Below are 72,089 nucleotides of genomic sequence, written 5' to 3'. Positions count from 1 at the left end.
GCCCCAACCCAATCTGTGAAACGAGCACAAAAATTCGGAAAGAAACATAGCATTATTTGACAAACTAAGACAGGCATAAGAAGATACTTATACCTCATACTGTGAGCTCGGGCTAAACTAGAAACTAAGGTCCGGGGAAAGTCATAGAGTATACGTCCCCTGGCTAAAGCAAGGAAGACGTTGCAAGTGGCGTCATTCACCGAAGAAAAACACCATTCCCCTAAGATGTTTAACATGATAAAAAATATCACTGTGCCCACATTCAGGGACAAGCTACCAAGGGCTACGTTATATTGCCCTTGGTCCTATATACGGAAAATTCCTTCCCCATAAGCCTCATGCAAAACCTCATAGGTGTACATCATTAACTCTTATTTATTACTCGCATAATTGGTCTAAAAGTATTATTATTAAAGGGTTAAAACTACAGTTTTGGGCTCTTATCAAACCACCCCCAAACAGCATTTTGCTTGTCCTCAAGCAAATATGAGAAATTAGCATAAGTGACAAAAAATGGAGTTCTAACTAATCTCGTTTCTCCAAGTGCGATTGCATTGACCATATGCAACAAGGCCTTAAACCATTAGGAATTCCCTAGTGGACGAGTTATAGCCTCGTGAGAGTTTTCTAGTGAAGGTACTCACAAACTTCATCTATATTACAACGACTAAGAAATAAAACTATTGTTTCCTTATTTATGCTCCCAATTATCTATATATCTCACTAGCAATGAATAAATAATAATCAAGTCGAAACCCAAGCTAATATATGCATAATAATCAATCATCTACGAATAAACATATATACAATGAGTAATACTATGAAATGCACTAGCAGGTCCGTTTATGAAAACTCGGAATAGCGTCCTTCAGTAGGTCCTCACATAAATGTCAAGACAAAAACCACTCTGATTTTTCCGCTCAAGTTTCGTCACTCCAGTGTGTAGTGGGCACACTTTACCTTACAATCTCAATGACACACAAGGAAGCCGGAGTCGATCAAACACATCTGCCACTTACTATCACACTAACCTATTTCTAATTGAGCTAGAGGTCTTTATTAGGTGTTGCGGGGATTAGGAGATGGTTTAAGAAAGAAGGAAATGGATATTCAAAATCGACAAGTCTGAGATAATAGAGTCTTCATATTATGTAACTAGAGAAAACCTTGTTCTTTACTTTTGTTTCTACACTTTGTTTCCATCCTTAGCCATATATATATATATATATATATATATATATTTTTTTTTTTTTTTTTGGCTTTTGACTCCTTTGATTCTATTTTTGGAGTTCTAACTCTTTATTTTCTTTTATTTATTTTTTATTTGGATGGAAACTTTCTTTTCTTATTTGAAGCGACTAACAAATTCTTGATTTTAAAGGTCTTTCTCTTTTCTATTCTTCATCTCTATTATCAGACTCATTCAAAGAATGGGTAGGTTGATTTTTTTTTTTTTTTTTAATTTTTTTTTATTTTGTTTGTTTTGTAACAAGGTAAAGGATTTGCGGTTTATAAAAGGCTAAAGAAAGGCTCAGAGGGGCGACTAGCGGAAAATAATTCATAGGTTTGAATTTCTGGCTATATCGATCCAAAGAGGGCCTAAATTCTCGCTTAGGATATGGTATAGTGATCAAGCAAGTGGACGTGTAATTTCTCTATCCGGATTTTACTTCTCCCTTGTGTCATTTCTCAAATGTTTCACTCATACAAGGCTTTAGGCTATATTCTCACAGGATTTGTAGAATAAGAATTCTAGCTTAGATTTCATAAACTTACTACCAACAATCATAGATACTCATGTAACATATTTATGATAGATGCAAGGATTATTACCTATATATTAACCTAAGTTTATAAAAACTATTCTAATATAAAAGCTACGTGAGATTTCTAGATTATCAAGGGCCTAGAGAAGGAAATCAATACCAATATTCCTAAGTGTATAACATAACTTTTTTTATTTATATTTTTTTTAAAATTTTTGATTTTTTTAACTAGAAAACAAGTGCATATTGTACATATCTATATCCTAACAGATGCCTTAATTACACGTGTTTCTATGCCCCCAAACAAGAAGCATGCTTTATCCTCAAAGTATTTAAATAAATAGGGTAGAGAAATACTATGGAAATGCGTGAAATTCTGGAACATCTGCAAAACAAGGTTAAACATACTAATATAGAAAATAAAAACTGACGCAACTCTATAAGAGTTCCACCCGTTATAGGTTTAATGAGAAATAAATTGTTTGGGACATAAACAGACACTAACTGAAATAAAAACTAACCTTAACTCCCGTTTAATCCTCATCCTCATTTTCTTCAATAAGGAAATGAGGTTCCTTCGCATCTTGCCACGCCATGGTAATTTGCCAGGCTTCACGCCACTTATCGTCTACTATAGCTAACCTGTCAAGCACCACTTGGTTGGATGGGGTGTAAGGTGCAACCTGATGAGGTTGTATCCTCCACCCTTGCCAAGTCATTACATGGAACGATTGAATAATACAATTGGTGGGTCTCACAATGTTGACCCCAACCTAATCCGTGAAACGGGCACAAAAGACAGGGAAGAAACATAGCATAATACAGCAAATTAAAACAGGCATAAGAAGGTACTTATGCCTCTTGCTATGGGCTCGGGCTAAACTAGACATTAGGGTCTAGGGAATATCGTAGAATGTACGTCCCCCAGCTAAAGCAAGGAAAATATCACAAGTTTCGTCATTCACAGAAGAATAACGTCATTCCCTTCTAATGTTTAGCATGATCCAAAACATAACAGTGCCCACATTCATAGACAGGCTACCAAGGGCGATGTTATAATCCCCTTGGTTCTCTATCCTAAAGATTCTTGCCCCATAATGCTCATGCAAATCCTCATAGTTATACATGTACATATTATCTACCAAATAGGCCCATGAGTCTTGTATTTCAGCGGGCATAACAAGTCCAAGAACAAAGGCTAGTAAGAACCTGGAAATTTCCATTGGTTCATCCTCAATGGTGATGGAGAACACCTGTTCTCCATCTGGTCTATCAAAGAACTTACAATTATCATAAAAATAAGATGTAAGTGCGGGAGAATAAAGTTCATCAGGACTTACCAAGAGCGGCTCCCAGCCTGCTAGAATGATCACTTCACAAAACCACGCACCATAGGTGTCACTTTGGAACAAGTCTTCAAAAGACTGTTCCAAAGTGACTCAAAAATATCACTGTGCCCACAAAAAATTGGAATTTTTCGTGTCTACGGAGGTCAGGGTGCGGGGTGTGCTCAACCTATGCCTGGATAGGGGACGTGGTGCGCTCTGAAGAATTTCGAGTTCCAGGCACTTGGGTGCAGGGCGCGCTCACTTTTTGCCTGGGATGGGCGCGGGTCGCGTTCAGGATAAAAACTGGAATTCCAGTGTTTTGGACGCAGTCGCTCAGCTCACAGGCTGTAGGGGGCTGGTCGCCTCGATGAAATTTGGACCGATGCTAAGCTAAGGGAGCGGTGGCTCTTCAGGGGGCCTTAGTGGCCTTTCCATTTCTTGAAATGTGGAAGTGAGAAGGAAAAAGAAGGAAAAGTTGGGAGTGAAAAGTGAGAGATGAATGTTAGGTGTAGTGTGGGTTGTAAGTGTAGAATGAATGGAGTTTATATAGGTTTTAAGTTGCTAAAACGAATCGGGAAGTTGCCGAAAACAAAACAAAAAAAATTCCAAAACCCAAAACGGAAACAACCCATATTCTCTATTTTAAAACAAACTTAATATCTTTTAGGTTGAATTTAGGATAGAAACTGCCTAACTCATCGAGATTTCATCCTACCACAATATCTATTCATAGCCATGCCGATATCGGTAATATTCCCAACAATCATCGCAAAATTATGTAATAAATTTTGGATCATATAAAAATCATGCTAGACTAAATAATACCACCCCCAAACAATTCGGGAAGGTGGGACTAACAATAAAATCAAAGCACAATTTGAAAAAAACCAAAATATTATATTCAAATTCAAATTCAAATACAATTAACTACCGAATTCAAATTTAACTAATGAATTCAAAAAACTTAATATCCAAACTAATAAAAACAATAAAAACAACCAAATAACATCGAAACAACAACTTTTCCTAAACTACTAGCCATGTGATGAAGATGGGCCCTGAGATGGAGATTAGGCCTGGGATTGTGATGGGGCCTGAGATGAAGAAGGGCCCGAGCCATCCGTCTTTTGACGACGACGCTCATGCCTCTCAGACTCATCTAAAACAGAACCCTCCAGGGGTGGCATGCGTCGTAGAATCTCTACTTGGAACAGGAGTTGTGCTTCCATTACTGATTTCATCTCTGCATTCATCTCTGTATATTGCGCATGGTGAAGCTGAAGGAGTGTCTCCATGTTACACAAGAGATCATCTTGACCCTTTTTGAGGTTTCCAAAACTCGTCTGAAGGTTTTTTTGTTTATTTCGAATTATAATCTGCCTATCCCGTACATCTTCGCAAATAGCATAAATGCAACGCATGCCGATATGCATTTCTTGTCATGCGTTCAATCGACGCATACACTTCTCCAAGGCATCTTCATCCAAACATGTCATGTCCTCCATTTCCTCATCCGAATCAACCACCCTATCCTCCGGCAACATCCAAGTCTTTTGGATGCACTCCGTATAAATAGTTTCATTTGAATGCAATTTCAACATAGACCGCTCAGTTCTTGGTTTCCCCCCCCCCAACAACACAACATTATCTTCGTAATTAAAGCAGGAAATGGTGCAATACTCTTCCCAATTCCTCTAATCATATTTATTAAAAACTCGAGGATACAGAATTCATACCTCTTCTCTTGCAATATCGAGATAATGTGCAGACATGTCAAACCGATGTCGCTCACTTTCTCCTTCCCAATGATGTTCTTACCAATCCACTGAGCTATAGCCAGTTGGTTGGTTCGCAGAGATGATTTTCGAGCACAATGAGAATTCGTATTGTATTGACCCTCCATGAGAGTGTCTTTCATTAATGCAGGAACTCCAGTATACTGGGATTCCTGCACGGTGGCTTCGAGGTGGCGTCTAGGCGGAATGCCTAAAATCTCAGCCAACTTCTCTCTCGATAATTCTCTCCGCGTCCCAGCCACCTTCATGAAAATTTTCTGTCCATCCAACTCTCTCTCCTTATAAAATTGTTCTACTAAATCGGAGTGGTAGAAATCATCTGTCGAGTACCACAACATATTCCAATTCCTCCTAATCATCTCGTCACCGTAAAACGGCACGAAGCGGTCGGCCGTAAAAGTTTGTTCCGGCAAAATTCTTCGTCTTAGAGGCATTGGAAGTTTTGAACTGATTTGAGGGTTTGTATATGGTGTAGGAAAGAATGTGAAACAACCTCACTAGAAAAACGATGGTGGTGGCGCGGTGGTGTTGTGGAAATTCAAATTTTTTTTTGGTTTTTTCTAATTTTCGGTGGTTGCAAATGTTAGGGATGGTGGTGGGAGAGGTTTGGAGAATATTTGGGGTGGGAATGAATTTGGGCGTGGTTAAGTTTGGTTTTTTTTATTTATTTATTTATTTATTTTAGGGTTTAAAGCTTGTTAATGGCGGCGGGGAAGACAAACTCGCGATTGTTGGTTTGAAATGGAGACACACGTGCGCGCGAGATTGGGCCCAAGCCCAATTTGATTTTTTGAATTTTTTTTTGATATTTCGCGCAACTTCAAACTAAATTTGCCGCTTCGTTACCGGTCCGATTTATGCAAATGAGATATGGAAATGATCAGGAGAGAATTTCCAATCCAATGATCTATAAAACACTCTATTCCGACCGTGGGTGACATATAAGAAGATGGAAAATGCCTCGAAGTGTGCGCATGACGTAAGTTATGCGAACGAATGAAATCTAAATTCATAGATAATATCAACCCGAATCGAAATACGATTAACGGCCTAAGTAACACAAATGGAAAGTTGAACAATCCAGTACGGAAAAATAAACACCCCACCCCCAAACAAATTTTAGACAACAGAGTTTAGAAAATTTGTTTTTTTTTTAAAAAGTGGGTCTTTTAAAGTCAAATTCCCGAGACTTCCTAAATTACTATGTTTGTGATTTTAACAATTTTTATTTTTTATGAAAAATATTTAATATAAGAAAAACAAGAAAACAATAAATGTATAATTCACACCATAGAGGAACATGACTTAAAATCCGAGAAAACATGCAAGAGTGGAAAATGTGAATTACATTTAACGTGGACTTAGGATCCGGTATTTACAGCCACACACTCCATAGGGAGGGCCCGGTTACCTGAATGGTGCACTTACCAATATATGAAATTTTAAGGAAGTACACCAACCAACAAAATGAGCCGTTTATAGTCAGATACTCGAGACTTTAACAAATAACTGGATATATACGTATATACCCTTCAGTTTTCCATATATCAACAACCTAAAGAGTTGGGGGTCTTTCTATAAATAAATAACATGGAATGCACCCCCAAACAGAATCAAGTACCAAGATTTTCTACGACGCAACTTAGTGAAATGAAAGCGAAGTCTGATAAATCTAGAACGTAACCGAGCATGCACCTTCTTCTTTATCCTTGAATGAGAGCGTGTTGAAGTGAGATCGAGAAAAAATGGATGTTTGTGGAAGATGTGTTGGATATGGATAAGTTTTAGAAGTAAGGAATGGAAAAAATGAGAATGTGGGTTTAGCACAAAACTCATTCATGGTGTAGGTGGGAATTGTCCCAATTCTGAAAATGAAGGTGTCAAGTGCCTTTCCCTTGGGAATTGGTTCTGTATTAAGAGGATTTAGAAAATCATTAAGCACAGGAGAAACAAGAGGTTCAAGCGCAAACTCCAGGTTCCTTTGAAAAGGTGGAAGGTTGGGAATATTGGTGATGGAAGATGAATGATTGTCAGCTAGAGCTCTCAGATCTAGATCATTAGAAGCCTTGAGATATACCAGACATTCCTCAATAGGTGGGTCAAAAGAATCACTGGGATAGAGGGTGAAAAATTCATCTTCCGTCATAGCGTCAAGGGATAAATGGATGTTGGTAGGGTGGGACTCGCGATGTGGCAGGGAAGAGTTGCAAAAGAGTTGAAGGAATCTTCCTCAATTTCCTCTACGTCCAAGGAGTCCTTGTCGAAGTTGGAACTTCCAAAGGAAAGGAATTTATGCATCTGGTCATCCGAAAACGTGGTTTTGAAATACTCATGAGCTAATCTCTCGATCATGCTAACCTCTCCATCGATATTCGTATCAAGAAATTGTTTGATTGTTTTAAAAACATTGACCTCAAGGGAAAGATGGCCAAAGGACAAGGACATCGAACCATCGCGACAGTTTATAAGCGCCTTGGCAGTTGCCAAGAAAGGGCGCCCTAAAATTATCGAAATAGAATCGTTAGCGACTTCTGTATCGAGGATAACAAAATCCGCAAGATAGTAGAAATCCTGAACCTTAATCAGCATGTTTTCTACTACACCCTTAGGATACTTGATAGACCTATCATCTAATTGCAACATCATTGTTGTAGGTTGCATTTCCTGTAGACTTATTTGTTTATATAGATAATAAGGGAGTAAGTTAACACTCGCCCCGAGGTCTAATAAAGCAGTGGTCGTGTGAGTATCTCCTACGGTGCATTGTACAGTAGGACGACCAGGGTCCTTGTACTTAACGATTCCATTGTGTTCCGTTAAAGTTGGAAATTGTTCAGTTAAAAAGGCGTCTTTAGGAATCTTTGTCTTACGCCTAGTAGTGCACAACTCTTTAAGAAACTTAGCATAGTGAGGTAACTTTTTAATCGCTTCAAGAAAAGGTAAGTTTATCGTTAGATTTTTAAAAACTTCCCTAATCTCATCAAAATTTGTATCCTTGTTTAACATAGCTAATTTATGAGAAAACGGTGGTTTCCCTCTATATTTATCATATGGATCAACAGGATGGTTAACCTTGCTTTTATGTTTCTTAGGCTGTGGTTTAACTGGTACCTCTACAGGGGTAGGATCTTCAGTTATCATTTCGGTATCTAGTTCGATATCCAGTGTAGGGACTACTTGTGGGGTAACTATAGGCATAGTTACGTTGTTATCAACCACTCTCCCAGAACGGAGAGTGGTGATGGAATTTATCTCACCTACGTTTGCATTTTCGTTACTAGTATTACCGTTTACCTCAAAGGATGTGTTTGGTGTTTTAGGATTAGGTATCGCTTGTCCTGGAAACACACCTTTGGGTTGTACTTTCTCTTGTGCTAACTGCTATAAGGAAAGTTGGATGACTTGTAAAATCTGTTGTTGAGATTGCATAAAGGTATCGAAACGATCCGGTTGTGGAGGAGTGTTAGCTATAGGTTGTGTGACAGGAACTATGTCACGTTGATTATTAATTGGTGGATTTTGATAGTTATTATTATTAACCGGAACGATACCTCTATTAGCATTATAATTATTATTGTTATAATTATTATAATTACCCTGACCTTGTCCTTGTCGTGGTTGAGCTTGGTTGTTATAATTATAATTACCCTGACCTTGTCCTTGCCTTGGTGGACCTTGGTTGTAATTGTTTGTTGGCCTAACATTTGGGTTAAACAACCTTGGAGGTTGTTGATTATTTCGCCAACCGAAGTTGGGGTTTTGTCGCCAAGCTGCGTTAGGTTCGTTATTAATGGAACAAACATTATCTTGTTGTGATTGTTGTTGTTCATAGGCGAGAGGACAATAGGAGTCTGGATGCTCAGGACTCAAACAAAAATTACATGGATTGGAGTTGACATTCATGATGGGGATATGCGTTTGTTGAACAGAAATAGCCTCTACATTTTTAGTGAGAGATTCGATTAAATTTTTAAGTTCAGAATCGTGTTTCATCTCAAATTTTTAGCCTCTACCTTTTTACTATTGTAGAAGAACTAGCGAAACTGGAGATATCATCACTAACCCCCCCCCCCAGTTATTATTACGCTAAGTTTGATCTTCTAAAAATTTATAAGCCTCTGAGGCTCCCTTACTTAGGAAACTATCCCCATTCATTATGTCAAGGACTTCTTTATGGTGGTGTAGAAGTCCTTTGAAAAAGGCACGAACTAACGTGTCTTTTGCTAGGTTATGGTGTGGACACTCTATAAGAAGATTGGTGGAACGATTCCAAGCCTCTGAAAATGATTCATGAGGATTCTGTCGAAAGAAATGAATCTTGGAACGCATTTCATCGGTCTTCAGTGGTGGGTAAAAATGTTCCATAAATAGTTGAACAAGTTTAGCCCACGAGTCCACGAATTAGGGCGTTTAAGCGATTAACCAAGACGCCGCCTTATCGGCTAAAGTGAAGGGAAATACCCTCAGTTTTATTTGTTTAGCACCAACCGTAGGATGGTGGAATGTAGTAAGGACTTGGTCAATCCTACGCATGTGCTGATAAGGCTTTTCATGGTCTAACCCATGAAAAATGGGTAACAAATTAAATATATTTTGGGGGATTCGGAAATCCCCCACTGGGTCTGATAGAACGATGCAAGATTTGGGGCTATCGTTCAAGGCTTTGTAAAAGTCAGAGAGAGGAGACTCTCTTTTTTCATCCATTATTTCAGGTGGTGTGTGTGGTATATTAGCTAGAGGTGTAGTGAGTGGTATACTAGAAAGGCGTGTTTGTTGACGTTGCCAGTTGATTACGTTAGGCGTTTTTCTTCGGCCTGACCTTAATCTCATGCAAGGCTAAGACCAATCTTAATGAAACACAACAACATTCCAAACAGTCCTGATATGCTAGTATGAACCTCTAACAAGAGATGCGAGGTGTGGAAGAAAAGAGTACCTAAATGCCTCCTTGCTTCGCTTATGAATAGCGTCTTGTATATGTGTGCTCAGTGTATATAACAAGTTAGAACACTGAAAACCTTGAAGAAATGGAAGTTTGAAACAAACCTGTGGAAATCGGACAGTTTCAGCAGAGGGCGCAGGTCGCGCTCAGAATAGGCCTAGGTAGGGCGCGAGTCACGCTCAGGTCAAGCTGGAGTTCCAGGCGTTTGGGTATGGGGTGCGCTCGAACTTAGCCTTGGTTGGGTGTGGGTCGCGCTCAGGGAAAAACTCAAGGTCCAGGCGCTTCAGCGCGGAAGGCGCTCGAGTTTTACCTTGGCAAGGCGTGGGTCGGGCATAGCTAAAAATTGGAGTTCCAGGTGTTTGGGCGCGGGTGGCGCTCTAATTTAGGCTGCCTAGGGTGCGGGTCACGCTCCGTGTAATTCTGCGAGGAAAATTTCAATGCTAAAACGGACAACCACAGTTAGAATCAAATAAGGGTGGGTGGGTTTTGGGATTTTGGAAGACTAACAATTCTAAAGGGAACTAAGATGGCAGCGACGCCATTTGATAAAACGATAAAATTGAATATAAATCTACTCCGAATAAACAATGAAGAATAAACGGAAGTAAAACTAAAACTTTAACGTAACTCGTGATTATCAAAGATTTCTACTCTCGATACTATTGAAGTAAAGTTGGAATAGAAGATTCGTTCCACTCCTAATTCTTTAGCATTCAAGTTTTCTATAATTGCGAATCTATCCAAAGTCTAACGAGAGTTTTACGAAGGGAATTCTAAGAACAAGATACTAACTATAATAATTCAACTACGAAATGCTACGGGATACTAAGGTTTGATTCTAGAATAAGAATTAGGGGGGAATTGAATCCAACTTAATAGACTAGCATAGATTGTTGTAATCCAATTCTTACGTTCTTACGGTAATAATTGGTCGTTCTAATCCCTAATTATACATGGCATCTCTACCAATTCATAACTAGCATATGAGGACGTCCACCCATTCTCATGGCGAATCAACGACCTTCTAGAGTGGAATAGACTCTTACAACGATTCTACACTACACAATCAAGTTTTCATCAAGGTTTCATCAAACCCCTCTAATGGAGGTTTAGCCTTGATTCATCAAACTATCATTTCCATATGAATTAACACCAGACATCATAAAAAGATTGGAACTTTGCTTATTTAAACTAAAATGGAAACTACTCATGCAATAATTGATTTAAACTAATAATGACAAATAAGTAAATTTAAGAATTGAAACTAATAATTAATGGAAAACAAAATTAGATTATCAATAACTAAATATTTTATTGATCTAACAACTAAATAACAATCATTCAATACTGAAATTAAAACAAGAATAACAACTAATTAATTAAATTAAAAACTAGATCTAGAACTATGCTTTAATGGCTACTCTAATGGCTACTTTCTATCCTAAGTTAATTGATATTTAAGAGCTAAGTCTTGTGTGTGGAAATAGAGGAGACTAGATCCACATTTTCGTGCATGGGCTGAGGGTCCATGTTTTGGGCAGGAAAATCGAGCCCAAAGCCCAATTTCTTCAGTCTACAGGGCCCTTTTCAGTTAGTTTTGACTTCAACAGGTTTTTTGTCTACTTTTGCTCCTTTGATTGGGTCAAGGTTTAAACCATTGGAAAGCTCTCTCTGAGCTGGTCGTTTTGACATAAGGTACGCCCAATTCTGAGGCCTTAGTCCAAAGATACGGTCTTTGGAAGTTCTGCTAACTTTTGTGTGATGTTTCTGCCCGCGTTGACTTTGACTTTTTAGCTTTTGACCAGGCTTTACAAAGGATTTTTCTCCTTGAATCTTGGCCTTAATTACAGAACTTTTTAGCAACCAATCCTTGCTCCTTTATCTCGCCAAAGTGGCACAATTCTGCACATAATTGACTTTAATGCCTGAAATATATAAAAACACGTAATCAACATTAACTCTTATTTATTACCGCATAATTGGTCTAAAAGTATTATTGTTAAAGGGTTAAAACTACAGTTTTGGGCTCTTATTAGTAGACATACATATTATCTACTCAATAGCCCCATGGGTCTTGAATTTCAGCAGGCATGGACAGTCCAAGAGCAAACGCCAATAAGAACTTGGTTATATCCATTGTTTCATCATCAATGGTGACGGAGAACACATGCTCTCCATCCGGTCTTTCAAAGAACATACAATGCTCATAAAAATAAGTTGCAAGAGCAGGAGAATATAGTTCATCAGGGCTTACCATTAGAGGCTGCCATCTTGCCTGTATAATCACGTTGCGGAACCAAGATCCATACGTGTCACTCATGAGTAAATCTTCGAATAACATCTCGGTATGATCTGAGGAGACTTCATATCACACAACGCACTCTAGAACTGCTGGAAGCAACCTAGGAAGAACCTACAAAAAATTAGAACTGGAAATGGCTGCGGAGGTGAAGGGCGCGGGCGCGCTCAACTTTGTATGTGGGAAGGCACGGGCGCGCTCTTGCCTTGCTCGAAGTCCAGCGAATTTGGGGCTTGCGCGCTTTGAGTATAGGCAAAATAGAGGGCGTGCGCGCTCCGAGTATGAAGGGTGCTATGAAGTGAAAATTCAAAGGCAAAGTGAGAGATGCAAAGCGAGAGGTGTGATGTGAAGTTGACAGTGCACCCAGGATTTATAGAGAACTAGCTTCTAAGTTTCACAAGCTTCCCCACTAGGTAAGGCAACATGATGGAAAAAGATCGATATTTCTAAAACCAAAATATAACTAAACAAGAGGCATGCTCCAAAACCAAACCAATAATTTTTTGGCTGGAATTAAAATAGCAATCATCTAGTTATGACTCCTTGAGTTTGCAACAAACAACACTTTCTAATTCTAGCGACACCAATTTAGCAACATTCTCACATAATTCAATCATTATCAAGCAGACGATAATAATTCGACAAAAAATTTGTAGATATGATTATAGGCATTTCTAAATAAATAATTCCACCCCCAAACAAGTTGAAAGGGTGGGATTCACGATACAACACATAGCATATGCCATAAACTAAAATAACTTCAAATTAGATTAAAATAAAATAACAATTACAGAATTCAAATTAACTACTTAACTAACAATTTGGAAACAAAATCTACAAAAAACAAAAAAACAAGTCTTAACACAATAAAAATACAAACAAAAACTAGCCATGCAACGATGATGGGCCAGAGTCATCCGTCCTGCGCCGACGATGCTCATGCCTCATAGAGGTATCCAAAGAATTACCCCTATCAGGTGGCAAGCGTCGTAGAACTTCTACTTGGAATCGGCGTTGTTGGCCCATAAATGCATTCATGGTTCCCCAACGCTCACCCTCACGCTGGACTAGGGTCTCCATGTTAATTAGCCTGGAGCTCCCAATTACTAGCATTGAGCTCCTCAAAATTCTGATGGATGTTAACCTCCCTAGTCCGCAGATCCTCACAAATGGTATTAAAAGAACGCAGGCCACAATGAAGCAATGCCATGCGTTCTATATTAAAAGTAGCCTTTTCCAAGGCATCGGCCTCAAAACATGCCATGTCTTCCTCATCATCATCATCATCCTCTGACTCAGTCTCAACACCCCTATCCTCAGGCAACCGCCACGTCTTTTGAATACATTCCTTATAGATCTTTGCATTTGCATGCAACTTCAACATAATCCGCTGGGTTTTCGGAACAGCTCCAAAATGCAGCATGATCTTAGTAATCAAAGCAGAGAAGGGTGCAGTATATATTCCAATGCTTCTAAGCTCAACAATCAAAAAGTCAAGGATGCAAAACTCATACCTCTTCTCCTGAAGGACCCAAAGAACGTGCAGACAAGACGAGCCGATATCACTGACTTTCGAGGTGTCAATGATGTTCCTACCAAGCCACTAAGCTACAGCCAGCTGGTTGGTTCTCAGAGACGACTGTCGAACATAATGTGATTTCGCATTGTACTGTCCTTCCAATACAATCTCTTTCATCAATGCCTCGATCCCACCCCACTGCGATTCCTGCATTGTGATTACGAGGTTGTGTCTTGCCTCAACATCCAGAATCTTAGACAACATAGTTGTACACACTTCTCTCCTTGTACCATTCACCTTCACAAAAATTTTCCGACCCTCAATCTCCCTCTTCTTATAGAAATTCAACACCAAATCGGTGTGATAAAAATCATTCGTCGAATACCACAACTTCCACCACTTCCTACTAATCATCTCATCACTGTAAAAGGGTGTAAAATGGTCCGAAGTGAAAGCTTGTTCTGGAAGAATTTTTTGGTTTTGGGAAGCCATTGGGGTTTGGAATTCAAATTTGGGTGGAATGCAAGGTGGGGAAAAGTTCTATTTGAAACAAATTGTAGTGGGTCGCGTGGCTCTTTGGATTTTTTTTTTTTTTTGTTTATATGGTTCGAACGGTTTTTGGAGGCGTGGAGAAGATGAAGAACACGAAGGGGTTTAAACACGTGGGGTTTAACCTGTTGGACCCAAGCCCAGAACAAATTTTGAAATACCCATTCCGTCCTATGCCGCGTAAAATTAAAACTAAGATTTCCGATTCGTTAACGGTCCGATTTTTGCGAATGAGCTATGAAAACGATCATCAAAGAGAGTACAATCCAATGATCTATAAAAAAAACTCAAATCTAACTGTGGTTGACATATAAGAAAATGGAAAATGCCTCAAAATGCGTGCATGACATAAGTTATCTGAGCAAAAAGAATCTAAATTCATAGATATTGTCAACCCGAATCAAAATATGACTAAACGGAATAAATAACAAGAATAGAAAGTTGAGCGAAGAAGAATGGAAAGACCAACACCTCACCCCCAAACAAATTTTGAAAACAGGGTATAGAAATTTTGTTTAAACACTGCACGTAGGTCTTTTAAAGTTAGATTCCCGAGACTTGCTAGATTACAATTTTTATGGTTTTCTTTATTTTTTTACTTTTTATGAATACGGATTAATATAAGGGAAAACAATAAAGTAATAAAGATATAATTCACACCATAGAGAAACATGACTCAAAAACCGAGAAAACATGTAAGAGTGGAAAACGTGAATTATGTTAAACGGGGACTTAGGATCCGGTACTTATAGCCACACACTCCAAAGGGAGGGCCCGGTTACCTGAAGGTGCACTCACCAATATATGGAAATGAAGTGAGGTACACCAACAACAAAGGTCAGTCCTCATAGACAGGGTCCTATAAAAGGACATCTTCTACATCAGGGGACATTAACTCGTGAAAATGTTTTAATCGTTGGCCATTAACTTGAAAGGTATTGTTGTCCTTGGATTTAACAAGCTGATTGCCCCGTAAGGGGTCACTTCAGTAACCATAAAAGAACCAGACCAAAGGGCTTTTAATATCCCGAGGAAAATGTGTAAACGGGAGTTGTAAAGCAAGACCTTTTGACCAACCACAAACTCCTTACGCAAAATTTGTTTATCATGAACTCATTTCATGTTAGCTTTATAATCCTTCTTGAGATCATAAGAATCACTACGGATTTCTTCAAGCTCATTTAATTGCAATTTGCTCCTGACACCTACCTCATCATAATTGAAGTTAAGGCTTTTTATAGCCCACATAGCACGGTGCTCTAATTCAACGGGAAAATGACAAGGTTTTCCAAACACAAGTCTAAAGGGAGACATACATATAAAAGTTTTAAAAGCTGTCCGATATGCCCATAAGGCATCAGTAAGACGCTTAGACCAATCTTTCCTATCAGGATTTACTATTATTGTTTCTAACATTTCATTTATTTCCCTATTAAAGACTTCTACCTGGCTACTAGTTTGTGGATGATAAGGAGTTGCCACCTTATGGGTAACTCCGTACTTTTTAACTAAAGAAGCAACAACTTTGTTGCAAAAATGCATTCCCCCGTCAGTGATGATGGCTTTAGGAATGCCAAACCAACAGAAAATGTATTCCTTAACAAAATACACAACTGTCTTATGGTCATTGCTACGACAAGCCATGGCTTCTATCCATTTGGAAATGTAGTCCACGTCAACAAGAATATAAACAAAACCGTGGGAAACTGGAAAAGGATCCATGAAATCAATGCCCCAAACATCAAAAATTTCTACCACCAAAATGGGATTTAAAGGCATCATATTACAGTTAGTAATACGCCCAAGTTGTTGGCAATGGACGCACGTCTTGCAATGAACTTAGGCATCTTTAAAAAGGGTAGGCCAATAAAATCCACATTGAAGAACTTTAGCTGCCGTTTTCATACCACTAAAATGGCCACCACACTCTTTGTCATAGCAGAAGGATAAACCCTCATAATATTTCCACTGGGGAATACAACGACGAATAATCTGATCCGTACAATACTTAAAAAGGTAGGGCTCATCCTAGTAGTATAGCTTAACTCTGGCCATAAACTTCTTACATTCATTTCTGGATCAAATATCAGGAATAATATCAAAAGCTAAGTAGTTTACAATGTCGGCATACCTTGGTGCAGAAAAAATAACATAAAGATGCTTATCAGGAAAATAGTCAGGTATGGACTCTGAATCACTATTACTGTCATTGGTAAGTCTAGATAAGTGATCTGCTACCACATTTTCTATCCCTCGTTTATCCTTAATGTCACACCCCGAATTTTGACAAAATTAGAAAAACAATATTTGTTCCTAACTCTTCAATTTTCGAGGTGTGATGTACTCTCAACTTCCAAAAACCCATAATCTGTTTAATTATTCCAATAATTGGAAACCAATAAAAATTTAAAAAAAAACAAAAGTTCTCTTCATTTAAAAAATTCTCAAATATGATTCAGTTACAAATTTTCTTTCAACAACTCATTAATTATAATTACAAATGAAAATACAAAAACATTGTCTCAATTACAAATCTGTTGCACCTCAAGGGAAAACAGAACATATCCTGAAATGAGACGTTAACGCGAACCACAAGCAGCAATCAACTTTCTTCAACACTAATCATGTCAAGACCTATCAACTGGGTTCATTTTATGAACACACCCGATAAGCAAACATGCAAATCGGGTCAGCATTATAAATAATGCTGGTATGAGTAGCCCTAAAATACAAATCATACTTATACATATATATACACAATCAATAAGGCAGTTAGTTCCTCCACCGAGGCACCTTAACATCCAACGGATAATACAACATTCTTAAATATAATAATTAAGGCAGGTAGTTCCTCCACTGAGGCGCCTTAGCTTCCAATTCCATAATAATAATGCATTTAGTTCCTCCACTGAGACGCCTTAGCTTAAAACCGTACTAGATCAACTGCATCTAATAATAAAATAACAAAACTAGAACTAACTCTGATACTTACACTGGTGTAAGCCTAATCACAGCGTGGGTCACACCTACATAAATAATCAATTCAACCTACCCTTCTGCAAAACCATTATGAATGCAACATAACTTACAATAAATCATTTATTATAGATTTAACGTATACTTTGATATATTATCACCATTATTGTTTAAAGTTTCTTCAAGTGTCTCTAGAATCACGTTGTCTCTATATCTTACCTAGTTTCCTTGGCTACCACAATCGCTCTCCAACGCCGAACATGTACATCCACACGCCTCCCCTCACGTAATGAACCACTTCATGCGTAATTACCCTAAGCAGGATATCGCATACCAGGTAACCCCCACACGAACGTTATTACATGGGTACTGCCACTATTCGGCATAAAATATCGCGCATCTCGTTCTAATTTTGCAAACAAAATAATCAAGCCACTATTCGGCTACGATTGCCCTACACATGGGTCAATCAACATCTCATACACCCTATACAAGGGCCAATCATATCACATACACCCAACACATGGGCCAAATCACATGGGTTGTGGTAGCTAGGTTCTAGGATTTTCGTTACGTAATTTATTCAGGTAACATATATTTATATCTCATAACCATTTCACTTTATCACGTGCATGTCAAATATATTATTGCACTAAGCCACAATATTTAGAAATATCTCAATACATCTCATAACAATTTTCATTCTTTCACGTGCCAAATGAATTATTGCACTAAGCCACAATCCCTTAGGAAATATCCACAAATATTATACTACCTCATAGCAGCATCTCACAGATATCATGATGGACGTTTACATTTATTTCTCAAAGATATTGCATTTAATAGATATCCTAACATATGATATCATTTAACGGAACAATAATTTCAACATACCACATAATGTCACAGTTTGCTCCAAACGTACCGCATAACATTTTTATAGTGTTTTAGAAATATCATGTCTCTTAAAATTTCACTCTCGTCACGTGTCAATAAATATACAATATCAACGTCAAATCTTTCTTAGATAATGACAAACAAGTTTATACAGGCTTCAGCAACATTCTATCATTACACTTGTCCATACAATTTACAACATAAAATGTAACATAATTAAACAGTCAATAGTCCACAATCAAGGTCCAAAACCAAAGCCCAAAAGTCTAAACATTTAAAGACCCAATTGGATCTATTTTAAGTTATATGGACCGGCCCAAAACAAACTTGAAATTGGCCCAAAGAAAACACTAATTAGTTTCGGCCCAAGCCAACTAAACAACCTTAAGCCCAAAAGTTTATAACCAAACATAAGACCAGCCCACATAAAAATGAAAAACGACCCAAAGAAAATAAATCAACTTTGTTCCGGTCCAAGAAACAAACAAATATGTTTGGCCCACAAGCAACTAAAATGAAATTGGCCCAACCAAACAAAATGAGTTGTTCGGGCCCAAGCCCAACTAAGACAGAAACAATATCGCCATTAATGCCCCTTCCTTCTTCTTCCTCAACAGCTCCCTCCACCACCGGATCAGCCACCGCGAGTTCCACCCACCAGCACTCCAACCTAACCGAAATTAATCCCAACCAAAACCCCTACAACTTTAATTAACACACCACACCATTTTATCAACTGTCGAGATCACTCCCCAAATCTAGATCTCGACCGCCATTAACGTTTGTTCCAAGCTTCAACCACACCACTCTCCAGCACCCAATCAAACATCAATAACCAACATCAAACCAACAATTCAACATCACAACAAAAAGAGTTCAAACAAAACAAACAGGACGATTTTTTTTTTTTTTTTGACTTGGCGACGCCATTAACAATCTCCAGAGTTTGATTAGTCCAACAGTTTCAATTAAGAGTTTCGATGATTAAGCAACTAAAACTCTGTACATATAGCTTTTTCTTCCTACCCGTAGATTCGGTGAAAAAAAAAAAAAAAAAAAAAAAAAAAAAAAAAAAAAAAACTATAACTACTCTCCTTCATATTCCGGCAGAAAAATATATAAAATAGAACACCACAAACCCGATCCACAGCTAGATAAGAGATGCATAATCCGGGCTCCATTCTTCTTTGTTTTAACTTGTCTAGTTCTAAGCAAAAAAAATTAGTTTTCTTAAAAATCCTCCATTTTTTATAAACCATCCCATTCTAAAGAATTCTCTGCCATATTTTACTTTAAGAAACTTTCCATATTTTATCCCATAAATTATGAAATTATTCTCTCCATGTTTCCTTATTAGAAAAATCTCTACACTTTATTTTAAAACTTAAAAACTTTCATATTAAATCATTTTCAAACCAAACAAACTATTTTTTTTTTTTTTTCAAAAAGTCAAACATACATATTCACTCCACTTAACTTAAGACTTAGTCAATATTATATTAAACTTTGCAAAATAATTAATTTTGGATATTAATAAAAATAGAGGTGTTACACTTAATTTCTAGGGTAAACTTTTTCAGGAGAAGAATCCATCGAATCAATCTCTATTTAGCATCCTTCTTGGCAAGAAGGTACCTAAAAGCTGCATAGTCGGTGTAGACTAAGGTCTTAGAACCAACCAAATAAGGGCGGAATTTATCTAAAGCATGAACCACAACTAGAAATTTCTTTTCAGTAGTAGTGTAATTGCGTTGAGCATTATTTAAAGTTTTACTAGCATAATAAATTACAGTTGACTTATCATCTAGTTTTTGTCTTAACATAGCACCAACAGCATAGTCGCTAGCGTTGCACATAAGCTCGGAAGGTTTAGACCAATCGGGAGGCTGTATAATCGGTACAGATGTTAAAGCGGCTTTTAAAATTGCAAAAGCCTGCTTGCAATCAAAATTGAAATCAAAGATGGCATCCTTTAAAAGCATATTAGTTAAAGGCCTAGCTATTTTCAAAAAATCCTTGATAAAACGCTTATAAAAACCTACATGGCCTAAGAAGGCTCTAATGTCACGGACAGTCCGTGGTATAGGTAAAGACCTTATCTTATCCAATTTAGCCTTATCTACTTCTATGTCGTCACTAGATACAATATGACCTAGCATTATCCCTTTCTTTGCCATAAAATGACACTTCTCCCAATTTAAAACCAGATTTTTCTTCTCACATCGTATCAACACCTGAGAAAGGTTAGACAGGAAATCATTAAAAGAGTCTCCATAGATAGAAAAATCATCAATGAAAACTTTCATAAAGCGCTCCACCATGTCACTAAAAATATGAAGCATACACCGCTGGAAGGTACCAGGAGCATTACAGAGACCAAAAGACATCCGTTTATACGCATATGTTCCAAAAAGACATATGAAGGTAGTCTTGTCTTGGTCATCAGGATCAATAATGATATGAAAATAGCCAGAATAGCCATCTAATAAACAATAATAAGCATGACCAACTAGACGTTCGAGCATCTGATCTATAAAGGGTAAAAGAAAGTGATCCTTTCGTGTCATAGCGTTTAAGCATCTGTAATCAATACAGATCCTCTATTTCATAGGAACACGTGTGGAAATATATTCACCCGCATCATTACGAATAATGGTAACCCCACCCCCGATTTCTTAGGGACTACGTGAATAGAATTTACCCATTCACTATCGGAGATGGAATATATGATCCCCGCATCGAGTAACCGTAAGACTTCCTCTCTGACCACCTCTTTCATGGCAGGGTTCAAGCGACGTTGAGGTTCGCGTGAAGTTTTCACATTATCCTCCAAATGTATGCGATGCGTGCATACACTAGGGTCAATCCCTTTAATGTCGTCCAGGGACCAACCAATCGCGGAACGATGTTCCCTAATCATCCTAATCAAACGTGCTTCTTCATCAATAGATAACTGAGAAGATATGATCACCGGATGACTACCATCCGGATCAAGCTGGATATATTTCAACTCAGCATGAAGAGGTCTGAGCACAGGGTTGGGAGGAATTGGCAAAAAGGATTACGGAGGATCCTCGTCTTGAGTAGTGCCTGCTTAGGTAAGAGGTCCTCAAACTCGGAAGGTAGAGCGTCAGAAGGATCTAAAATAGGGGTAGACTCGAAAAGGGCGCTAACTTCCTCTAAGTAGGAGTCATCGTCAAAGTCAGAGTTACCGAAGGAAAGGAATTGGTGCATCTAATTTTCCGAAAATGTATTGTTGAAATAATCTTGAGCTAAGCTCTCGATCATGCTAACTTCCCCATCTATAGATGAATCCGGTAACTGTTTCATTATCTTGAAAACATTTATCTCAACAGAAAGATGACCAAAGGACATGGACATCGAACCATCGCGGCAGTTTATGAGCGCATTGGCAGTTGCCAAGAAAGGATGCCCTAAAATGATAGGAACAGAGTTGTTAGCGACTTCTGTGTCTAGGATAACGAAGTCTACTAGGTAGTAAAAATTTTAAACCTTAACCAGCATGTTTTCAACAACACCCTTAAGATACTTAATGGACCGATCAGCCAATTGCAACATCATTTTAGTAGGTTGCATCTCCTGTAGACCTATTTGTTTATATAAATAATAAGGGAGTAAGTTAACACTCGCCCCCAGGTCTAATAGTGCAGTCGTCGTATAGGTATCCCCCAAGATGCATTGTACAGTAGGACGACTAGGGTCCTTGTACTTAACAATTCCATTATGTTCAGATAGAATTTGGAACTGTTCAGTTAAAAAGGCGTCTTTTGGTATATTAGTCTTCCGCCTAGTAGTGCACAACTCTTTTAGAAACTTAGCATGTTGTGGTAACTTTTTAATAGCGTCAAGAAAAGGTAGGTTAATCGTTAGATTTTTAAAAACTTCCCTAATATCATCAAAGTTAGTATCCTTGTGTAACATGGCTAGTCTCCGGGGAAACAGTGTGTTCTCTCTATATTTAGCATGTGGATCGACAAGAGTTTTAATCTTGGCCGTTTTCCTCTTGGGTTGAGGTTTAACTGGTACCTCTATAGGAGTAGGATCATCAGTTACGACTTTGGTATCTAGTAAAATATCAGGTGTAGGGACCACTGGTGGGGTAACAATAGGCATCATTACGGCATTATCAACCACTCTGCCAAAACGGAGAGTGGTGATAGCATTTAGCTCACCTACATTGATATTTTCAGTACTAGGATTACCGGTTACTTCAAAGGCTGTGTTTGGCATTTTAGGATTAGGTATGGCTTGACCTGGAAACACACCTTTTGGTGGGGCATTCTCTTGGGTTAACTGTTGGGTTAAATGATTAATGGATTGTAAAACCTGTTGGTTAGATTGAGTCATGGATCGGAAAAGCTATTGGCTAACCTGTATGAAGGCGTCGAGACGATCCGGTTATGAAGGTGTAGTGGGCACAGGTGGTGTGACTGGAGCTATCTCACGTTGATTATTAACAGGTGGGTTGCGATAGTTATTAGTAACTGAAACAATACCTTTATTAGTATTATAATTAGGGGTTAGATAGACTTACCCCATTACTAGGTACCAATTAGTGTTACCCCATTTTCAAAAATATTAGTGATACCCCCCCAATCCCCAATTGCAAGATCCAACGGCTACGAGATGATTTTTTTTTTCAGATGAAGAAATCTGACCGTTGGATCTTACAAATGGGGGGGTATCACTAATATTTTTGAAAATGGGGAGGGTAAGTCTATCTAACCCATAATTATTATTATATTTATTATAATTACTTTGTCCTTTTCCTTGTCTCGGTGGAGCTTGATTGTAATTTGGCGCTTGCCTAACATTTTGATTATTAAACCGTACACTGGAGATGTAATGTGATGATTATTTTTCCAACCAAAGTTGGGATGTTGTCTCCAAGGCGTGTTAGGTTCGCTATTAATGGAATACACATTGTCCGATTGAGCAGATGGTTATTCATAGACTAGAGGACAATAGGAGTCGGGATGCTCAATGCTGTAACATAAATTACATGGAAGAGTGTTGACGTTCATGATCAGAGTAGGTTGTTGTTGGACAGAAATGGCTTCTATCTTTTTAGTGAGAGATTCGATTAAAGTTTTAAGCTCAGGATCAGATTTAACCTCAAACATACTGGCAACCTTAACTGTGGAAGAAGAATTACTGGAGTGGGGGATGCCATTAGCCTCTTAGTTATTTTGACATTTAGATTGATCTTCTAAAAACCTATAAGCCTCAGAGACACCTTTACTAAGGAAACTACCCCCAGTCATTATGTCAAGAACCTCTTTATGGTGATGTAAAAGCCCTTTGAAAAAGGCACAAACAAGCGTGTCTTTCGCAAGGTTATGATGTGGACACTCAATAAGAAGATCAGTGAACCGATTCCAGGCCTCTAAAAAGGATTCATGAGGATTCTGGCGGAAGAAATGAATCTTTTGAAGCATTTCATCTGTCTTGAGCAGTGGGTAAAATTGTTCCATGAATAATTGAACAAGTTTGGCCCATGAGTCCACAGAATTAGGCGCTTGGGCAGTTAACCAAGATGTTGCCTTATCGGCGAGGGTGAAAGGAAACACCCTCAATTTAATTTGCTCCGAACTAACAGTAGGATGATGAAATGTGGTAAGAATTTGTTCTATCCTATGCATATGCTAATAAGGTTTCTTATGGTCTAACCCATGAAAAACTGGTAACAAATTAAATATATTCAAGGGGATTCGAAAATCCCCCACTAGGTCTGCAAGAATGATGCACGACTTAGGGCTATCGTTAAGGGTCTTGTAAAAATCAGAGAGAGGAGTCTCTGTTTCGTCAGCCATTGGTGCAGGTGTAGTGTGTGGTATTCTAGATAGGCGTGTGCGTTGATGTTTGCGATAAATAACAGAAGATGGTTTACTAGTACCAGACCTTAATCTCATACAAAGCTAAGGCTAATAAAAAAACAAACCACTAATAACAACAGTCAAACAACCCTGATATGCTAGAATTAATCCTCTAACAGAATAGACGAGGAGTGGAAGCAGGAGTACCTGAATGCCTCCTTGCTACGCGTTTGAATAACGTCTTGTATACGCAATCACAGTGTATTCACGAAGATAGAAACACTGAATAACTTCAATGAAATGAGTTGGAACTAACCTGTGAAAATCGGGCAAATTCAGAAGTGGGCGCGGGCGTGCATGGAACTAGGCGTAGAAGAGCACGAGCGGCTCTTGCCTTTACCAATGTCCAGTGTTTTTAGGGCGTGTGCGCTCCCAAGATAGCCTACTACGGGCACAGGCGCGCTCCGTGTAGATTTCTAGAAAAAAAAAAATTCTGAACCAAACAAACACAATCAGAACCAAACAAGGGTAGGTGGGTTTAATGGGATTTTGGTAGGGACGAAAATACTAAAGGAAACGAATTTAAACAGAACTAAGATGGTAGCGGCGCCATTTGATAAGTGTAAAAACTCTAGTTTACTCCTACTTAACTAATTAAACTTAAACAGAAGTAAACCTTATAGTAATTTACTCTAATGTATCAAAGTTATCTACTCTCTTGAATCATGCAATAAATGGAGTAGAGAATTCGTTCTACTCCTAGTTCTTTAAATGTAAGTTTCTGCTAGTTTAATCGATACTACCAAAACGATTGAGAGTAATGAATTGAATTAAACTAATATGGCAATTTAACTTAAATAAGATGTATTAACTTATACTATGATAATAGAATATTGAAATATGAATATGGAGAAGGGATTAGGGAGATTTGAATCCACTTGCTAGTGTAGGTTATTGCTATCTTAATAAACTAAGATTAAGTGTTGATTCCTAATTATTCATGACAATCTCTGTCAACTAATAATTAGCATGTGAGGAAGTCAACCCATTCTCATGGCGAATCAACTATCCTACTAGAGTGAAACTCTTAAACACAATAATCCTAACTAACACATCAAGTCTTCATCAAGCTTCATCAAACCCCTCTAATAGAGGTTTAACTAGAAGTCATTAGACTATCATAAACATTTAAATAAGAATGAAACATAATGAAGAACAAACTTTCTTTTATTAATCAAATGAATAATGAAGAATAATAACTTAACTTAAATTTAATCTAATAACTAAGTCTAAATTCTAACTATTTAGCTCTAAATAATTATATCTATCTAAGTCTAAGTATATAGAGAGTTATGCCTTAGTCCTCTTTATATAAGAGAGACTATGTTTACAATTTTGTGCATGGGCTTTGGAGCTATGTTTTGGGCCCTTAAATCAAGCCCAAAACCTAATTATATAAGTCCAAAAAGGGTTTCTCGGCTGGAAATTACTGTAATAGCCTTTTCGTCCACTTCTGCTCCTCTGATTGGGCCAAGGTCTGGACCGTTAGAAATCCCTTTCCGAGCCGGTCGTTCTAACATATAATAGGCCCAATTCCGAGGTGTGATTCCAAAAATACGGCCTGCATAAGTTTTGTTGATTTTTCTACTCTATTTCTGCCCGCGTTGACTTTGACTTTTCAGCTTTGACCGGGCTTTAAAAATGTTTTTTCTCCTTGAATCATGACCTTTAATCATAGAACTTCTTAGCAACCAACCTTTGCTCCTTTATCTCGCAAAAGTGACATGTTTCTTCACATATTTGATTCCAATGCCTGAAATACATAAATGCACGTGAACAGTACGTACTAACTCATATTTATTATACACATAATTGGTTTAAATGTAATGATATTAAGGGGTTAAAACTACATTTTTGGGCTCTTATCATGCGTCATCGCCGAAATCCAGAATTGAGACGTGATGTTTTTGATGTCATTCAGAGTACATTGTTGGATTGTAATAGATTTGCTGAAAAATTTCGTCAAGCATATGATATATTAAGTGCTCGCACAGCTAAGGAAAATGACATGGCAGCTTATCTCCACTATAATACATCTACTAACCGACGGCGATAAAATCTTCCTTCAGCAAATAAAATTACAGTTGTTATACCTGGGAATGGAACTGAAATCAGAAGCACAAGAGATATCATTCTTCATTATAGATCAGGGAATGCACTGAAGTGGATTGATGAATGTAATCCCGCTTATCTACCCCTGCATTATCCTTTGTTTTCCCCTCGAGGTGAGCTTGGATGGTCAACCGAAATGAAACTTTATGATGTCAATGACGACGATTCGAGGCGATTGACTCAGATGGTGTTCTCTGCATATCGTTTGTTCAAACGTTATACTGAATATTCAGCAATACTCCATGGTGGAAAATTACTTCAGGAGCTTCTGTGTGATGCTTGGGCTTCTACTGAGCAAAATCGGCTATACTATCATTATACCCACCAAAAGGATCTTCGTGCTGAAGTGTACATGAGTTTGACAGATTTAGCTGAGGGTACGGATCCTTATCAAGTTGGTCAACGATTTATTTTTCCATCATCGTTCATTGGAAGTCCAAGGTACATGTATAAGATCTTCCAAGCCTCAATGGCTATGACACGTTACAATAAGCATCCAGATATATTCCTCATGATGACGGCTAATCCTCATTGGCCAAAAGTGCAAGAAGCCCTTTTGAGGAACCAAAATGCGTTTGATCGACCTGATGTTCATGTCCGTGTTTTCGAATTAAAGAGAAGAGCTTTAATGAAATTTATCAAGAAGAAAATTGTGTTTGGTCGTGAAGTAGCTCATGTGTACACCATTGAATTTCATAAGCGTGGCCTCCCGCACATGCATGCACTCTTTATCCTCAAGCATGAAGATAAAATTCGTACCGCAGCCCCAATTGATCGAATTATATATGCAAAATTTCCCAACCCAGATAAGGATCTCCTGCTCTTTGATACAATAAAAAGTTGTACGATCCATGGACCGTGTGGTGTTAAAAATATGAACTCACTGTGTATGGAAAATGGCAAGTGCACAAAGCATTTTCCATATGAGTTTACAGATGCGACAACCATACAAAAATACGGTTATCCACTTTATATGCGTCGCAACATGGGACGTGTCTATATGGTGAAAGACAAAGAGGTTGACAATAGGAACGTTGTCCCATATAATCTACAGTTGGTGAGGATGTTTAATTGTCATATTAATGTCGAAGTGTGTGCGGGATTGCAATGTGTTAAGTACATCCACAATTACATCTACAAGGGCAATGACAAAACAACAATGGTGTTGGATGGCGGAAATGAGATTAAACAATACATTGATGCCAGATATATTGGACTACCAGAAGCAGCTTGGTGGCTATTTGGGTTTTCCTTACATGAAGAGTTTCCAATTGTTGTAAGGTTATCTCTTCACTTGCCAGATATTTAACACTTGATTAAACCAATTTCATCAATATACTATTAAGTTATACTGGAATGTCATACTGTTAAGTTATGATTTGTTGTCAGGTATGCATCATGTTGTGTTCAACCCTAAAGAATTGATGGAGAATATTCTTGAGAGGGCAAAACGACAAAAGTCGAGTCTCACTTCATTCTTCGACTGTTGTGCTTCAAATCCAGATGCTCAGGCCTATACTTACCAAGAATTCCCTGAGCACTTTGTTTGGCACAAAATAGAAAAGGTATGGACTAAAAGAAGCAGTGGTTATGCTATTGGCAGGATGTATTTTGCCAAGCCCAATGAGGGAGAGAGGTTTTATTTGCGTCTACAATTGACCATCGTAAAGGGCCCAACACCATTTGAGGATCTACGCAAATTTGAAGATATTCCTCATCCAACATTCAAGGCTGCGTGTGTTGCACATGGACTTCTTGAAGATGATGGAGAGTGGATACATTGTTTAGAAGAAGTGGCGATAATGAATACTGGATATCAGCTAAGGAGATTGTTTGGCATTATTCTATTGGAGTTCAATCCAGTGCAACCACATCTGTTGTGGGATAGATGCTCAACAAGTATATGTGATGACCTGGTGCACAAATTACGAACTATCTTCAACATTCCTAATCCATCAAAAGAGCAGGTGACAGATATTATATTAATGCTTCCTTCATGTAGCCTATATTATATTATTAATACACAATTTTTCTGCAAGTCTGGGAGAAAGTAGTTTTGGGATGATCTGACGATAAACAAACTACACCACATTCATTAGTCTAAGAATCATAATTACAATAAAATTCTTACCAAAGACACCCAAAAAACTAAACCACTGAAACAAAACTAAACCACCGAAACAAAGAAAAGTTTTTCTTCACCCCTGCCTTTTCCTTCTCCTCTTACCGTAAAAACAACTCTTTTCTTCACACAAAAACAAAACAAAAATACTCCCAAACAAATACTCTGACTTCAACTCTTCTTCACTAACCTTTTTCAAGCAATGGAGATAACTGGTACTCTCTCTGTTCTTCATTCTTTTTAATGATTATAATTTTTGTGACACATTGTTCTCTCCACCACTCCAAATACAAATCTACAAGGAACCAATGGAAGTATTTCTAGTACAAATCTCATAGCATGAGTTAATACGATTATTAGTTGATTTTTTCCAAAAGATCCACTTGAGTGATACACGATTGCTCTATTTCCAAAACACAGAAGTGATCAAATTTATCATCTATAAATAAGGTGATTATCTAAGGTTGGTCTATTTTTATGCGATTTGAGTTGATTTCTTGCTTGCTTTGATTAACAATAATATTAACTATATAATGATATCCCTATCTAGAACCATTTAATCAGTGTATATGGGTATGGTCATTGTGATCATTTTTAGATTTCTTATCTAGATAGATTAATTTGTTTAATTTTTTTTCCATTTGCACTTATTACTGTGAAATTGCAGTGCCAAAAGGGTAGTATTAAAATGGTTAGGAAGCTGCAATCTAAATCCTAATTACGAACGAATGGTATACCAAGTAGGAACGTTTCAATCCTAATTGAAGATCCTTTCACTCTCCATTTTGTTTTATTATAATCATGCGGGCATGAGAGAGAGGGACTCAGAGATCAAAATTTTGAAAACACACTTATCACTGTGTAACTACAATGCCAAACTTCAGGTGTAAAAACTTTAACTTCAACGATGACTATGGTCTGAACCAATTGTCAATTCGAGATATTGATTTGTATTGTGTATTCTACTTTATGAAGTGTTACCGTCCTTACTACTATTTATAAACATGTCCTGTTTATTATCGCGTCACTTCCTTTCTTGCCCATTGAGGCCAGTGAAATATACGAACTTGAAGTAAATGATTGGCTCCTGAGATAGATATAGATTGTTACCAAGTGTATCGTGGTGGTAGAGAGTAGATGGAGTAGTAAGAGGAAGAGCTTTAAGAGTTCATTGGTGCTTAGCTTGAGATGAAAGAAAGGTTGTGTGTATTGGTTGGCTCTGCCTCCTAGTTTTATGAAATTCTAAAGTACCGAAGTCTTTCTCTATTCGGTACTCTGTGGTTCCCATATTTGTGTTGTCATAGCTTTCTACTTAGACAATTTACATTGATTTAGTTTATCTGCATTACATTTTGTTACTAGATTTCCATCTGCTGGAAAGAAGTTTGGTCTATATATACCAAAAACCATCAATAAACCAATTGTTGAAGTAATTAAGAAAAGCTTTCCTTTTTATATAGTTTGGAGGTTTTGAGTGTTGTATAATTGATTTCTAATAAATAGTTCTTTTTGTTATAGCTACTTGAGTGACAGATTTTATGGAAGAAGACCCAATGCACACATCTTGCCAATTTTGCCAACGATGATAACTTGATTTTTGGGTCATATGTTGAGACAATAAGTATATTTTTGTTATAATAGATATTATGAACCATAGAAGATGTTGTGTGTGTCGAAAGTACAATGTTTATATTGTATATGGAAAAATAAATCTGTCAGATGTGGTGCTATGGTGCTCATGTTTTAATCAAAATGCTAACTCTATTTTTCCATATTTTGTCTAAATGTCAAAAAAAAATTGAAAACATTTATGAATTTTACCTTTATATCACTAAAGTCCATAGTGACTCGAGTTACACCACGGATTAGTTAAGAACTCGAGGGTATCATAATGACACGAACAAGTTCAATTTAAATGTCATAAAACATTGGTAACTCTGTTGTAGATATCCTCTTTTCCGATGGAAAATATTCAGACAACTTTGCTAGGATTTTATATGAATTGACATCTAGACCTAACAACAAAGTGGGTGCGGCTCATGGCATTTGGGGTGTAGGTGTCTGATTTAGATTGTTCCAGAGGGCGACTATCACTCTTGCATGTAAAATATTGAAAAAGGTATTTATAGCAGTTGTACCTTTATTTCAACATGTTATCCTTTTGTAGCCAAGTTCTCATAGGTAGCAAACCACTTCCTATTTGGACACATGTGGTAGGAACACCCGGAATTAAGAATCCACGTATCGGTCATGTGGTCGTCTTGTGTAGACACCGAAAGACTTACATCATTCCCATCGAAGCCGGAAGCAAGACTTGCTTCACTAACATCTTTATTCTCAAACTTACCACTCATCTTGTTACTCTTTTTCGGACTAGGGCAATCACATAGATAATGCCCATTTTCCTTGCAATTGTAGCACCGTACATGTTTTAAATGCTTCTTCGCCAACAACACCCTCGCCATCTTTTTTTTTGCTTATTTATCAAATTTCTCTACTTTAAATCTAGCATTTGACATCTTGGGAGTTTTTTTTTCAAGTCACAAACAATAACCCAAAAAATATCTCACTCAGGAATTTTATCGAACACCTAGTCTACACAAATTTCGAGCACTATGGTTCTTTACCAAAACTCAAAATCCTAGGTCGTATACCTCTCTCCGATACCAATTGGTGTGAATAGGACAATGCGGAAACAACGTTACCCACAACAAATAGATCAATCCTACACAAGGATCGATCCTTCTCACTAAACAAGACTTCAACACCCTCCAAGCACTATCCCAACGCTTCTCATTAACAATTTAACAAGCATATAAAGTAAAGATAATAATGCAAAAGAGAACTAACCACAAGACAAGGATATATCGTGGTTCGGCAATTTGCCTACGTCCACACTGGCGAGATCCAAGCTTTACTAGATGTCCAGAGTAACATATTACAAAAGCTCTCAATTCACTCACAAAAAATGAACACTCAACTCACTAATAATTTCTCTCTTACAATCTCTCTTTTTCTTTCTTTTGGTTAGGTTAGGTTTCTACTGAAAAAACCTATATTTATACTATTTCAGAAAACTTCCAAAAAAGTCAAAATTTGTGCTGAAAAACGGTGGAGTGTGGGTCGCGCCCTCGACCAGGCAAAGTTGAGCGCGGGTCGCGCTTAAATCACTGGAGGTCTAGAGGTCGCCAAAGCATGAGCGCGGGTCGCGCCTTGCCTAGGCATAAAGGGAGCGCGGGTCGCACCTTTCACACCAAAGAGAAAAAACGTCATTTTTCTCTACAGAAAGACATTGTTATACTTGTGTGTTTTTAATGTGAAAATGTACATGTTGTAATTTACGTATGCAATAAACAATAATGTAACGGACTCATCTCACCTAAATAGACTTGTTTCACCTTTGAATAAGAGATAGAGATGTTACCAACTTAGTTTTCGAATTAAATGGGCAATGGTAAATTAGCAACTAGTACTAGTGTGACCTATCGGATAGCAACTTAGAAAGACGTTATTCTAGTTGGTGTCTTGTAGCATATATAGTTTGTGAAAGTATTGTATGAATCCTTCTCGATAAACATATTGTTGAGGATAGAATGATGGTCATTTTTATGTAGTAAAATACTTGGTTCCCCATCATTTTTGTGCTTGTATGTATACATCTTTTTCTAATTCCACTTTCTTTTACAGTGGGAGGCTCTTGCTCTGTTGCTTATTGGAATTAGTGTGAATCAACTTCGGTCACTACCAGAGGGTACTACCGTGTTGGTATTCCTATTGCAACTGGTGCATACGTATATACATTGATCTTTGTGAGTTCATTGCTTCATCTGTCCAGTTAGTAAAGAAACATATAATACATGATGTATGCCCATTCAGTGTATATGCCACAAGACCGATTATTTAAAGTTTAATGGTGGCTGGTCTTATGATTATGACTTGTATGTTTTTGTATCATGTATGCAAGAGCTACAGACTACTATAAAAAAATTTAGAAAAATTTCAGCAATTGGATAAAATCTCTCATATAGTTATATTAATATTTTTTAAAATCATGACTTGAGTTAGTCTCTGAACTTGTTGGTCAGGTAACTGTTCCATCGATGGCATCAGTTTTCAATGAATATGCTCTAAAGAGCCAATTTGAGACAAGCGTATACCTTCAGGTAAATCTTTTAGTTGTTTTTCAACATCCATTGAATCATTTACATTTTTACTGAATATGTCTCTGTTGTATTTTTGCAGAACTTATTTTTGTATGGATATGGTGCTCTTTTCAACTTTCTTGACATTCTTGTCACCGTCATGTTTAAAGGTATGGGAACCCAATTTGGTCTAAAAGACTGTTTTTTTCCTTTAAAAATGACAGGCAATTATACAGAAATGACAGACTATGTTTTTTTCTTCTTGATCCAGCGTCAACTAAGCTGTTATTTTTATTATCATTCCTTTGATTCTGATAGATATATATTGTCTCTATGGAAATTGCATAGTCATTGTTTCATGTGCATATACTTTGTACAGTCATGGTGTTGATGCTTGATACTGGTATCCCATGTGGCTCCAGGACCTAGTAGCTTTGATATTCTTCAAGGACATTCTAGAGCAACCATGCTCTTAATATTCAACAATGCAGCACAGGGGATCTTGTCATCCTTCTTTTTCAAATATGCAGGTCAGATCCTGCTTGCTTACTCTTATTTCCTAGAAGTTACATGAGTCCATTTGTGTCAAGAACATATTATTAGGAACAGAAGGTGTACATGTCACAATTAAGCTCTGAAAGGGTTAAAATCCAATTAACTAACTTGGGTGTTGACATAACGGTTTCTGCACATATTGTATTATAAAAATATATTTTACTTGTCAGAAAAGGAAGAAGATATCCTTCATATTTTGTTAATTTATACACTGTTACCTATAATTTACCACATCTGAGAATTTTACGAACTAATATTTCCAAATTTGATCAAATCTTTCTCTGATGATGCAGACACAATTTTGAAGAAGTACTCATCAACTGTCGCCACAATTTTTACGGGCTTTGCATCTGCTGCATTGTTTGGTCATACACTGACAATAAACTTTATGTTAGGATTCTCTATTGTATTTATCTCAATGCACCAGGTAATTAAGATTCCTAGTCAATGAAAGAGAAAGAACTGTTTTTTTGTTTATTGACTTTATTCTTTTGAGGTCTGCGGTCTGCCTGATACTATTTTTTCATTGTTTTTGCAGTTCTTTTCACCTCTTTCAAAAGTCAAAGATGAACCACAAAATGGAAGTGTCGAATTAGTGGATGTCCACGACAACCATAGGTACAGCCATGTTCCTTATGATTCTGTTGACGAAGTGAGTCTACAACTGCTAAGCGTAATTTAACATGAGAATAGATCATCTGGTCCCAGGACCCTAAATAGGAAATGTGTTCTTTGAACACCACATATCAATATTTATTGTGTCATCTCGTTGTTCTTGTAATACACATCAATATAGAGTGGTGGTAGATGTTGTTCCTGTTCAAAAGAAGGAATGGTCAGATGCTATGAGGCCCAAGTTCTCCCATATTACTAAAAGTTTTCGATGAACGATTAAATGTAGCATGTTCGTACAATACCATATCAAATGACTCGACATAAAGTTCTATGCATGAACTGTACGTGTCGATGAGTGTGTATAACGTGGGATGTATCCATGATTTGTGCCTACGTCTTGAAATTGCCAACATGTGCCTATCAGTTATGTGCAAATCCTTGAGTCATACGTTTATGCTCTGGTTTGATCACTACATGACATTGGAACACAGGTTACTTGGAGCCGATTGCCTGAATATAATTGGGATTTGGGAGTAGATGACTACCCTTTCTATGTTGTGAGTTCCCCATATCATACCCTTAAGTCCAGCTAGGTGTAGTAGCTGCAATTTTGGAGTTGGTATTAATTATCACATTTGTTTGGATCTTTTTGTGTGCTTTTGAGGCGGGTTGAGTGGATTAGTGTTAATGGAAAAATGGTTCTGTGGACAAGTCTTTATGGTTCAAAATGTTTTATTTTCGTGAGGTAAAAAAAAGACATGTAAAATGTGCATCATGCTAGCTGCGTACTTGTAATTTTAAGCAATATTTCTTATTCTAATCTCCCTTCCCGTAGGTACGTTGTATTAGTGTCAAGTTCGGCCTTCTGAGATAGATTTTCTACTTCCCTTCCAGCGCATTCTCATTTCAGGTGGAAGGCTTCATCCTTTATAAATATGGCAGCAGGAGCAAATGAGGATGTGAGAAACTTAGCTTTATCTTTCTCGAGGATAAATGGTTATATGTTAAAATTTCTGGAACTAATACCTTGGTTCCCTGTTCTTTTTCCAGGCTAGTCATCGTATCAGCGAGGATGAGCGAAAACCACTGCTCCCTAAGTAAAGTTGCTCTTTTAAGGTATGCTCCGTATCCTACATCACCTTCTCATTTTTGCGGGTAGGATTGATTGTATAAGGTCCATTATGGAGATTGATTATTGAAGAGTTCTCTTGGTTTGGCAAGTTATCATGGTTCTCGACTTGTCAAATTCAAGCATGAAAAACACATGTGATGACCCTCATTCATCACAATAAGAACTAGAGAGAAAAAGAAGAAAAATCTGTGCTCGTATGCATATATGGACTATGGAGTACCCTTTAGTCCTATAAGTCTAGAATTATTTGAACTGCTTCCTTTTCTCTGTATGGCAAAGGTGTCTTCATCTCTCATTTTTCATTTGTACAAGTAATTAGTGATTGATTGGTTCTTTTACCCCATGCAAGTCATAGTTGATTGGATTCCATACAAAACACATGTACATGGCACTACCACCTATGGTAAGATATTACGCGGATTAGAATATATCACAACTAATCATCATTTGGTTCATGTAGTCTCACATTTATTTCTAGGAATCTTTCAATTGAAGAAATTCACTGGATGTTCTATTTCTGTTCTTTTTCAAATTTCATTACGGGACTTTCTGTTCAAGGAGATTCTTTTGGCTGGCCTTATTGTGCGGTATAGGTGATGATAAGCCAGTTCCGAAAACCAATAAAGTAAAATGTTATAGAAGAAATTCATTTTCGTTCCAGAGAACTGTCCGCTGGCAAAAGAAATTCAACGAAGACAGGAACTGGTGAATTCACAGCTTTTTCTGGCAAGGATAGAGATTTTGAAATTTTTTAAGTTGGAATGCTCATTCAAAGTATTAGAGTTGTCTGTAATTTTATTTCTTCTTTTAGAAAAACTCAGCCCTTAGCTCATCATCTAAGGTAGATTGTATGAAATGTAAGCCTTCTAAATGGAACCTACTTACATATATAAGTCCAATTTTTCTAGTATCCTACCCTTAAACTATATATCATTAAGGTTATTTCTTAATTTGCGTCTCTGAGTTTTTGTTTCTCTTTGGTGTTGTTGGACTTAGAGTTGACTGGCTTGCCTTGTTCTTTCTGTATATTGCCCCTCAGGACTGTTCTAATTGCGTCACATCCTAATCAGCCTTTCATTTGCATGTCTCTTCTTGATTGATCATCTCCTCTACTATCTACTAGTCTGTTCAGTATTTCTTAACAGGATAGTGAGCAAATACATTACAGATTGAAACTGCAAACTTTCCTAATTTTTCTTCCCACTGTTTCAGCTAATCTGTAATTGATGCTTTAATTGTAGGTTCACTTCTCTATTTAATGGTGACGTCAAGCTAACACGGGGATCTGCAATTGATCTTTAAAGGGAACGTGGCCATATACTTCTGACAACCAGTAAGACACTTGTTAAGCCTTCAAAATGAGGTGCAATGTTTCCAATTACTTCTGTTTTTGTTCTCACACTGTCACATAGTGTTACATTTTGATTATTTTCAGTTTCCTGTCATTCACTTTTTGTTGGATAATCCTAAAGAGCCAACTTCAATAACACCTGGATGATACAGTTAGAATTTGAACTGTTAAAAGCGCTGTATATTTCTGCCTCTCATTCTCCACTGATTTATGCTTTGTGCATAAGTTCATATCGAGACTTAAAATAAGTGATGTTATCCATGAAATCAATGGGTCGATGAGCAAACTAAAAAGTGATATGTGCCTGCATGGCAGATGGTACAAGCAATAATGCCGTTACAATTATAAGTCTCCTCATCTGTCTATGAAATTAAGTTTATCACCTGTCAATGCCATACCAGCTATTGGAATACGGATGACATTAGGCTACTCTTCTATTACTTAGTATCTTATTATGCTCCAATAATCAAACATGGATAAGAAGACAAACATAGGTAGATGGGAATGTGCCTTCTCAAGATGGCCATCAGGCTTAAGTTTAAAAAAATTCTTTTTACGACTTGTTTTTGCAATGGTAACTGTGTTTTGAGTTCATATGATGTTGTATATAAGTGGGCTTCTTGAGTTTTAGTATAAAGGATTGATTTTTAGTCTGTTTACATTGAGTTTATAGAATTGTGAGTTTGTTAAGGTTCATGTAGGTCTAATATCAATTTGGGTTTTCTCATTTTTGGCGTTAAAGAAAATTTAGGTATTCAAGTCAACATTGAATCAGGCACTTGTGGTTTTTTGGTATAAATGGTTGACTTTTTATGTGTTGCATTGAGATTTAATAGTATTGGTGTTAGAAAGCAGACCAACGTTTGTATTCAGGTCGATTAAATTTTGATATACAGAGTGAGTTTATTGCCGAATGTTTCATGCGAAGAGCATATATATCGGGGTTTACTGGTAGCGCTGGCACTGCTGTTGTCGCAAAGGATAAAGCAGCTTTGTGGACTGATGGCCATTATTTCCTTCAGGTTTGAAGTCACTTATTATATTCGTAATATTGGTTGTGGTTAGTGTTTGAATCTTTTGTAGCATGTTTTAACTTGTTTTGTACTTGTCATATCACCTAGGCGGAGAAGCAGTTAAGCCCTAGTTGGATTCTTATGCGAGCGGGCAATTATGGTGTTCCTACAACTAGTGAATGGCTTAATGATGTTTTGGCTCCTGGTTGCAGAGTTGGCATTGATCCTGTGAGTTCTATTGTGCCCTTGGTTCTGTTTATCTTGGTTTTGTCCACAAAATAACAATGCTAAAAAAAATACAAATGCAATGCTAGAATGCATAGAAAGAAACTAGGTTAAGTCCAAGTGATCCTTCAGCATGTTTCTTGTAATTTATAGTAGGACTAAAAGATGTTTACTCTACATGAAAGCTCATCCAGACTCTTTTAAATTCGTTAAGAGTACTAATCAGATGGAAAAAGAAATTGAAGAATGGTTTACCAATTAATCTGTGACTTAGAAGGATTTGCCCCCCTCCAAATCATTGTCCTCGCACTTCTGTGTTGTGCGTTGCCAATTTTAATTCTTTCTTTCCTATGTTCCCACTTTTTTTTTTCCTTTTTTTTTGGTGTTCTCACTATTATTGTACTGTATTCTTTGAAAAATAAATAAGTAAAACGGAGTTTCACCAATCACCTAAAAAGGGAAGTTTATTACAGGAAAACCAACAGAGTTAGAGCATCTTTAGCAGAGCAACAAAAAAAACCAAAAAAACACCAAGCAACTTTAGGAGCAACATCAAAAAAACACCAAGCAACTACGCGGTTTTGCCAAAACCGCGCCATATAGCCCACGCGGTTTTGCCAAAACCGCTCCACTAAAGCCCAATTGACAGGCCCAAGCCCACGCGGTTTTGGCAAAACTGCGCGGTGTTCAGAACAATCGCGTGCTACTTCTATATAAACAGCTCCAAAGCCGCGCGGGTCAATCACTTTCACCTCTTTCACAATTATAAAACCCTCTCCTTAGTTAAAAAAAAAAAACAAAAACCTACCTAAACTCTTAAAATTTGATATGGATCATTTTGAACCTTTCGACGGTGATGATTGGTACTACACAGACGACATTGGCGATGAGGGAGAACCTGAGGAAGTAGAATACGGTGGGGGAGAAGAACCCGAGGATGTCGCGCCGACTGATAGACATCTCTATGTACTAGAGTTTCAGATGAACGACTTCGATTGACAATTTGCACCTGGAGAAGCACTTGATATGAAAGTTGTGTCTTCTACACGTAATACAAAACACGTGTCGAGTGCAGTGGATAATACTCAGGTAATTAATTAGTTTTGATTAAATATTTTGAATATTAATTAGTTGAGTTGGACCAATTAATTATTTATCTTATACGCATTATTTTTTTTATATAATATCAGCATATTGTTGACTACTGAGTTAGATCGACTTTACTTGGTGTTAGAGAGTGGTGGAAGGTTATTAGGAGTTTAGATGAGTTTGTACATATTAGAGATAATATTTTGTATACACCTTTGGGTATTTTGATTGATGTGGATTATGAGAAGGCTGATTGGGCAGTGGTCATAGCTTTAGTAGAAAGATGGTGGAGTAGAACTCATACATTTCATTTTCCTTGTGCGGAGTTAGGGTTCACACCACTAGACTTTACTATGATTTCTGGGTTGAGTATCGGTATAGGCCAACCGATACCTTTTCATACAAATTATGAGAATATGGATAGTATGCTTATGAGTTTTCCTCGTTTGGGTGCGGATGCTTATGATTCTTCTGGGATTAAGCTATCTCATATTAAGACTGCATATATGGAACCCCTCTTGCATCCTGATACACGAGCGGAGTTAGCTTTGACTGTTCTACCGGGTAGTGAGGGCGCTGATCATTTTTGATGTTTTTTACTGGGCATATTTTGTTTCCCAATGGTCATTCTACGGTACGACTGGGATATTATGCTTATGTATCTGATTTGCATACTATGAGAGATTATGACCTGGGTAGCTTAGTATATGCCACATTGATATCGGCGTTAGATAAAACTTCACGGACATCGGAAGTAGAAGTCCTCGATTGCGAGGATTCACGGGACTTTTAGAGATTTGGTTTTATGAGTACTTTCGATGTTTTTGTCCTAACATAGACATGATTCGCGATACCGCCCTAGATTTGCTAGTTGGTCGGGGCCTCATTTGACTCGTAATGAGAGGCGATTAGGAATAATATCCGTATGGCTCGTGCTTTCAGATTGATATTAGATCATTGTCATCTATTGAATGGAGACCTTGGCGTTTGTCTCGCCTTTGACGATCCGGTTGTACAACATGTTTGTGTGTTGTCACGTCCACGAGTTGTTTTGCCGCGACGCGTGGTATCGGGTTTGGTAATCGCTTGTGGCAATAGATGTTGGAGGCGGATTTGGGACGTTATAGAGTTCCATGTGCTCCCATGCCGGATGTTAGTGATGCAAAGTCGTGGGGTAGAATTCAAGTTCATGAAGTTCATGTCGGTGGTGGTCCTTGGCCGATCGTCTTCTTTTGTTGTTGAAAGCGATGGCGATCAAGATTATAGATGGTGGAACCCGTGTCTCCATGGGTCCGTTGTTGCCTCCCTGTTGGTCGGGCTAGCAACTTCGAAGTTTGTGTGCACGGAAGGGATGAGGCGTGAGCTACGTTTCCTCATCCGCCATACCGACTTTTACAACCCACAACCTCTCGAATGCATATCATCCGGCTCTCCGTAATGCGCGGTAATCCTCGGATGTTTGCCGTGTGGACATGATGGGGAGCCTACTTATATTTCCATTTCGAGGTGCCTCATGCTCGTTTCGAAGTTAGAGCCGCGATATTGATCAAGATACCATGGTGAGTTTAATTGTTTTATTTATCTTCTTCATTATATATATAATATGTACTCACACTGTATTTTCTTATGAGAACTAGGTTCTTATGTTTGATGAGATGAGGACTGCCCTGTATCATTATAGCCAAAAAAGAGAGGAAGCATATTCTCAGACATATCAGCAATCCCAGCGTGCGTATGACGAGACTCGAAAAGCGTATGAGAATATGCAGCAAGTGTACACGCAGCAACATCAAGGATATGAGGAATTTCAGGCTGAAGTAGTTAACCTCCGTGTAGACAGAGAAGATCATAATTCTCAGATTAGGAACTTAGAGGAGTAGCTTCAGAACGTCCAAATAGAGAAAGGAGAGGGATCGAGTGGTAAGGGGCGTAAGAAGAGAGCTAAATAAATTTGATGTAATATGATAGGTTTTGGATTATTTTGGATATTATATGATTATATCATAATCATAGATTTTGGGCTGCATAATCATAATCATAGGTTTTTAATTTCTTTAATTTTTTCGATTTTGAATTATAATTCTTAATTTCTTCAATTGCACAATTGTTAATTTTTTAACTTCTATGCACAACTCATAATTTTTCAAGTTCTATGCGCCACAGTTCTAATTTTCAGAAAAAACGCACGCGATTTTGGCAAAACCGCGCCATAGAACCCCATTTAGCAGCCCAAGCCCACACGGTGTTGGAAAAACCACGCGGTGGCAAAACCGCGTGAGTGATTTGATACAACACCAAACCTGGAACCAAATATTGGTCGATTTGGTGTTTGGTTTGGTGTTTTTTTGGTGTTTTCATCAACATGTAGTTCTCCTGAAGTTGAAAAAACACCAAATTCTTGAGAATTTGGTGTTTTGATGCTAGGTTGATATCACTGCTAAAGATGCTCTTATCATTAGTTGTTTGTTCTTCTGCCTAGGTTCAATCTTCACGCTTTTCTTCTTTTCTTTTAATCTTTATGGTACTAGCACGGTCTTGATTTCATATTTTCTTTGATTTTGTGAAGGGAGCAGATTCTCTTTTCTTCTGATGCAGCAGATGAACTGAAAGGGGAAATGCCTCCAATGGAACCAGTTAGACTAGATGACCTCAAATATGTTGGTTTGGATGTTTCATCAAAGTTGTCTTCTCCACGATCTAAGCTCTTTGAAGTTGGTTCTTCAGTTATATGTTGGAATCTCTTGTGTATTTCTAAATACTAGTGTGTGCAAAGTGGAGGAGATGAACAAAGGGTGTTCTCTCCACTTTAGTGCATAGTAGATAGTCTCACATTGGTTATCCACCACATCGGGTCGGGTTTGGATTTGGGCTTGGGCTTACTGTTGTGGGTAGTGGTTTGACCAATTGTCTAAACTTGTTTTGCTTTTTCTTGAGCAGCAAGTTTCAGTGTTCTATTAGGAGTTGGTCTCTCTTCCTTATCTGTTTAGGAGACCGACTTAATCTCTATAAATAGGACTGTGAGTCCATAGAGGGATGAACTTCAATAGAAACCCATCTCAGAGAAACAGAAACTCGCACCTGTCCTATTCTTCTTCTCTTCTTCCTATAGCCGCCAGAGAGAGTTATATTGTTGTTCTAGAGAGTAGTTTGTTCTAGTGCAAAGTCAAGCTACTCGCAGACACCATTGAATCTCGCGGAGGAAAATGCCATCTTTGCCTTTTCTCAGACTAATGGAAGTGGGCTTAAATCTTTCCTTAAGGACAGTCTAATAGGCGCCTTGGTGGTTCCCTGGGTTTACTGTTCTACTCTAGTTGCTGTGTTCATACAATTATTCTAACAATCTTAAAGAAAGATTTCGTAGTAGAACAAAGGAGAGTGTTTTAATACGGCAATCAAAAGATAAGTCTTTTACTTTGAGTTATTGTTTGTGTTATTGGATTCTGACTTTAGAAATTTTCTAATAATTTCGTTTTTGTTAGGAAAACCAATTAAAGATTGAATATTTATTGATCTTTTGTGGTTTATTATCAAGCCCTATATAGTTGTAGACTTTTCTCATACGGTTTGTGGGAGTTAAATATGAGATTTCTATAAAAAAAAAACGTTTAAGTTTGTCTTTTTGACATCTGCATTACTCGTTACGGAAACTGCTATAACTTTCAGCTCAGAGCTTGGTTTTGCAATCCACTTTTTGTGTTAGATAGTTGATTCAAAGAGCTTTCCAGTGGTATAAGGCTTGATACCCAATTCGTCCTAAGCTGGTTCATAATTACAGTTCTTTTGAACTGTTTTTCTAGAAGGAGAAAAATATGGTAATCCGGTTTTTCAATCAGTTAGGTATCGTATTCTTTCACTCTTTGCAATTCTTTTGGTTTGATTATATGGTGATATTCTTGCCTTTAGTTGCATGTTAGTTTTTTCTTAGGAAAGAAATCCCTAAGCTTAAACTTTTTTAATAACCTAGTCAACATATTATACGTGTTTATCATTAAGATATTAATTGGTTTGACTAGAAGTAGTTTGATATTAATTTTATTTGTACATATGTAGATGTATGTAGATGGTCTAAGAGAGACTTTAAGATAGTTAATATCAACCACACTCAAATCTTAGATAGTAATTATAATGTATTCAATGCATAATTGCTTACCTCTATTAAGTGTACGTGTTGTTAGACGATGGTTATAATTGTAATGTTGTGAAAATACATGTTAGATTAAGTAACTTGTAGCTTATATCTAATATAACATATATTAAAGTTATGTAGTATGCTAGTTTTGGATATTAATCATCGTGGATTTATTTTGAACTTGATGATAGTTTATTGATAAATTTTTCTAGTTGAAGACATTAATGAGTTGAGCCATTAGACGTTGTGGTAGTACTTGAGGTCTTGTTGATAATGTATTCTATCTTACTTGAGCTCATATAAAAAGAGGAGGTGGAGTCCTTAGTTGTTTTGCATATCCAGTGGCTAGATTTGCTTAAATATCGTATATTTTTTGTTGTGAGGGGTACAGTTAAAGTTTACTTTTTCTGAACCTATGATATGATATTAACCATGTTTGGCACGGATATATTATTTAACATTGGTATGAAGCTTAACTATGTCATATATTATTAAGTAATAAGCATCGTTGTCTACGAGAGGAAACAATATGGGAAACAATCAATATCCTCCTAAACCTAATTTAGTCAAGGAGATGTAAGGTTATGGATTGTCTTCTTAGACAATATCCTCTAGTAACTATTTTAGACAAGGAGATGTAACGCTTGTAGATTATCTTATTAGGCATTATCTTCCTATGACTATGAATAAATAGCCAAAGTGATATACAAGTACGTGGATTGTCTCACTATGTAAGTTGGAATGTTGAATAATGAAAAGAAAAATGATAATGATATTATTTTGGGTAAAACCCTTTTCATCTAATTCTTCTATTATTTAAAATTCATTTGAATCACTTGTGGATTTTCTTTCATATAGATAGCATGAACATAATATAACTATGTTTAATATGATCCATAATCATAGACTTGAGTAAAATATATTTTTGTCATAAGAGTGTATATTATTGTTGGTGTTTCTTTTAGTATTTGTAGCGGTATAATATGTTTTGCATGTAAGTTTGATTAGGTTGAGTAACCATTGAACTGTGGGGGGTGGTGACCCATATGCATGACACTGTTTTATCATAGTTCATCTCACAAGATAATTGGAAAAACACTGAACTACAAAGTATAGAAAGGTCTTGGGCCTATCCAAAAATATTTCAAAATGTAGGGGTTCTTGCAAAGGCTATTGTGAATGGATCTAAAAGAAATATTTTTAAGACCTAGAACTATCTAGTAGATGTTCATTGGTGAAACTCATAATAATGATGTTTGTTTAAGTTGTCATGCGTGATAACAATCTTGTAAATACCATATTATTATTGAATGTCTTATATGCTAATTTTATTTTGAGGATGTGATTTCTGTAAAATTGGCATAGAGTTGTTGGATGTTCATAATGAACTACATAAGAGGATTCCATAATTTCTGAACAATAAATTTGGAAGACTATCAATGAGTATATCCATCATTCACGGTGATGATGTTTATATGTTTCTTGAAAAAGATTCATTAACCTATAAAGAAGTTGTCTGTCTATGAGAAGTATCATTTTTGAAGGATACAACTCCTCTAAACTAGACTCTTGTTTTATTGGGGGATCTATAGGTTAAATTGGATCTTCAAGAGAAAACTAAAACGTGGTAATTGTATTGCAAATATAAGGCTAATAATAATAGCCAAGGGGTTTCAATCAGAGACAAAATTTATACTACTTTGAAACCTTGCTCATATAACTAGAATTTCTTCTACAGAATTCTAAAGACTCTAGTTGAGTAGTTGTGCAGAACTACAATACCAAGTAGTACCAGGTGATGAGCTGAAAGTATACAATTTAGTTAAATCTTCGTATGAGTTGATTCAACCACCTATAAATGGCATGAGCAATTCAACAACATATTAGTGTCATATGGATATCAAAGTACCGTTGTTGATAAAGAGGTGTACTTTTTTTAGAGTAAAGCAAGACATATGTGTTAATCTCTCTTTGTTTAGATGATTTAATATCATGAGTGCTAGCATTGAGAATGTGTATGACACAGAGAAATTCCTATTTGAAATACATAATAGACCGTCATTGGAAAAGATAGTTCATTATGTTGTTAAACTCATTTCTGTAACTGCTATATTCAGTTGTCAAGATGTTAACATTTGAATATGGTTGAAGACCACAGCGTACCTTAAACTAGACTAGCCGGATGGTATAGGAGAATTTCGGGCACTACAGAATTGAATGATTGGTGAATATAGGAATTATAACTCATGTTGGTCTCATTATGTTGTTTTCGCACTTAGTAGAAATATTTTCATTGAAAAGTATGGGTATTATGTTAGTAAGACTGTGTCAACACTTCTTGTGGTAGATATCCATCTTATGAAAAATAATCTACTTGTGTTTTCTCATACTAAATATGTCAATATCATTGGTAGTCTATTGTACTTGATAGATTATATTTGTGAGACATGACATTGCCTACATTAATAGCATACTGAGTTGATAACCCATTATTCTTAAAAGGAACATTGGATGTCTATTGTCAAATTATTCAAGTACTATAGCGGAGCCATTGATTATGGACTTATATTTAGTAGTTTTCCATAATTGTTGAAAGGGTAATGTGTTATAAGCTGGATCTAGTAATGTTTATGTGTTTACCCTTTGTGGAAATTGAGTGTCTTGGATATCATCCAAGCTAATCGCCTTAAAAAAGACATGTGATGATGTTGAGTAGGTTAGCAACCTCTTGGCAAATCTTCATATTGGCTCTAAACAATCTCTTGATGTGTATATGCTTTGCAACTGTCTCATTGCAATAGCTAAGACATAAAAAAATATATGCAATGGGAAAAGAATACATGTAAGTTTGAAATATAACTTAATCAAGCAGCTACTAGAGATTATGTTAGGTTGGACTTCGTTTGGCCACATGTCTAACCACACCACTTTTTGGAGGCAAGTGGTTACGTCGAGGGGGATGGGACTTATGCCCATATAGAGGGCGACACTGACGGCAACCCTACCTATGTGATTGGAGATCCCATGAAGTATGTTCAAAGAGAAAAACAAGTCACTTCGTTATCCTGCAGTACAATTGTCATATATATTTATGAGACGTCTCACCCTATGGCGAGATGGTACTATATTATACTTTGTATAACTAGAATTGCAATGAGTAAGGATGAGTTATTTTACTCTTATTGGAATCCATAGTCTATTTTATAATGAGATAGTGTATTTTAACTGCAATGTACACTTGATGGATATCCACCTATGTGAATGTAGAACTGGGTCGGTTCTTATGAGTATACGGGCAAATACTCTAAAGCATTCATGGAACACAGGCAGCGCAAGGGCCAAAAAGCGCAACACCGCAGAACAGGCATATAATGAAAGAGCAGTGTGGGTGCATGTGATCTATTTTACTACAAGAGAATGTTGGTTCAAAGATTTTTTAATCCACCACTTTCATGTATTATAAGACATATTACCCTATGATTGGTTCAAGCTCCGTAAAGCACCAGTATCTTATGTATTGTTTTTTCGATTCTCTCTGGCATTTAGTTAATCCATTTCTTTTGTAATATCCTATTCCAAAATAGTTGGGGACTATTAGTATTTTGAAATAGTAGGGGATTGTTGGAATCTCTTGTGTATTTCTAAATACTAGTGTGTGTGTGTGCAAAGTAGAGGAGATGAACAAAGGGTGTTCTCTCCACTTTAGTGCATAGTAGATAGTCCCACATTGGTTATTAGGGCAGGAATTGGGTTGGGTTCGGGTCAGATATGGCTATATAATCCAAATAGTTTCATAATATCTGAACCCGAACCCGATTATATCTGAAATTTAATATCCGAACCCGACCGAATCCGATTAACCCGATCAGATTAACAAAAAAAAAAAAAAACCCAAAAAATATATCCGAATTCGAACCTGACAGACCCGAACCCGACCCGAATAAGTAAACGGATATAAAAATCGACCCGAATTTGAACCATTTGGGGTCGGTTCGGGTTTGGGTCAAACCCGACCCGATTTTCTGCCCTATTGGTTATCCACCACATTGGGTCGGGTTTGGGCTTGGGCTTACTGTTGTGGGTAGTGGTTTGACCAATTGCCTAAACTTGTTTTGCTTTTTCTTGAGCAGCAAGTTTTAGTGTTCTATTAGGAATTGGTCTCTCTTCCTTATCTGTTTAAGAGACCGACCTAACCTCTATAAATAGGACTGTGAGTCCATAGAAGGATGAACTTCAATAGAAACCATCTTAGAGAAACAGAAACTCGCACTTGCCCTATTCTTTTTCTCTTCTTCCTGTAGCCGCCAAAGAGAGTTATATTGCTGTTCTAGAGAGTAGTTTGTTCTAGTGCAAAGTCAAGTTATTGTACACCATTAAATCCTGTGAGGAAGACACCACTGTTGCCTTTCTGCACCACTGGAAGGGGCGAAATCTTTCCTTAAGGACAATCTAATACGCGCCTTGGTGGTTCCCTATGCCTACTGTTTTTTCTGTTCTACTCTAGTTGCTGTGTTTATACAATCATTCTAACAATCTCGGTCTCCTAAACAGATAAGGAAGAGAGACCAACTCCTAATAGAACACTGAAACTTGCAGCTCAAGAAAAAGCAAAACAAGTTTAGGCAATTGGTCAAACCACTACCCACAACAGTAAGCCTAAGCCCAAGCCCAAACCCGACCCGATGTGGTGGATAACCAATGTGGGACTATCTACTATGCACTAAAGTGGTGAGAACACTCTTTGTTCGTCTCCTCCACTTTGCACACACACTATGACACTAGTGTTTAGAAATACAGAATAGATTCCAACACTATAGTTGTCTCCATGCTTGATGAAATTGCCTGGTTGTTGAACTTGGTAATATTTTCTTAATTCAAATATCCTTTAGCTTGCATATACTTGTACAGATGTAAATTCAGTAAACTATTAGAAAGCGTAGTGGCTTCTATGGTACTTCATAGTATTTATAACCACATTGGAAGCATTAGTTATACAATTAACAAAGATGTTTAAGCCTTTAAGGATGAAATATAATGGATTAGTTAGTGACAATAGTGATATTATATATTACTAAATAGGGAAGGAAAATAATTGCAGCAATTCTTACGGACAGGTTGTATGGCCAAGGACTTGTAATGTTTTGCAAGCAGGATCCAGTAATCTTTGATTGATTGAAGTGTCTACAATGTATATAATTTCCTTGGTTGAAGCATTTGCTTACTTTAAAATGTATTAGTTAAGTGATTAGCAACAATTGCTCCTGCTGTTCGAAATTATACATTTGCTCACTTAAGCATGATTATCTGTATTGAAGCATACACATGGAGTTGATACATTTCAAATCTATTCTAAAGGCTTATAATTTTTAGGCCAGCAGTCAAAGGTGTACAGCTCTGGTTGGATACTTCATCTGTAAATGCCGCAATTGTCAATACCTACATGTCTGCTTGTATAAATATCTTGCAAAAATTTTAAGTAAGAACAAAAGTGGAGCACATGAAGGGTCAAATGGTAGGATTGCACATACAGAGTTTCCTTTATCTCTACGGCCAAGGCAGTGAGAAACAAAGCTGAACTGGAAGGGATGCAGAGTTCACACTTGAGGTACATAATACCTTTGATGTGAAGGAATAAGTTGCTCTGAGCTTAATTTGCTTTTCGCACCCTACCCTATGCACGTCAAAACTGCATTTGTCTTCCCTTTACAACAACTACCCTCTACCCGAAGATAATGATTACAGAGAGATATATACTACATTCTTGCTTTAAGTTTCCATCTTTTTTTGTACAAACTTGCTTAGCGCGCAGCATCTACCTATGATTTTTGTGGTAACAGGGGATATTATTAGCACTTGAACAGGAAGCGTTACAACCACCTATTCTTATCAAAGTATGAAATTAAAACTAACTCATTCCCGTCAGTGCATGCAAATATGCAATTGACGTTCAAGTGTTCAACCCCGCACTTGAACAAGGATGAGTTGGTCTTGCGAACACGACAAAAACTGATTGATCAATCTGGAGATTCACTGTGGGGTTAGCTCGATCCAGATAGGGACCCGTAGCGTCATCTTGAATTTAAATGGTTCAATCGTACCATCTTCAATGCTGAAAACTCCTATATATATCGTAAGGTCTACTACCATAGGCTCCTGCTTGCTGCCTTTGAATTTATCATCTGTAAAGTATATTGAATCTGGCTTTTGCTTCCGGGAAGCCTGAAGCCGATAATGACAGAAGAATTATCGCCCACGACAAAAAAGACGCGTCTATGTAGGTTGTCCCTCTCAATCCAATTAGGTCAATTGAATCCAACTTAAGAACGTGGAATTTACCACTGGACTTAAGCTCTTGAAACAAGTCACTAGATGATTCTACGAGGTACCTTGTTGAACAATCCAATTTTAAGTTGGAGAGAAACTGTTGATACCTTGGGGAGACAAGGAATATTCATGTCCCTAGCAGAAACTTTTCCAAACTTGTGAACGGCGTAAAACTGGTCTCTGTAGTGTATTACATCCAAAATACATCTGGATGGTAAATGAAGCCTACCATGTATTCAAGTGGAGGACATAGTTGCTCGGTTCAATACCTGAAGATATATACTAACCATTTCTTGTTAGCAGTGCACTACTAATTCGTTTAGCGGAAAAAAAAAAGTCCACTACTCATTCAGTCATTCATAACAATCTCATCTTATTATGGCTCTATAGTCCCCAACGGCCTAACCCAATAACTTGACACTATTTCACAGTCAAATGACTGAAATGATTATACATAAAAAAAACACTATTCTACTGCAACAGTTTCTTAATTATGTTTTGAGAAATTAGCCATCTTGTTCTTCTAGCAACTAAGAGCCCCAATGCTATTGTCAGTTTGTCACGAGTGAAGTCACCTTTTGGTTGAACCAAATACTCTTATAAGCTAGACAAGTGCTATTGCCACAAACTCACAAAGAATAAGGCGTACGTTAGCATGTGTTGTGAGCCGCAAATTACGTAATTTATTTTCAAATCAATTGCATCTTCTGGCCGACAACGCCCTTAGCAAACGTGAGCATTAAAATTTCACTAGGCGTCGTTTCTATAATTTGCCAATGGAATTAACCCAAATATGAAATACCTAACATGTGTTTTGTCTTTTTATTAGTGAAATTGCACATATTCAAGATCTTGTGTGAACTTGTACCATTAGGAATTTGATTTTTGATTGTGTTTTGTGTTGTTGAGATTTTCAAAACAAAACATGAGAAGACTACTCAAGTTTGACTGTCAAATAGAATAGAAAATTTTCTAGAGGAACTTAGAACATGAGAATACTACCTCAAGTTTGACTGTCAAGTAGAATGGAAAATTAAATTTATTTTTCCACATTCTTTAAAAACTGTGTTAGTTTCCCAATCTTAAAAACCAACAAATATCAATACATTTTCCACAGGTATTGTTCTTATGAGACGCGGGAGGATTAATGATAATTCTTTTTCACGTGAAATCAAGCACGACATAATAGTGTGATTATCGAAAATAATGTACCAAGCGGCCAAGCCAACAATAGGACAAAGTAAAAATGAACAGAAAGTGGAGTGTCAAAGGAATTAAGACAACAAGCTAGGTAAGAACATGGGCATGAAAATGAACGCGTCTAAACTTATGAAAAATTCTCGACTAGTCAAATAGATTATTAATAGATGAAGGAGAAGATTGGAATTAAAAATAAAGTGGCATGACAGAATCAACATTAATTCTCTAAGTAGTACGCCAACAACTTAAGACTCAACCAAATCAATCAATTCAGTGAGGTCAGAAAGATTGAGTCGTACATAAACGTGTTGAGCCTAGCTAGATTTAATGAAAATAATAATAATATGCCTTTTTCCTTAAACTTTCACCCACATTTGCGGAGAATTCATTCCTCCTAACTTCCCCTACTAGCCGCCCTTTTTTCCTAACAAAATTATTTCCATCACGTTTCCTTCTCACCAAAATAGACCCAACTTCCATTCTCTATTCTTCTTCACCAAGTAATCTCATATAACTTAACCAAGTATACTCTTAAACATTTTAGTTCATTGGAACTTGAACTTACTTTTCCATCATATTCATATATTTGCTATGGACCAAGAACAGAAACAGCGCGATCAAGAAACTCATTTATTACTTGATTTTAAAACGTTGAAAGCTGTTTCTGTTCTCGGTCGTGGAGCAAAGGGTGTTGCTTTTTTAGTAAAAAATGGAGAGGATATGCTAGCTTTGAAAGCTATACACAAATCTTCGATCGAGAAAAAGAAGAAGATTATTAAGGATGACAGTAATGTCCATGATGAAGTTGATTATTATAAACGGATTTGGTTTGAACGTGATGTCCTAAAAACGTTTCATCATCCTTTACTTCCTAAACTACGTGGAGTTGTTTTCACTGATGAGATCATTGGGTTTGGATTAGATTATTGTTCAGGTGGAGATCTTAATAGTCTTAGAAAACAACAAACTGAGAAAATGTTCTCAGATGAGATCATCAGGTATGGGCTAATTAGTTTTTATTTAATTTTGGTCATTTTTAGTACTAGTACTGAACTTGATTTTATTTTATTTGATTTGATGTTCATGCAGATTTTACGCTGCGGAATTAGTATTGGTATTGGAATATTTGCACAAATTAGGCATTATTTATCGAGATTTAAAGCCAGAAAACATCTTGATTCAAGCGAATGGGCATTTGATGATAGTTGATTTTGATCTATCGACGAAGCTTTCATCAAAATCTACAGTTTCAAATCAATCTAGATCAGCAGAAATTGTACTAAAGAGAAAGAAGAGTCGGATTCAAAGATTTTTACCATGCAACTCGGGGATTTCTCAAGTTGACTCGGTCGCCACGAATGTTAACTCGGAAAGTGAGTCAGTACAGAAGTCGAACTCATTTGTTGGTACGGAAGAGTACGTTGCGCCAGAGATTATATTAGGCAACGGTCACGATTTTTCCGTGGATTGGTGGAGCTTAGGTGTTGTGCTGTACGAAATGTTGTATGGGCGAACTCCGTTTAGAGGAAGCAATCGAAAAGAGACGTTTTATCGGATTCTGAGTAAGTCGACTGAGCTAGTTGGAGAGCAAACGGATTTGAGAGACTTGATTGGGAAGCTTTTAGAAAAAGATCCAGCTAAAAGAATCTCGGTGGACGAAATCAAGGCTCATTCTTACTTCAAAACACTTAATTGGGACTCAATTTTGCATATCTCGAGGCCACCTTATATTCCGCCAGTGAGATTAGATGATGGAAATGATTTAGAAGGAGTTGATGGCATCGATGTAGAGTTGATCGTCAAAGGAATTTTCGACAAAAATGAATTGGAAAAAGAGAAAAATGCTGCAGTTTCTCAGAAGAATAATCTTGTTGATGAGAGTAATAAGAGTGTTTGGGTGGACGGTTTAAACAATCCATCCAAAGATGCAGATTTTTTGATTTTTTAAACATAATCTTTTATACAACTTTTTCTCCTACTGATTCGACATTGATGACTAACTTAAGGAAAATCAAAGAATAACCTTTGTATGTTTGTTTTTTTGTGATAACTTTATTTTGTCTCTTGTAAATTGGCAATATTTATGAAGAATTGTTTGCGAAACTTATATCCATGGAGGGAACTGTGTTGCTGTTGACTGTTGTGTAGTTTTGTAGGTCAGTAGACACATCTGTGTAACTTTCACCACAAGCTTTAGGGGTGAAGCATGCAGTTGCATTCATATGGCACCTACACGCGACCATGTTAGTCATGAATGATGAATGGAACCCCATCATTTAGGTACCTCATATTAAAGGTTATCTTTCCTTCCCAGTAAGTTACATGGGATTGTCACTATCAGGATGGTTAGATCATTTATCAGGCATCACAAAGAAGATCAGATCATAAAAATATGAGACTCCTAAAAAAAGTTCTCTGTATACTGGAAACTTATTTTAGACAGGTGAAAGATGGACATCGGCAGTACCATGCATCCAACATACAACAGTTTAATAAAGTAACAAGCACACAACCCTTGAGAACAACGTTTTTTCTAATTGGTTATGCACTTATGCTTGTGTGAGGTGTCCAATCCATCAGATTCATCCCCGGCCTCCTTGCCCGAACATGAGATGTCTGGTAGTTTTACTCAACTTCAGCATAGATAGGTTACAAAGAAATAATATCATAAATTCGGTAAAAAAAGAAATCAGAAGGTTTTGTATTAATTTGAGCCATCTGACAGGAGCTGCATCTCTACTTCTGTACCAGAGATTACCGATCAATCTCTCTATATAGCTTTGCTCGTAATTCCAGATATTTTTTTCTCAGTAAGCAAAAATTTGTATTGATAAAGGTGGTTGTGGGGGAGGAGGAGGAGGAGAGTACATGAGGAGTTACTTACAGTCTACTCACACAGTAGCACTATCAGAACTTAACAAAACCTATAATAAACATGTTCTGGAACCTCCCATTTGGTTATCCATGGGGGTTTTACAATAAAAACAACTTGATCATTGTCTTGCAAACTGACCGAGTACTTCCAGGTAACAGGTTCCATATGTTTTGATTACAAGAAGACGAGTAATCAAATCACAAGCAATTTTACGAATGTAATAATCAGATTAATAAAACTGGGGTGGAAAGGAAAGAAACATAGCAAAAGGAAGCTACTAGTTATTGATGTTCAAATTTCAACTTCAAGCTCAAAAACCTACTTATCAACATCGCGTTTACCCTTACATATCATAACAGAAATTCCATATCATTTAAAATAGAATAATATGAATTTCCACTCTCGCTAGCAGACTATCTGGTACCTACTACTATTGACACATTAGTTCTTAACTTACACTGCACTCCAATAACTACCAATATCTCCTCTGGACTTAAGAATCTGACTGCTCTTGCTGTTGTTGTTGCTCCTGCTGTTCCTGTGGTGGTTGCCACATCTGCGGAGGCATGTAAGGGCGAGGCTGTTGGGCATACATAGCCTGATCAATGACAGGTTTACCCATGATCATTCCCGGAGTTCCAACTTGTGGCGAATGTTGAGGGATATAGTAGTAAGGATGAGGATCTGCTGAACCTCCAACTGGAAGGGCCCCCCCTCTAGGGATCGATGCAAGCACCTCATCTTTCAGATCCTCCCTTGGCACAATATCAACCAGAAAGTCAAAGATATCAGTCCTCGTGATTGCAGCAGCAATGTCATTTTTCTGCAGTGTCCTACGCTTGTTTTCTTCAGTGTGATTCCATGAACGGAGAGTTAACTCCAATATGAACATCTCACAGGCCCTAGCAAATATGACCGGAGCCTCTGCTGCAATCATCCTTACATCCTCATCAGCTTTCATGATCTTCTTGATCCTTGCAAGTGGTAGGCTGTGGTTCTTAAAGTCAGTTGTCTGCTCAATTTCTTGGTATTGGTTTGCCCAGAAAGTCTGGAGTTGCTGCTGTAATTGCTGCTGCTGCTGGTGGTGAATTTGCTGATAAGCAAGTTGGTGCTGTGCAAGCTGAGCCGGGGAAGCAGAATATGCCGCTGGCTGGCCAGTGGGCTGAATGGACCCTACTGATGTCACAATCGGACCAGAAGTGTCCCCAGTCATTTGGTTAGATTGGTATGGATTTCCGCCATATGGCATTTGAGCCCCACTGGTTACCACCCCCATGGCTGGGGGTTGTCCTTGTCCTTGTTGATCCATTACGGCTGAATTTTGCTTGAAAGTAATCTCTATGCTTCTGATTTTAATTCATACAAATTTAAATTAAAACCCTAGAAAATTACATAACTAAAACCAAAACCATATTGAAGAGATCATAGAAAAACCATCAGATCATAGAAAGGACAATCCATAGAATTGCTTAGTAAATCTATATAGCACAGTTATAAGCCCAACTTCATGATATAAGTTAAGTAAACAGAGAACATTCATGATGAAATCTAAACTTTCTTGACCAAAGAAAGACATCTGCAGCCCCTAGAACTCTCTTTCTACATCAGACACTAGTGAGTCCAATTCATAACCCTGTTTACTTTTATGAGTTTTAACTATGTACTTTTCATGCGAAAGCCAAGATTTAAGACCTATGACTCCAAAGGCACTATTGAATCCAATTCATTGCCCCGTTTACTTTATCTCTATGTACTTCCTTTCATGCGTAAGCCAAGATTTAAGACCCATTGACTCCGAAAGCATCACACATCATTCCCACACTGAAGACCATAATGGCTTCCTCCTAACTTGGAAAGACCATGACTGTTTCATGAACCAAATATTAAATCCTTGCATGCCACAGGGATCAACTGGGCCAGATAATGGTATAAAACTTTATTAACCAGATATAAATGGGATCATGGCTATTAAGCCAAAGGGCTAATCAGCCATTTCCCTCATAGGTATGCCTTTGCTTGTTAATTGACATCTTATCCAGCTTATAGGAACACAAACTATACACAACATATCATAATTTATATACTGCGGGAAAAACAACAGTAAGAGAAGTTTCAAATAGAAATAAAATAAAACACACAGGTATATGCACCTTGGAAATACCAAAACTAAACACACCAGGGCTTTATAAAAAAAAAAGGCTCTTTGACCCTAACTTGCACCTTGCTGCCTTATTACACTTATATGGAATCTCATGACATTCTTATATTAATAAATCAGTAACATTAGCATATTTAATTTAGAGAGAAGGGGGAACAGCTTCTGGTGGAGTTTATAATGATTGATGCCTAACAAGGCTTTTTAATTTTTTTTTTTTCAATCAAGATTGCTACGAAAGAGTACAAGATACCTTTCTCCTTTTCAGAGAAGAAGTACTGTTTATCATTTTCCTTTGGTAATCCTTGAGAGGCTTTACCAGCATCGGGCCAGTTTATGACATGTCTTTCGATATACTCTCTACTAAGGGATTATACTACAGTTTAAAAACGCACACACACACACTGATTTACATAATTCTTAGAGGTCAGAAAGACCTGTATACTCCATGATTCTAACTAGAGCCATTCTAAAGAAACTGAAATGTCTTCAAATTGGCGCTCATCTGAATCATCACCACCATAGTTTATGTAAGGTTTTACTTAAGAGCACCACTATTCAAATCACTGACGGACTCAAACACCCTGACCCTAGAAAGGTAAAATATAAAATATTTCAAACAAAAACACTTAATTTATATTGAGAAATCTGGTTTTCATTAGATCAAACTGAAGAGTGATTTTTAACACTGCCTAGAAACAAGAATATTTACAGTAAAAAACAAGAAACGAGCATTAGTTAACTACTTGGAAAGAAGTTACAACATCACAAAAAGGCCACATTGTACAACCTCCATGCATACAAACAAAAGAAAGAGAGCCTGTCTAAGTTAGCTGTCTTAACAAAACACGGTGAGGGCTCCAATTATAGTTATAACTTTGAAAGGTTAACAATTCAGACGACCACAACATCACTTACAACTGCTTTGAGCTACACTAAAACTCTAAAGAGTATCTGTAATGCATCTTATTGCTAACTAGTCGAGCTGATTCACTGATTGTTAACTGAAATGACCTGTGATTGTCTCATATTTCGTCTAACAATCCAAAAACAACTCAAAAATCTAACCTTTATTTCAAAACACACAAACATTGCATGTTTATCATAAAAAATACCTCAAATCAAAATCTCAGCAACAAAATCAAACATGCAACATAAAAAAACCATAAAAATCCATACTTTACAATTCAAAATAACAATCAAATGCTAAGTAAACTAAATTAAAACTAAACTGAATAAAAATAAAGAATTAAATCAAAGAAGGAACTTTCTCAAAACTCACCCTGATCTTAGAATTTGAGCTGAATTGTGAAAAATTAGGATTTTGGAATTTTAGGAATTATGAGAAAAAGGGAGAGAGCTAGTTTTGCTTTGGTTGATTTGTCTGAGAATTGAATTGAAAAATGAGACTTGAACTCCTCTCTGTTGCAATTGCCAAATGCCAAATGGACTCTTTTTGTTGGAATGGGTCGGAAATTTAACCCATGATCCGACCCATTTAAAACTCAAAATGTAATGTGGACTATTTTCAATGGTCCATTGGCAGCTAATGGACCTTTGGTGTTTATAGGCTTGAACTATAGGTTGATCTTTGGTGTACCAATAAAAAAAGGTTTGTTGATCAAAATAGAAAACAGAACATTTTAGAGTCATGGACTCATGGTTGGCTACTTGGCTATTTGTGTTGATTTGGCAACAGTTTTTTGTTACATGCCACACTAGAAAAAGTAAAGAGTGAAGACATGGTTAATGTTAACTGCTCAAGTTCCTCATTCTGTTAGCCTTTCCCAGTTTTCCTGTATTAATTTCCGTTTAAGCTAAGAAAATACGACAAGATCACAGGACCCCTCGTGTTTCATCAAGCTCCTTGTATACTCATGGAGGCAAGCTACATTGTCCAAATTAACAACAATTATACAACTACTCCTAACTAAACTGATCACTATGAATTCCACAAGACAGAGAATGACACATGTTTTAGTAACATGACTAAAAACATGGAGCATAATATCATCATTAATGTCTATTGATCTTCTAAATCCATATAAAACGGTTGTATAAAAGGCAATAAGCAATGGCAGCATTCCAAAACAATATTAGAAGGTCTTTTGGACAAAATCCAAGGAACCCTCCTTAATGATGGTTTCTTCACGAGGTAAGGCTTTTTAATACAACCTTCATATCAACGTGACTTATCACTAATCTTCTCCTTTAACAACAAACCGTCTCAAACCTTCTAATCCATCTTTTTCTAAAGTTTTAGCTATATATACGTAGGAACTAAATGAATGTTATCTAGATTAAGAAAGTCATGGAGTTGTTGTATAGAATTCCAATGGTGCCATTCATGGTATATATATTAGTGCTGGTTTGTTCTTCTCATGCTAACGTTAATGAGAGATGTGATGATATGGTTATAAATGTGTTGAGAAATAATATTACTAGAAGTCTTTATAGCATCGAAAGAGGTGTGAAGATGTTGATGAATGAGGAGGAAGACGTTGAAGATGGTATGGAGAAGTTTGAAGAAATTCCTTATATTTTAAATCAATTTTTGTTGTCTAAGTATGAGGAAGTTGAAAGTAGATTGAAGAAGTTAGTTCGACCGCTCTTGATGTATTCCGGGAGTAATCTTACCAGCTCTGTAAGTTTTTCTTCCTTTTCTTTCAGTTTAGTTTAATGAACTCGTTATTATAATTGGAAATATCTTTTTTCGTGTGGTTAAGTTGTTTAAAATCTTCGTGACTTATTTGGGAAATTTTAAAGTATGACAATTATAAAAGGCAACTTCCCTAATGTTAAAAGACAAAATATCGTTCTATATGAATGAGAAATTGTAGTCCCTCACAAACACTATTTTTTTATGGCAAAAGCAGTGTTTTGTGGATTTGTAAGTAATTCCATGGGTTGACAACTTGATACCACATGAAAAAAAACATGTATATATTGCACCAATCGATCTCTTCTCCTTGGTGCAGAACTGTAGATGATACTATTTTCTAATTTGGTTACGCTTTTAATTTTTTGTAGGAGTTCTATGAACATAGTTTTGCATCCAAAATGCAGATAATTGCTAGCGTCCTACCCTTAAAAGAGTAGGACCATCCTACCCAAATAAAAAACAAAAAAAAGTGATTAGTTACTTGTAAAATAATGCTTACCATGGGGGTGGATTCTCTAGTTTGATCGAATTATTGTTGTAAAGTTAATGATAGTGGGTAGTTCTTCATTTATTTAAAGGGATACAATAAAGTTTGGGACTTTGACTTGATCGGATTTCGGTTGCCAGAGAATGTGTAGGCGGTTGAGGGTGATTGTTAGGTTAAGGGGTTGTTTGAAGGGTGAACTAGTGTTACCCCCACTAGATAAGCCAATTAGAATTTTCCCCATTAGATTGGAAATTAGAGTCTCTTCTCTAAATACACACACAAAAAAATCAAATTGGAGAGACCGAATTTTTTTTGTGTATATTTGGAGAGAGACCCTAATTTTCCATTTAGTAAGAGAAAAATCTTAATTGGCTCATCTAGTGGGGGGTAATACTGATTAACCCATGTTTGAATTGAAGAAAGTAAACTAATTGTTATGTATATAATAAATAAATAGGAATTTGAGATTTCCAGTCTCAAAGTTGGTAAGAATTGCACCAGAGTGAGTAAGATATTTTTGGTGGGTGGTAATGTTTTTGTGTTGAGGGCTTGTAGAAGATGAAATTAACTGACTGATCTTTTCTTTTGACAGTTTGAAGTGCAACTTATTTAAGAGGTCAACGGGTCATTTGGTTTGTTTGTATTTAGGTTAGGATGGTCCTACCCCTGAAGAGGGAAGGACGCTAGCAATCCTCCAAAATGCAAGAATGAGTAGTACGTAAATTTTACTAAGGCTAAGTCCAATGGTTTGGTGCGCCATCCCGCCAAACCACAATAGCATAGTGTGTACAGTTAGCGGCTTAGCGTTTCCCAACCCAATGGTTATTTTCACAACCACCAATGCCTATGGCAGATAGATTTTTTTTTTTTTTTTTTTTGGACTCTCCAACCGCCATTCCCACAGGCGAGAAAAAAAAAATAAAAAAAAGTTTTTTTTTTTGGGACTCTCCAACCGCCATTCCCACATGCGTGTGGGAAAAAAAATAAAAAATTTTTTTTTTTAGGACTCTTAACCGCTAGTGCCTATGGGGGTAGGATTTTTTTTTATTTTTTTGGGGACTCTCCAACTGCCATTCCCACAGGCATGTGGGGAAAAAAAATCAAAAAAGATTTTTTTTTTTTTTGGACTCTCCAGCCGCCATTCTCAAAGGCGTGTGGTTTAGATTTCTTTTACCCGCCACTTTGAGTGGCATGTAGACTTGATGCTATCTCATTAAAACTGGCGCTATATATAAGTAAACTTATACCGATAGCGTTGGCGGGTTAGCGTTTTGACGCACCATTGGATCAAAATGTCCGTGATATTTGGTGTTTTGCCGCACCATTGGACTTAGCCTAACACATCCGGAAAAGAGTTTGTGACGGCAACTCTTTTTTGCGTCGAATTGCATATTTGCATGTGTCTGTGGTCTTCTGGGACCAAAAATGAATCAAATTGGATAGCAAAGAATATATGCTTCAATAGTTCAATCTATATGATGGGCTCCCTAGGCTTTTTGAGATAAAACCCCACACTATAATGAGGCATAGCTATTGTTGGGCCAGAGGTGGCTAAGCCAGAGACAATATTGGACTAGGTTTGGCTACCGTTGAGCTGTGAGCACCACTGTTCTAAAAATCGGTCTAAGCGGCCGCCTAGGTGGTCTCTAGGTGCTAGGCGGTGCTCAACTGACTCGCCTAGGCCCAAGGCGTTTAAAAAATAGGCGGAGCGATTAGGCGGCCTCTAGGCGGTTCAATTTTTTTTTTTTTTTTTTGAATAATTAAATATCGAAAATTAAAGACCTGTGTAGACTTAAGATTTGAATGAGTTTAAAAGACTAAAGTCTAATGTAAATTATATGCCACTATAAGAAACGGTATATTTTTATATGAAATCAATATTCTTCAACTATTACGTATTTTTGTAATAAGTATATTTGTTTGTGTTTATTTTTTGAGTTGTAAATGATTTTCTTAATTTCTTGTAGTATAGATGTATATTAATATATATATTATAAAATATATTAGGAAAAAAAACCGCCTAACGCCTAGCCGGTCTAGACACCGCCTAGAAGGCCTAGGCGGTAGGCACTCTCCCACCGCCCGACTACCCCATAGCGTTTTTTAAAACACTGGTGAGCACACCATGAGTGGCCCTAGGTTTGGCTGTGCCAAGCCTGATGAGAATACACTTTACCGTAGATGCTTTTAAACTTTTATATAGTACACTACAACAAAAAGTACATGTATATCTACTAATTTTATTTTTTTGTCACTGAGGAAACAAAGGCTTAAACAATTTGCACAAGTTGTTAACTGACTTAATTCTTACTACTAACTCCATTACAGGTTTACATCCCAGAATCAATTATAGATTTCTCCAAGCAGGCTTTGCGCAATGCTAAACATGCGCAATCCATGCTTCCCCAACTCATTCAGTGCAATAAGAAGATTACAAGTAATGGAACAGGTAGATTATCGGACTCTTTGCGAAAATATGGGCTTGATAGAATTGCAGATGGTACCAAATGCCAGTACAGAAGTTGCGCTCAAGGCAACAAGCTGCCAATGTGTGCAGTTGGTTTTGCCACAGGGGTCACAGGTGGTGCAGCTGGCTCATATTACACTGTCACGCGCAACGATGATACTAATACGAAAAATCCTGCACCTGGTACTCTTCGCCATGCTGTAAATTATGCCGGGAAAAATAAAGGAGGAGCTTGGATTGTCTTTAACGAAAGCATGGTGATTAAACTAAAGGAGAAACTATGGATCAAGTCAGATACAACAATTGATGGAAGAGGAGCAAATGTGACAATTATACAGAAAGGCCTTGTTCTAGCAAATGTAAAGAATGTGATTTTGCATAACTTAGAGGTTTTTTCCACTGGGAATAGTGATACAGTTCATGTTTTTAACGGTAGCAGGCTAGTCTGGATTGATCATTTGACATCAAAAGATGCGTATTTGGGATTGGTTACAGTCTTACAAGGATCAACAGATGTAACCATTTCGAATTGCTATCTTTCAAATCATAATTTCAATATGTTGTTAGGGGCATCCGATAAAGATACTATTGACCAAAACCTGAGGGTCACAGTCTACAGGAATTGGTTTGAATCTTCTAATCAGAGGATGCCACATTGCAGGTAAGCCATCTTAACTTTTTGCTTTTTATTTTCCTTGAACTGTTATTTTCTTTGTGCCGTAGGTCCTGGCTTACGAGAAGTCAGACTGTATGCAAGTGGCCTTCCGATTTCTTGTTTGAGGTTAATAATGAAGCATCTTAATGAAAATTTTCATTAACATAACAATCTTTTTTTTTTATATCCTTGTATCAGGTGGGGCTACTGCCATGTTGCGAACAACTACTATAGAGATTGGCATTATTATGCGATCGGAGGGAGGGTTCACGCCAAAATTCTTTCAGATAAAAATGTGTTTGAGCCAGGGGCAAGGCTAGAGGTGACTCCATGGCACCCGCATTTCACAGCAGACCTAACACCAACCATAGAGTCATCCGAAGACCTCCTGCTGGAGGGAGCTACGTTTCACGAATTCTTGAGTTACGGCACACTGACTACACCCGAAACCGAATTCCCAAACTACAGGCTTCCACTTCGGCCAACAATCACTCTCGCGAGTCTAGTGACTAAGTGTTCAGGGGTTCTTTTTGGGCAGAAACTAAGAGATTGCAAGGCAACCCCATGACACAGGACGTAAGAATTGGATATGTATTTTTAGTTCGTGTATTTTAATGTTAGAAGGTTGTAATAGAGCATAAGAGATGGAGAAGATAGAATTCCTCAATCTCTACTCTCTAGTAAATTGTAGCGGAAGTCAGAAACTATCCACTTCACGATTCCTGAATAATATGTCGCACTGATAGTGACTATGCAACTATTACTAAGCCCAGATTATTAGGATTGACTGATCTAGTGTGGTTTTCTATATCCGGCTAAACTTACAAAATTGCGAATGAAAGGCCTAATTAAATGCACAATCATTCTCAAACTTACCCTCAGAAAGCCATAACAGTACAGAATATTCATGTGATGGATTACATGCCTACTACAAACTTTTATTAGAGACAAAGAGCACAACTATACATTGAGTGAAGTAACATATCATATATAGGAAGCTAAGACTACCTAAGATGAGAGGAAGGAAAATCCATCAACTCATTTAAGTCCTGCTGCCTTCTTTCATACACAAGATCTTCCCTCACTCTATCAAGTGTTCACTTGATATTTACAGGACACTCGGGTCAAGTCTTACATTGACAGAACATTGAAATCCCTTCTACCAGATGTAAAACACAGGTTCTAAAGACTAGTTGAAAATGGCAGAAGCGCTTTTACTCTGTAGCTGCAAGAACTACTGGTCCTTCCACCTGACAAATAACCACAATATTAAAGAGTTATCAGCAAATGTAGCCAACTTTACTTTAGCAAACAACAAATGCTAAATGCAGTGTTGTACAGTTTGATCATCAATAGGCTTAACATTTGTACCGTAGTCTGTAGGTGAAGTATGTATGTATCTTTTTCAAGTGAAACCAAGTGTCCAAGTCCTATGCAAATGGATCTTTGAACCAAGATCAATGGTGTAATTACTATGTTGGTTAAATCATTGACCTTCTCAGTTCTTACCTTGAAGGTTGCACCCCATATCTCTTCTTCCTTGGCAGGGATAGCAGTGATCTTGTTCTTTGGATTCTCATAGCTTCTCAATCCACCAGCTGCAGTCGAAAAGAAGCAACCTGCAACATAATACCCAAACCATCAATTAGACTAGAAAATCTCAATTCAGATTTTCCACTAAATGTGAACAGTCAAATTTATGTGATCTGAACTTTAATGCACTGCTCATATCATTAGTCACAAATTATCCATTAGAGGACTGAGAATGACATTGATGTTGTAGGACTTGTAGGGCAATTGCAGTATACTTCTTCAGTTCCTTCCTCTAGTTTTAGTTGATATGATCTCATTTTGCAGATAACTAAAATTGATTTTGTATTTATTTTTTGGAATTACATTTCTAGGCCCAATACTGTCTAAACTGTATAAGTACACAAGTAATGTTTCAATAGCAGAAACTGTGTGAGTTCTTCTTTAATTTTTTTCTTTAAATGATCTGATTGTTCTAGCTAGTTGAAAGTGTTGCACACTCCTTTAGCTATGAGCTATCAATTGTTCAGTGAAAAATGCGCATCATAAGGTTGCATTGCTATTTTTCCACCTACTGGTGTAGAAATTTGAATGCATTTGTCCACAAGTGAGGTGAGACTTTGAAATCACAAATTACGTATAGTTTGTAGAACTCAAATTGTAAGTTATGATGAAAATTACCCTGAGGAAATGACGCAAGTGACTTGCCACACGCCCCCTTGAGCAATTCAATGTCATCGGCAAAGGCCACATATCCATCAGCAGTGATCCCCCAAAACAGAGGAACTTTGCCATCTTGATCCTGTTCTCACAATAAGTAGCCAACTTGTCATTGATGTGAGATTTTGGTTACTACGTATAGCCATTTAACTTAAATCTACTAGCCCATTTTATACTTACAGAAGCCACGAATAAAGTCGATGTGGATTTATCAAAGACAACAAACGCAAAGCTTCCGCTGAGGTGGCCAACAACATGGTTTACAGGGTAAGGAGCCCGGTCACGGAGGGCCTTGTAAGCTTCAATAACCAACATCACTTCATTTGCAGACTTAGCAAGGCCATATTGCTGCTTCAAGCTCCCCAAGTTCTCAAGCACTCCTTCAAACAAGCAGAATATCTCGTCCTTCACCGCAAATGATCTGAAATAAATGGATCAAAATGAGTTTGCACTTCATTTTGAAGACTATGGTTTATGAACCCGTAATACTTTTAGTCTTTCAGCAACATATAACAAAATATCACTTTTTTATTTTTTTTTGGGCAAAGATAACAAAATATCACTAAACATACTAATCAGTCACGAAATGTTCCAATTCCTTAACACTCTGTATAAAGAATCAGATGAATTATTGCATAATCAGCAAACTACACCGTAATTCTAGTCTAAATTGTTTTAATAAATCATTCCGGTTTTACTCGAAATTTAAAAATTCACTGGGGCATTTTACACGTTCTGAATGCTATAAACTTGTAACACTCTCCAAACTTAAGAAATTTTTCCAAATCAACTCCTTGATGAAGTAATCTTAAATCAAACTTCTTAGACTAAAAAGTAACAACAATACATCTGGTTTTTTTGGAAGGATTATCTCATCAAAGACCATTAGTTATTCTAGAACTTAATTATTTCCTTTATACTTGTTTTGAAAAAAAAAGGTGCCTCAAGTCCCCAACAAAATACTATAGTTCTAACTTCTAAGCATTCACGTCCACAGTCCACATTATTGTGTCCATCCACCAAAAAGTTAAAAATATTATGGTGTCCAAGGAAACAAGGCATGGAGACATGGAGTTGGACACTTAGGTGTGCCTGAAATGTGAAATGATGAATGTTATACAGCAATCACAGTTGAACATGACAAAATTAGTTGCGATTTCCTTCTTTTTAGGTAATTAGGTGGAGATAGCTTCAGGAAATTGGTCCAGGTGCCACATCTCATTGGGTCCAGAACTGGGCCCATTAAGAAAACGACAAAACCTACCAAGATTAGAGACATACAGCAGCCCTTGGATACTTGGATTGATTCGTTCCTCTGAAAACTGTCAAGATGCAGCAAGCAATAGTTGACCAAAACATTCAAGTGGGTCCACCCTATCCAAACCTAAAGACACGCGTATGGCTCAAATGCGAAACGGGATAAAAGATGTACTTACGCGTGGCAGTTTGCACAACATTTCACTCTTCTGTCAGTTTCTGTCGGCTTGATCTTCACATGAATGATTTCTCAAATCATAGCCGTTAATCATCTCGAAACTGTTGCTCTCAAATTTCAGAACCAAAGGTTTTATAGATCCAAAGTATCATGGTCCAATCCTAAATAAACTTGACTATACTTGGAAATTATTAATTACAATTGCATGAAGTAGAATTTTATCTAGGCTCCCAGATCAAATTATAATTCCGATATATAAATCACAAACAGTCTCAAGTGTATAACAAACTATATTAGCTACTGCGTTGATTGTAGTGGCCTGTTAGTCGAATTCTTCTAACAATTATTTCATAGCAAACATCTACGGGGCGCATGACATGAAATTATGTGCCACTGTTTATGAGGGGTATGATCACATAATTATGACATGAGAAATAACGGCAAGAACTAAACAGGCCGTTACCTGGGTAAGAAGATGGACTGGTTATGGTGAGTGTAAGCCAACTGAACATTGTCACCGACCTGAACAGACACAGCTGAGCTGGTACCATCAACAAACCGGTTAACTAAGGCTGTGGAAGTTATCTTGGGCGAAGGCGTACGACATCCAGCTGCAACTAGTTCATCTGGTGGTGTAACTATAGTGCTGCTAAAAACACCCAACATGTTTCTTCTCTATTTGTCTATCTACAAATATTTGTTTCCTTCTCTAGATATGATCACAGAGATTGTAAAGACATAGAGAAGGTGGAAATGAAGGGGGTGTGTGGATTTATAGAAATGGAGATTAGGGTGTTTTTTGTTATTTTGAAGACTTGTGTGGGCAATTCTTTGTTATAAATATACTAGTTTATCCTGAATAGAAAAGGATGGGGTATCTTGGGCTCTGGGCATGTGACGTGGGACAGGATAGTCAATAGTGGCGATGATTCTCGTGTATAAAAAATGGACCTGACCAACAGCTTTGGCTTAGGAACTATCGAAGGTTATGTGTTTGTGATCCTGGGTTCATCAAAGTTTCATGCACCTGGGCCCAACACAGTTAGTTGTTCTTAGATCCCAAGCCAGAGGTTAGGAATTAGGACTTACTTTCAGCCCGGGTCCCAGATAGAAACCTAGCCAATAAAGCCTATAAGTCTATAACTTCCAACTATGCGCCAATCACTTCCATGTCCCTAAAACCCTTGCTTGGACGCCAACGTTGGCACTAATCTATCTACTTCTTCTGTGCGTGGAACTTTGGGCAAAACACTGTTGAAACTCGTAAATGCACCTGGCCTTTGAGGCTTTGAGGACAGAGGAATGCTTTGTTAATTGATGCATCCTCCATTTGCTTAGTTTTTCTTAGGTACTCAACATCTATTTTTTTTAGCACAGTATTTCCTTTTTCCTTTCTGAGAAGGAAAAAAACAACAACAAAACAAAACGAAACATAAAAAAACATAGGTCTCATAAAAAAAACCATAAAAACCATGGGTGGATGGACTTTGGACATTGGCATTCAACTATTCGTTCAAAGAGTCAGAATAGTCCAAAAAATGTATTCCAAATGGTGCGTAGTATCTTGAATGCAAGAACTAGCGGGTCTAATATTCTAACCTCCAAAACCATGGACTGGAACCAAGTTTTTGTATTCTGATAGTGACTGAATTGAGATTTCAGGACAGATTATGAAACAAGAGTCCGGTTTCTTTATAATCGGGTACAGAGATAAATCTCTGTAACCGATTACACCGTTGGATCGTCTCGAAATACACACATTTGAAATATAGACTTCGATCTCGATATCTATGTGTTGTATATCTCGGCACAAATCTAACAGTGTGTTATTCATTTATGTACCAGGAACCGAACTCATTAAACAAAGCATCAGATTCCACTGTTAGTCTGTTACAGTCGGCGGTATAAATAACCAGGTGACAAAGTTTATCTTGTTGGCACTAATGCCAGGCAATGTGTTATACTTAGATACCCCGTTGGATAGCTTGAGGATTAGATTTTTCTTTATTAATATTTATCGATAGTACGTACATTGCAAATATTATCAATGACATAACGGAAGATTGATGTTGAACTAATTGAAGGTAAAATCGCAATTCGGAATTGGAAGGTAGACTGATACAATAGCTGAATAGCATCAAGTCTACCTGACTACTGCATACAAATTCATTAGGATATATTATATATGTTTCTTTATTTCAATACCAGCAAATCGTGTTGGAAGGTAAAAGCGACCTCATAAAATAAGTTGCTTCAGATATTAGAGCCTCCATTGTTTATAAATTTGATCAATTTCCTTTTTTTTTTAAACTTGATAACTTGAATCTGCAAAATAATAAATATATCAAAACAATAGATGCTCAAAATGAAGAATCTATGATCCCATTCTTGAGGAGATAATCTATTGTAAAGTTAAAAAGACCCAATTAAAAACTAAAGGTAGTGGTATTTCCAAAGAAACATGCAAAAACATTAATGTAATTTTTATAATTTATCCTCAAATCATACGGAGTTATTATTTTCATATCATTATAATTATTTCAAATTCATGCATCCAACCATCCAAGCGTTCATGAGAACAAAATCCTTACCTATCGCTGTTGACATGAATATCATACATGTCCCCAAGATTGGAGTTACCTCTGTTGACCTTTTTCCTTTGCCATTAATACCCAAATTTAGCTTGAAAGTTCAATATTGTTTTGGGGCTGTACAATATGTGTTCTTACTTCTTAAAGCATTTTTAACGGTGGAAGACTCAAAACACTAATTTTTTTGGGTCCTATTACTGCCGGACCCCAATTTGTGTTGGGCAGAGACCGAAGTTGGGCGGGTCTGCCTTTAATATGGTTTTTTAACTCATAAATCATACACCCCCAAACTAAATACCCAAAACCGCAAACCGCAACCCCACAAACACAAACATTCCATTTCGATTTAGCAATTTCTGCTTCAAACCCCCTTCACAACCAAAAACCACAAACACAAACACTCGATTTTGATTTGCGATTTACGCTTCAAACCCTCGGGATTTTGATTTGGCGATTTCTGCTTCAAACCCTCGATTTAGGGCTTTCGACTAAAACCCACAAACACAAACTCTCGATCTCAATTCAATTAACAAAGCACGAATTATCTCTTCTCTTCAAACACTCTTTGTAACCTGCTCATCACTACACGAGAAACTCGGTTGGTGTCTTTGAAACTATACTACTTCATTAAAGGTAGCGTTTCTATCTTTCAATTTTTTTTTTTTTTTTTTTTTAATGTTATGTTTGAGCGGGTTATATAATGTTATGTTTGTTATATAATAGAACAGATTACTATAAGACACCCATTTTTCAATTTTATAGACACCCATTTTTCAATTTTATAATGTTATGTTTGTTATATAATAGAACAGTTACTAGACACCCATTTTGTTATATGTTTTGAGCTACTTGTTGCTTTCCTTAGTACGCTTTTGATAAAATGGTTGAGAAAATTGTGGTTTCTTGGGCAACTATGATTGGTGCAAAAGAACCCCGAAATGATTTTAACAAGCCCTAGATGGTGTCTTTCTTTGTTGTTATCCTTATTGTATGTTTCGATTACCTTATTAATCTACTTTGTTTACAGTTATGGGTAGTTATGCTATTGGAAGAATGGTAATTATTTGACTATTTAGAATTTAATATGGTTTTAAGTAATCCCTTTTTGCCTTGTACTAGAAGGCAAAAGGAGGGTCGATCCAATAAATTAGCACCTCCTACCAGTGCGAAAGATAAATTTAACAACTAGCATGCCACAAAAATCTACCTAAACAATATTAGATCTAGTGAGGTCGACGGAGACTAGGAAGTAAAGACTAAATAGTGAAAAAAGAAGTACCTACCCCGGCTTCAGAACTTCTGCTATCACCTGAAAGAAGTCCAATCCTTTAGTATAGTAAAACCCTTCACTTTCCATGAGCACTTTAGCTTCAATATACCACCATCATTTACCAGGTCCCAGTCACTAACCTATTATGCCAATCAAACTTAGGTTCAACATCATGTGAAACGAGGTTATGCCAATGATGGTTAGTGGTTCCTAAAGGATTGGAACCTTTTGTGAACATATAAAACTTAGAACCATCATTTACCAGGTCCAAAATCCTTTAGGAACCTATCATTGACGAATCAATCTTCGTTTCACGCTTGGTTTTCTTAAGTCGGAGCAACCTTTATTTTCACAGGTTTGTTTCTTCCATCTTCAACCAAACATTTCACACTCTCTAAACTTTTCACTAAAACTCCTTAAACACACATCTCGTAAATTCTCTCCCCCCAATTCGGGTTCCAAACCATTTCGATTGTAGTTGATAATTGTGATGTAGTATTTTTTTTTTTTATGTGTATTGTATTCGCAAAAAGATTTGAACTTTTGATGATTTATTAATGTTCACTTTGTAATGTGTATTGTATAAAATGGACTAGTTTATGGTTTAATTCAAAACTGTTTTCTGTTATAGAATTCTTTTGTGTTGTTAAATTGGAATAAGGAGAGTTAACTAGCTATCTCATTATATGGCATGGGTTATTTGATGGAATATTGTAATGAATGTATTCAAGCATTCATTCATAAGAGGCTTACTATTTTTGGCATTATATACTGGACAATACTATGTGAGTAATTGTAATGTATTACAATACAAACAAATGTACGTACTGACCTGGAAGTGTAGTAGCATATGAGTCCACCTGAATTGGTGGATATTGAGTGAAACCTTATCCAACAAAATAGTTCTTGTAGTTACTTGTGCTACTAGCTAGCACGATAGATTATGTTTATTTAAGACTTCAAAGTCAGTAGGGGATGGGACCAAAATGCATATGTTTCTGTAAGTAGAACTCCTAGCATGGAAGAATAATTGACTAAAGTGGATGGTTCGTGAGAAATGAATAGTTTTATTGAACCACAAGTATTTGTGCTGTTAATGGAATCAAACCTATTGTTTGTGTTCCTTGGTGGTTGATTTACTTTGTTGGTGTTCTGGTTAATAAATTGTTGAAGTGAATTGACATTGAAACTACTTTTTTTTTTAAAGTAAATAGATGAACTTTTGACAAAAACAAAAGTGAAGGCTAGTGAAATTGGGATTCTAGTAGTGAATAGCAGCCTATTTAAAGTAGGGGATGTAGACCTTGCCAAGAATCTCCTAAAAGTAGGTTCCCTTTGAATTTTTCTTTTTGTTTAAGAATTCCTCTTAATCGTGAAGCCATCATCATGCATGCATGCATGAGAGGGATATTGTTGTCACAATTGTGCTTCCATGCTTGGTGCCTTTACAGGCTATATGAAATTATGGAACAAATAAGTATAGTGAATGCCTCCTATTTTTAACTCCTATTTATTTTGTAGCAATGCCTCGAACAAAGAATGTGAATGTGAAGAATGTAGCAAAAAGTGTTTTCACGGGTGCTAAGAAGTTGTTAGGTGGGGGGAGTAGTAGTTCGGGTCGCGAGGAGCCTGAGAAAAAGAGAGAAAGGGCAACAACTACCTTGGCATCAGTCCGTAGAGGGGATCGGAAAGTGGATGATCCCAGTAATGTAGTAAGTGGTGTAGAGTTAGGAAATCAAAAGAGAAGAAAGCAAATAGTTATGAGTGATGTAGATTTAGATGTAGATGTAGATTTAAATTTAGATTTAGATGAAGATGAAGATGTAGATGATGTAAATATGGATCGTGGGAAGAGTGTAGCTGTAGGTGATGATGAAGAAGATGATAGTGAAGAAGATGACGAAGAGGGTGTTGATGACGAGGAGGATGAGGAGGACGCCGGAGGATGAGGAGGAGGAGGATGATGATGACGAGGAAGTCCCTGAAGTCCCTGTACATGTACCTCCAGTGAATATTGTGAGAAAGTCCAACAATGACTTGGAGTTCCAGAGAGGTGTTTATGGAGGTGGCCCTCGTGTGTCACATCTGTTATATGACTATGCGGTGCACGTGGCTCGCGATATTTGGGAGAAGGGCAGGTAATATTATTATATATTGTCTATTAGTATTTAAATTTTGTATTACTGAAACCTTGTGCATACATTAATACTAAGTTTTGTTGTTTTAGGCGAGAGGCGAGGGGTGTTGAAGTGTCATGGGCACCGAACAAATTGGTACAATGGGATATCGTCCGGAGAGTGTTCGACCGCTCTAATTTTCATGTGGAGCTTCAAAGGACCGGCTTATGTGCTCCGTCTTAGGTGTATATAAGCATCGAGGATCTGGTTGGTCTCTGCGTTTGTGGAAGGTGGCATCCGAGAGACCAACACGTTTCATATGCCGTAAGGGTGAGATGACAATCACGTTGGACGATGTTTCCCAACTCTTAGGAGTTCGATGGAGGCAAAGCAAAGTTGGATGGGGACACTGATTTGACCCTAGAACAGACAAAAAGACTCCTCCACCAAGGTCTTGGCATACCCATGGACAAGATAGATGCGGAGATGAAATCCAATAAGTTCACTTCCAAAGTTAGGATGGATTTCTTGATGAAGCAGTTTTCTGGGAAGGTGACGGATGAAGATTTTACTGGGATGAAAATGGGGTTGTTGTGAAGAAGCGCCAACCCAAAAAGAGTTGCGATTCTTTGTGAGAGCTTATTTGTTGTTTTTCTTTGGATGTCTTTGCCTTCACCGACACGCCCGGAACTGCAGTTCCGTTTGTTATTTGAGACCGCTTATGAAATTTGCCGAGATCGAGACTACGGCGTGGGGTGCGCTTTACCGGCTTACTTGTATTGTGGTCTTGGGACTGCCACAAGTGCCAAGGTGAAGGGTGTTTCGTGCTATTTCACTCTCCTACGTATTAGTTTTTTTGTTTTTTCTTTTCAATGTCAATTTTATATATCTATTACAATATTGGCGGGTGTCTATATTAATCTAGGCATGGATTTATGAGTAATTCCGGTGTTCGTGCCATTCCCAAACGATGACTATCTCGGTTGAGCATGTCGCGTACTCATAAATACTCATTTACTCATCTTTTTATGCTAGCACAACAGTGCATTGAAGCATACCGGCGATGATTGATAATATGACTTGTACCGATGTAAGCATTTTTGTATATAAATAGTTTTATTTATTAATTGATATTATTAGTATGTGG

The 72,089-nt window shown here is 37.2% G+C and overlaps 5 protein-coding genes and 1 pseudogene across 6 annotated transcripts; 4 read left to right on the top strand and 2 right to left on the bottom strand.

The window, feature by feature from the left end:
• Positions 1–26,217: 26,217 nt before the first annotated feature.
• LOC147499508 (uncharacterized) lies at positions 26,218–27,390 on the top strand. The gene has a single exon (XM_086563487.1). The coding sequence runs from the start codon at positions 26,218–26,220 to the stop codon at positions 27,388–27,390; it is 1,173 nt and encodes a 390-aa protein (XP_086419613.1).
• Positions 27,391–27,472: 82 nt separating this feature from the next.
• LOC147499507 (CMP-sialic acid transporter 2-like) lies at positions 27,473–37,134 on the top strand (annotated as a pseudogene). The gene is made up of 12 exons (XR_015197012.1): positions 27,473–28,048; positions 31,891–32,012; positions 32,289–32,366; positions 32,446–32,515; positions 32,768–32,875; positions 33,194–33,327; positions 33,439–33,518; positions 34,426–34,474; positions 34,566–34,631; positions 35,889–35,980; positions 36,895–37,020; positions 37,120–37,134. The product of XR_015197012.1 is annotated as a CMP-sialic acid transporter 2-like (transcript).
• A 13,210-nt stretch (positions 37,135–50,344) lies between these two features.
• Positions 50,345–52,091, top strand: LOC147499506 (serine/threonine-protein kinase OXI1-like). Its single transcript, XM_086561269.1, has 2 exons — positions 50,345–50,976; positions 51,068–52,091. The coding sequence occupies exons 1-2, from the start codon at positions 50,570–50,572 to the stop codon at positions 51,924–51,926; spliced, it is 1,266 nt and encodes a 421-aa protein (XP_086417395.1). The 5' UTR covers positions 50,345–50,569; the 3' UTR covers positions 51,927–52,091.
• Positions 52,092–53,060: 969 nt separating this feature from the next.
• NF-YC9 (nuclear factor Y, subunit C9) lies at positions 53,061–56,435 on the bottom strand. Its single transcript, XM_086561270.1, has 2 exons — positions 56,291–56,435; positions 53,061–54,199 (listed from the first exon to the last, which is right to left on the bottom strand). The coding sequence occupies exon 2, from the start codon at positions 54,160–54,162 to the stop codon at positions 53,347–53,349; it is 816 nt and encodes a 271-aa protein (XP_086417396.1). The 5' UTR covers positions 54,163–54,199; positions 56,291–56,435; the 3' UTR covers positions 53,061–53,346.
• A 783-nt stretch (positions 56,436–57,218) lies between these two features.
• On the top strand, positions 57,219–65,710 carry LOC147499504 (putative pectate lyase 21). Its single transcript, XM_086561267.1, has 3 exons — positions 57,219–57,652; positions 60,486–61,285; positions 61,478–65,710. Exons 1-3 carry the CDS (start codon positions 57,320–57,322, stop codon positions 61,845–61,847), a joined length of 1,503 nt encoding a protein of 500 aa, XP_086417393.1. The 5' UTR covers positions 57,219–57,319; the 3' UTR covers positions 61,848–65,710.
• On the bottom strand, positions 62,190–65,897 carry AILP1 (aluminum induced protein with YGL and LRDR motifs). Its single transcript, XM_086561268.1, has 5 exons — positions 65,428–65,897; positions 63,710–63,950; positions 63,491–63,611; positions 62,789–62,898; positions 62,190–62,529 (listed from the first exon to the last, which is right to left on the bottom strand). Exons 1-5 carry the CDS (start codon positions 65,628–65,630, stop codon positions 62,494–62,496), a joined length of 711 nt encoding a protein of 236 aa, XP_086417394.1. The 5' UTR covers positions 65,631–65,897; the 3' UTR covers positions 62,190–62,493.
• Between the last annotated feature and the right edge of the window lie 6,192 nt (positions 65,898–72,089).

Source organism: Coptis chinensis, chromosome 5 (genome assembly GCF_015680905.1).
Source record: "Coptis chinensis isolate HL-2020 chromosome 5, ASM1568090v1, whole genome shotgun sequence".
Classification (NCBI taxonomy): Eukaryota; Viridiplantae; Streptophyta; class Magnoliopsida; order Ranunculales; family Ranunculaceae; genus Coptis; species Coptis chinensis.
Note: the sequence above shows the minus strand (reverse complement) of the source record. Positions and strands in the feature narration are given on the sequence as shown.

Coding starts and splice junctions, on each gene's coding strand:
- LOC147499508 (XM_086563487.1), top strand. CDS start 26,218: ATGAAACTTTATGATGTCAATGACGACGATTCGAGGCGATTGACTCAG.
- LOC147499506 (XM_086561269.1), top strand. CDS start 50,570: ATGGACCAAGAACAGAAACAGCGCGATCAAGAAACTCATTTATTACTT. Junction 50,977..51,067: donor TTCTCAGATGAGATCATCAG/GTATGGGCTAAT, acceptor ATGTTCATGCAG/ATTTTACGCTGCGGAATTAG.
- NF-YC9 (XM_086561270.1), bottom strand. CDS start 54,162: ATGGATCAACAAGGACAAGGACAACCCCCAGCCATGGGGGTGGTAACC.
- LOC147499504 (XM_086561267.1), top strand. CDS start 57,320: ATGGAGTTGTTGTATAGAATTCCAATGGTGCCATTCATGGTATATATA. Junction 57,653..60,485: donor GGAGTAATCTTACCAGCTCT/GTAAGTTTTTCT, acceptor ACTCCATTACAG/GTTTACATCCCAGAATCAAT. Junction 61,286..61,477: donor CAGAGGATGCCACATTGCAG/GTAAGCCATCTT, acceptor TCCTTGTATCAG/GTGGGGCTACTGCCATGTTG.
- AILP1 (XM_086561268.1), bottom strand. CDS start 65,630: ATGTTGGGTGTTTTTAGCAGCACTATAGTTACACCACCAGATGAACTA. Junction 63,951..65,427: donor CAGTCCATCTTCTTACCCAG/GTAACGGCCTGT, acceptor CATTTATTTCAG/ATCATTTGCGGTGAAGGACG. Junction 62,530..62,788: donor TATGGGGTGCAACCTTCAAG/GTAAGAACTGAG, acceptor GTTATTTGTCAG/GTGGAAGGACCAGTAGTTCT.